The 72089-nt window shown below is 36.9% G+C and overlaps 6 protein-coding genes and 1 long non-coding RNA gene across 7 annotated transcripts; 6 read left to right on the top strand and 1 right to left on the bottom strand.

Annotated features, from left to right (window-relative positions):
* The first annotated feature begins 16979 nt into the window (after window positions 1–16979).
* Window positions 16980–18419, top strand: LOC113344140 (B3 domain-containing transcription factor ABI3-like). The gene has a single exon (XM_026588173.1). The coding sequence runs from the start codon at window positions 16980–16982 to the stop codon at window positions 18417–18419; it is 1440 nt and encodes a 479-aa protein (XP_026443958.1).
* Window positions 18420–35215: 16796 nt separating this feature from the next.
* LOC113344127 (desiccation protectant protein Lea14 homolog) lies at window positions 35216–36237 on the top strand. Its single transcript, XM_026588162.1, has 2 exons — window positions 35216–35529; window positions 35622–36237. The coding sequence occupies exons 1-2, from the start codon at window positions 35321–35323 to the stop codon at window positions 36043–36045; spliced, it is 633 nt and encodes a 210-aa protein (XP_026443947.1). The 5' UTR covers window positions 35216–35320; the 3' UTR covers window positions 36046–36237.
* A 3772-nt stretch (window positions 36238–40009) lies between these two features.
* Window positions 40010–40573, top strand: LOC113344139 (BTB/POZ and MATH domain-containing protein 4-like). The gene is made up of 2 exons (XM_026588172.1): window positions 40010–40398; window positions 40564–40573. The coding sequence occupies exons 1-2, from the start codon at window positions 40010–40012 to the stop codon at window positions 40571–40573; spliced, it is 399 nt and encodes a 132-aa protein (XP_026443957.1).
* A 3909-nt stretch (window positions 40574–44482) lies between these two features.
* LOC113344138 (BTB/POZ and MATH domain-containing protein 3-like) lies at window positions 44483–46696 on the top strand. Its single transcript, XM_026588171.1, has 8 exons — window positions 44483–44494; window positions 44596–44701; window positions 44908–45006; window positions 45107–45167; window positions 45779–46085; window positions 46188–46347; window positions 46444–46464; window positions 46599–46696. Exons 1-8 carry the CDS (start codon window positions 44483–44485, stop codon window positions 46694–46696), a joined length of 864 nt encoding a protein of 287 aa, XP_026443956.1.
* A 1475-nt stretch (window positions 46697–48171) lies between these two features.
* On the bottom strand, window positions 48172–49320 carry LOC113344147. The gene is made up of 2 exons (XR_003357672.1): window positions 48748–49320; window positions 48172–48660 (listed from the first exon to the last, which is right to left on the bottom strand). It is a non-coding gene; the product is annotated as an uncharacterized LOC113344147 (long non-coding RNA).
* A 5549-nt stretch (window positions 49321–54869) lies between these two features.
* LOC113344137 lies at window positions 54870–56218 on the top strand. Its single transcript, XM_026588170.1, has 3 exons — window positions 54870–55627; window positions 55797–55923; window positions 56162–56218. Exons 1-3 carry the CDS (start codon window positions 54870–54872, stop codon window positions 56216–56218), a joined length of 942 nt encoding a protein of 313 aa, XP_026443955.1.
* A 9535-nt stretch (window positions 56219–65753) lies between these two features.
* On the top strand, window positions 65754–66608 carry LOC113344146 (late embryogenesis abundant protein Lea14-A-like). The gene is made up of 2 exons (XM_026588179.1): window positions 65754–66069; window positions 66177–66608. Exons 1-2 carry the CDS (start codon window positions 65867–65869, stop codon window positions 66466–66468), a joined length of 495 nt encoding a protein of 164 aa, XP_026443964.1. The 5' UTR covers window positions 65754–65866; the 3' UTR covers window positions 66469–66608.
* The last annotated feature ends 5481 nt before the right edge of the window (window positions 66609–72089 follow it).

Genomic DNA, 72089 nt, shown 5'->3' with positions numbered 1-72089 from the left:
AAGAGGTAACCTTCAAATTATTTCGCTAAATACTGTAGCTACAGCCTGTCATTGGTTCTATACAGGGCGAGTTAGAAGTTTTCAGCATTTTGTGAGGCTATTTAGAGCATATAATGTATCATCTGGTAATTTTCTCTCGCAAGAGTGGCGGGAAGTATTGACTCTGGTAGATTGTTTTGTTAGATTGCATAAGATTCCTTATGAAGCAGAGTTATATGATACAAGGATTACTGGTAGTATGAGATTCCTTCACAGTCAGTTGTGGCAGGTGGTGATCTGGACCATACTGAAATGCTCGATACACACTGGAAATTCACTTTCTAATTCAACTAAATGTCACATCACTGAAGTCAGTATGCTCCAGCTTGGAGAGGTCAGCACAAACCAGCACTCTCATACAGCTGATCGATGGGAGGAAATGAATTTATCCATCTCACACACTGTCATGGTAGGATGCTTCCTTGTCGGAGTTTTGTTTCTTCCCTGCAAGAGTGAATATGAGAAGTCGACCTTGAAGCCAAATTCCTCATCAGTTCAACTGATCGGCATAACATGAAACTGACTTGCTATACCAATTCTGAATGTGTTGCTGTCACTAAGAAGATGAAATTGTGTTATGTATGTCTTTACAACCAAGAAGAGATTAAGCCGAAAGTCTTTGGGGAAGTTCTTAGAGTGTCTGATTGTTCTAACACAGGTTCAAGTGTTATAATCTGTTCATTCAAAGCCTATGGAAGTATCGAGAATCGAGGAGAAATCATTAAGGTATCTCTGAATTTTACCATGACTTGTCTGCAATCCTTGCATTTTGTTAACCTTCTTTCTGAGTTCATACCCGCTGTAATTTGCACCCCAATATGTTGATCTTGGTAGTCTCCTTGGGATGGGAATACACCTGGTTATTTTCGAGCTTATTGAGTGAGGATCTTGTATCTCAGAAAAGGGAGAGAGTTGGTATCATTACTATAACTCCGTGGATGTTAGTTGAAATTGAGACATATAATGAAAGCTCTATTCATACCTGTGAAGACGAGAATTACGAAGCCACTGAGTTTGTTTTCTTAAGGGAAATAATCTCAGATTACCTAAGTGCATCCTTCAATTTTGAAGGTGGAGCAGCAACTATTTTAGAAAGGGAACTACAGCTAAGCTTGATGATAATTATTAGAAGAATGGTTTACATATTACGGACCTTGGTTTTCAAGTTTATGAAGTTCATTATCATTCGAGATGGAGCTGCAAAACTGCCACCGTTGTGTTTGCGAAGGTCGAGCTCAGTTCATATCCTTGAGGACAAAGATAATTTGATGGAGTGGGATTTGTCAGGACTCAGCTTTGGGCTTCCAAGTTCAGTTAAGGACCACCTGGGTTATGGGGGTCTAGTAATCTGCTTAATACAATTAATAGTTAATTAACCGTGATTAGTTAGTTAATAGCTGCTGCTAAGTATGATTAGTAGAGTGTGTGTGAGTGGCACACGTACACACTGAACTCTATCTTTTATATTCTCCTTCTGTTTGTAGAACTCCTTATGAAAAATTAGTAATCAAAAAATATCTTTTCTCTCTAAAACTTTCTGGTCTTCCCAATCTATCTTTATCCTTAGAGATCAAGAGTAGCTTCTCTGCTAATTTGTAAGGCAGGTCCTTACACTTTCTTACTATCCCCCACCAAGGGAAATCTACTTTTGAGCTGATATGCTTACACGCTTACAAGGATGTGAAAGATGTTTATACTAACAAGTGTTTTTCAATTTAAGTTTCAAAGTGTGACCCCGCTTTTGTATGTTGCATGCCTGATAGTTGTTCTGGTGTACCCGTCAACGTGGTTATTTGGTGGAAGCCATAATGGTTCTGGAAATCGGCTTGAATATACACAGGTCGGATTTCAGGCATCAGATCTTCCATTCATAATGTTAGGGATCTACTTATGTGACTTAGCTGATTACTTTATTTTGTAGAGTTTACGTTTATTGAGTATCCCATGTATATCTTTCTCTTGTTCTGCAGAAACTTTTGGCAGTATACAAGACTTTATTGGTGATCCGATACTCTTATTTCGGTTTCCTTCCATGGGCCCATGAATGGTTTGTGTATTTTTTTTAATTATTTTTAATCAATATTGGTTGAGAAAGGTCGCAATTGTCAGGTCTGTTGCTCCTAACTAAACAATATCTCCAGACTTCATCTTTCTTGTGTATCGACATCGTGATTACCTGAAAGTAAGAAAGTGTATTCTCAGAATGTTTATCGTTTTTCTTCTTGTTTTTGTTTCCTTGTAGGGTGGGATACTGGTATGGAACATTTTACATAATACATGGTCCGCAATAAAATGATCTACATGTTATATTTTCACTTTTCTTTACCTGTGCATTGATTAGTAAGAGCCTAAGAACATTGATAGCCTGTAAAAGAAATTAATACTCCAGGAAGTTGTGATTCAACGAAGAATCATGTTCTAAGTCTTTAACCCTTCTTACTGGCTTGAAAGAGTGCATCAACCTGAGACAAAATAGAAATATAAGACTAAAGACGCTGTTTAGTCAAGCATTTTTTTCATTGATGCTTTCTTCCCTCTTTTGTCGTGAAATCACTAAACTGTTTCCAGATATGTAAGGGAAATTAACCGGTGTAAAATTATTACAGTGTGCATTCCTACTCTAGGAATATGGAAAAGCCAACACCACTCCCAGTTCTTGTAATAAGTTGGAATCTCAAGCCGTGGCCCAGTCAGAATTTTTTGATCTCATTCAGCGACATGCAATAAGCCTTGATTTGTCTTTTGATGTTGCATCCAGCCCCGATTGCTGAAGTTTCAACTGGCCAAAGATTAGTGGAGGTATGGATTCTCTTTTAAGTTGATTTTCCGCAAATAGTCACTTGAGAATGATTAATTTTGTACAAGAGCTGGAAGCCTGGAACATTGACAGATTGCATATCGACTTCACAATCTAACCCTATCTGCTTTACATAACCGATTTTTTTATTTTTTTTAAATCATTGCAGGATATTCCTGTACGTATTATGAGTTTGATGAGCTTTGGTGTTTTTGTGGCTTCATGGAGATTGAGTTCACATGATCTTGATGCATTACAAACACAAGAGAAGCTCAGAGACATGCCACAACCCCTGCTGACTCTCCAGAAAATGGTTTGTCATTTATAATTCAGATTGTTACAGAACCTATAGCTTGGAAGAGTCTTGTGATTCAGTTGTGGAGTTACACCAAAGTCGTCAGTGGAAGGGGGCATCATTTTCTTCTAGAAGGAGGAGGAATAAAAGAAGTGAGCATCCAGTGGTTAAGTTGACCTCTGAAATGATCGTCATAGAAGTATAAAAAACAGAGCTTAACATTCCACAAGATGACAAGTAGTAGATTTTACTATCCCCTCTTCAAAAGCCAGGTGGCTCTGTATCCAATTCCAGATTCTAGAGGCCATGATTGATCAATCATTAAATCTTGATGCTTTAGAAAGGGTGGATACTGTGATTGGGAAATACACACAAGAGAAGCTCAGAGACATGCAAAAAACCCTGCTAAGCTCTCTAGAAAATGGTTTCTCATTTAGAATTCAGATTGTTACAGAACCTAAAGGTTGGAAAAATCTTGTGATTCATTCGTCTATTCGTGTTACACCAAAGTCCTCAGTGGCAGGGGTGTCATCTTCTTCTGGAAAGAGGAAAAATAAAAGAAGTGAGCATCCGGTGGTTAAGCTGACCTCTGAAATTATCCAGTAAATTTCCAGTTCGATTCAGTCTTCCTGTGGAATAGTACAGAAGAGAGCTTAGCATACCAGAAAATGACAAGTTGGAAATTTTTTTCTGCACGTGTTCCGAAAGTAGGTATTTCCTTTTTGACTTGGGACCTAAATTTTAGTTACTTTCTCCCAGAGCAAGCTTTCGACTTCCTGATTTTGGATGGTTTAAATTTGGAAAGCAACATAGACTTATATTTGGAATTTTAAGAGGTTTCTAATATTTTGAGTTGCTGCCTATATAAATAGATTTCGTTCTCTTGCTTTTGCTCAACTTCATTAATAAAAGCATTCACGAAATTCCCAGAGCTGCTTCCATTGTTACTTGATCGATGGCAATGACTCACAATGGGGCTTCATCTTCTAATAAAAGAATTAAGGAAATTGTCAGAGATGCTCGATCGATGGCAATGACTGACAATGGGGCTTCATCTTCTAAATCGGATTCGACTAAAGAAATCTTTGAAGAATCATCGGCTGATGATTTGTCCTGGTCCATGAATTTACTACTCTTGGCCGCCAGTTTCTTTCTCCTCATTCTCGTATTAGGAGTGTATGCCATCCCACTAGCCATCTTAACCAAATTAGGACTCTTAAAAACCCTTTCAGCAGGTCTAAAGTTTATATCGAGGCATGTAGATGTGCCACTATTATCCTCACTGTTATCCCCAATAAAACGTCTACGGATTATACAACTAGCAGGATGTTTCACAGCAATTGCAATGAAACACGATGTGTTACTGGAAATATGCGAACGGATACCTGAATATGCCGGACGTAGTGTTGCAATTATTGAAACAGGAGACGCTCTTTTATACTGCTTAGTGCTCTATGCGCTTGGTTAATCACCTTATGGAGGAATTTCTTATTTCTTATGGAGTATTAATGTTTTTTTAATTACTTTAAATAGAAATAAATATACTACATATTTTTTCTTTTTTTTAGTTGGTGAGTATTTTAATTGTTTTAGCAAATATAAAGGAGTTATTTATATAAAGAGCTCCATGTTTTCGATGTTATTTGGCCTTTTATCATCTCAACTTCCCTCCTAATATTCTTCCATATATACCGATAGCAGCTCTTGAATTTTTTTTTTTTTTTTTTTTGGAGAATAATTTGCATGCATAAACACTAGCAGTCGTTTTATCTGTACAAAGATATGTAATTCAAAATTCACCTCTTTCAAGTTCACGGGACCTAATTCATATAGGTAATCCCAATGTCACGACCAGTTGGTTATTTTAAAGCACGTAACTTATTGTTTCCTCCTCCACCAGATCCATGATTATTATTAGTTCCTCTCTGCAACATGGCGCCATGGTGGTACTAACGCGCATGATAAAGACACTACCGTGCATAAGCAAAGATAAAGTTTCTTTCAGACGTTTAGTCGAAGTCATTTGGTCTATATGGTGCAACCAGGGACGGACCTACCCCTGGGCTAAAGGGGCTAAAGCCCGGGTGGTCTTGCTAGTCCACAAGTTTAAACTTTTTTTTTTTTTTTTGCTCGACCAAGTTTTTAGCCCGGGTCTTAAAAGAAAATTTATACTTCCTGGATCCGTCCCTGGGTCCAACATTACCATTGCAGCACGGGTTGATTGATGGTTTCAAGAATCAAGCCAAAAAACGTTTTTATACTGCTGATTGTCGTGCTTATTTTGATAAGTGTCGTGTGAAAGTATAAACAGTTGGAATGCTCGAATGATAGAGGAATGTAGCTTAGGAAGTTGCCAATAGCATTTGCTGCAGCCAGTAGTGTGTGTTTACATGAGTACATAGGTCCATAGGAAGGCGGATTCAATTGTTGTATTCATTTAGTTTCTTTGTTCGTTTTAACAATTCTTTTCTGCGGAGTGAACTGAACATTAAGAAGTACGGTAGATGGGATTTTCTTGCCTGTTAATGATTCGGTTTTGTTAAATCTCACTTCAACTTCTGATCTTTGAATGCGTTGCTGAATTTCGTATTTCTCATTTTATTTTTTCTTTTGGACCTTATATGGCTTCTGTTAGGAACCCAAGCATCTCACTAATGTCAGTTGTTGGGTGCAATAATCAAAAACAAAGAAAAATCAAATAAGCAAAAGTTATTGATACTTAGCTCCTTTATAATGGAAGTGATTGCTTTGACGAAACGAACAAGCTCCCCGTATCTCCGTAACAGCAACAAGGCAAAACTTTGGAAAATAGAGTGAGTCACGTGTTCAACACGCTGTCCTTAAGACATTAGCGCCCGGCTACACTCAAGAGTGATGCTATAGCCCTCACAGGACGAATATCTCCAGGATAAAACACCCTAATACACCTACTACTAGCATATGTAGTAGATGCTCAACTTGAGCTTGGCAACTCCGAAAAAACCGTTAAGGAAAATTGCGAATGCTTAAAAACCGCTATAAAATATTTTTCCTTAGGGGTCCCTCTAAAATATAGAGCAACCCCTTTCCCATAGATTTTACAAAAGTAGTGAATTTCTTTATATAATTGACAAATACAACTTAAGAAGAAAAACTCCCCGATGTGGGACTAAAAGGTTTATATAGTTTCTTAAAACTACTAAAAATTGGAAACTCCACGATGTGGGACTAAAAAGTTTCATTCACAAAATAAAACAATAAATTATAATTTTTTATTAAAACTTTAAAAAATTATTTTTTTATTAATCGTTTTCCAACAATCCCCACATGAATGAAAACTCAATAAAACATGAAAACACAGATAGATCTTGGTAAATAAACATCCCAACCTCACGATCCAAACAAACTGATCGTGCAAGTGTTGAAATCATACTAGTCATTTCTACGTCCTCTCCCTCACACAAAAGTGTGTTGACCCCAGGGTCATACTATGGATTGCATAAATCATAATAGTATTGAGAGCTTTCATCTTTAATTCTCACATGGTGAGACTATATGTATCTTTCACCAGAGTGAAAAAGCATGAACTAGTGAACCCTTAGTGACCTTTAGGTCCTAAGTTCCAGTAATACCAAAACCATCAAAATGAAAATCACATAAAAAACGCAGGAAATACCATTTTAGGCAGAGGTGTCCATGAGGTCTTGAACCTTTGCTTAGTGAGATATTACCAGAATTACTTGCTAGAGACAGTGAACTATGTATTGAACTGCTAGCATTTGATGTAATTCGTGATAACAACCACGGGTGATATCTCCAAGATTGCTGCCAAGCTCGTGCCGTTTTGTCCGTTTTGGCCCTGGACGTATCCTGTTTCTCAGAATGCTCTAGAGAATCAGCTCATATTCTCACAGGAAGCGACCCACTTCCTCATTCAGATAGGTGAGTTTCCATAAAGAGTGTTACTGCTACACCCCCACTTCAATCTTAAATTGAAACTATATAACTCATTAAGACTTATTAAAAAGTCATCCTCCACATGCAGTCACACTATCACGTCTACACCATAGGGAAGGGACAGAGAATGAAAATCTCTGATAGTGTTTACCTTTACCCACCATAAATTAGTTGTCTCATTCGAAACCTTGATCATGGGATCTCCAGTCAGCAAGGTTGAGTATCCTTCATGGAAAGTTTAATATATGAGCTTAAGCCCCAACCCCGTTGATGCATTTTTAACTATCTCTTTGTACAAACCTTTCGTCAAAGATTGCGCGATATTCTCCTTGGACTTTATCCAATCAATGGAAATAACGCCGATTGAGATTAGTTATTTCTTAGCTTTAACTATTATAGTTTGGCTAACACAATGTATAGATATAGCTGGCACAGGCCTATGCCAAAGAGGAATGTCTTCTAAAAAGCATCTTAGGCACTCGGCCCCCTCTCATGCTTTATCTAACACAATACTCTCAGATTCCATAATGAATTGAGCGATATGTTTGTTTGGAAATCTTCCAACAACAAACCCACATGTTAGAGTGAAACCATATCCACTCGTAGACTTAGACTCCTCTGAGTAAACTATCCAGTTTGCATCATAAAGTCCCAAGGACAACAAGATACCTTTCATAAATCAAAAGAGTATTTTAGGTACCATAATACTCTACTCAGTGCATCTGAATTCTCTTGCTCTGGACTACAATTATATCCACTTAACTTACTCACAATATAGGCAATGTCTGGACTCTTACAGTTCATTAAATTCATCAGACATCCTATAACTTTTGAGTATTCAAGTTAAGATACTCCACTACCCTTATTTTTCTTGAGACTACAAGAATAATCGTACGAAGTACAAGCAGGTTTACAATCAGACTGATTGTATCTCTTAAGCACAACTCAACATAATGAGAACGACTAAGACTTATAAATGTTTGATTATCTTCTAATCCTCATCCCTAAGATTACATCAAAAGGGCCCAAGTCTTTCAAGTCAATGTTCTCATTCAGTGCATGTTTTTAGTGGAATTGATCACATCTATGTTTGTATCAAGCATATCATCAACATACAAGCATACAATTACACAGACATCCTTAACAAGTTACTTGTAGACTTACTTGTCGATTCATTAATTTAAATCCACTATCCATTATCACATGATTAAATTTTCCATGTCACTGTTTACGTGCTTATTTGAAAACCATACAAAGATTTTTCAAATTACAAACTTTGTATTCACAACCTTTCACTACAAAGTCTTCAGGTTGATCTATGTAAATTTCTTTACCTAATTCACGGTTTTAGAAAAAGCTGTCTTAACATCCATCTGATGTATCTCTACGTTCTTTATGGCAGCAATAACAATTAGTATCTCAACGGAAGTAATTTCCGTCACAATTGAATTAGAATCAAGGAAATCTACACCTTCTTTTAGTTTATAGCCTTTAGCTACCAACTTAGCTTAATATTTTTCCACAGTTTCATCTACCTATCGTTTCCTCTTAAAGACTCATTTACATCCCATGGTCTTACAACCTGGAGGTAAACTAGCAAGCTCCCAAGTCTGGTTCCAACGGACTGAGTCCATTTCACTAAATGAAGCTTCTTACCAGAATGGGGTTTCAGTAGATATTAAGGCTTCTTTACAAGTCTGTGGCTCAGACTAAGCTAGGCATGTTATGAAGTCGGTTTCATAAGAAGTCTCAAGTCTAATTATTTTACTTCTCTTAGGCTCAACATCAACTTCATCTTCCTTTAAAATAAGTTCTGACTATTTGAAGATAAATCTAGGGGATCAACAACACATCTCTAATGAGGTACAGGTTTAGAATAAACATGTTCAAAGAACTCAGCATCCCTAGATTCCGTAATAATATTCACACCAATGTCAGAAAAAATCAGAACACACAACCAAAAATCTATTTGTAGAAGTATACTCAATATACCCTATACGAAAACACAATCAACATTTTTGGTTTCAATCTAGTTCTTTTAGGAAGAGGAATTACAATCTTAGTCAAACGCCCCCACACTTTGACACATTCATAAGAAGGTCATCTACCGTTCCATAAACCATATGGAGTTTCATCTGATTCTTAAAAGGGTACTTTATTCAGGATATACTAGTTAAGAGGACTGCCTCCCCCCACAAGGCCGCAGGTAATCCTGAACTAATCAACATGGAAATTATCATCTCCTTAAGGATACGGTTGTTATGTTCAAGGCTTCTAATTGGTTTCCAACTTCAAGTTTATACATCTTAAGGCTTCTAAGGCGTCATCCTTATCCTAAGCAAGTATACAAGATAGTACCTCGTACAATCATCTACGGAAGTTATAACCATCTTTTACCACAGTGGTTTTGGGTTGAACTCATGTCAACTAGGCCTAACTGAATTAATTCTAAAGGCTTAGAATTACTCTGAACATTTGTGCTAAAAGATTTTATAGCATATTTTGATTCTTCACAGATTTCACTTTTGTGTTCAAAATCCAAACTAAATTTGGGTACGAAGCCTATGCTAGCCAGTTAAGCATTGACTTATAAGTTTACGGTTCCAAGTCTACCACGTAAAACAATCAATCACACAAAGATATCACAAGAATCAACTACGTTCACATCATCAGTTTTTCCGTTAAGCTTATATAGACCCAAAGTCCTATAACTCTTGCTTAAAAAATCACTGCCTAGTTACAACAAGTTTTCCAGATTCAATTAAGATCTTAAATATTTTTCCATCTACAACAGAACAAGATACAAGATTTTCGCATATGCTCGGAACATGAAAACTTCATTCAATGTGAGAATATTACAGATATGAGCTTCTGCTCGACCTTTTCCTTTTATGCAACCTCTATTGCATATGAGTTACTCAATAAGAGTTTCTCGACATCCCCTATCCTATGATAGGAGGTGAACAGGTCTCTGTTTCAACAAACATTCTTGGTGGCTCCAGAGTCCACCTACTGGTCTCTCACATTGGTTATTAAAATAACTTCCGACATCATGCCACCAAACTCGTTCTAGTTTGTTTCAACTAAATTAGCATTAACTTTCTACTTATTAAGGTTTTTATGTTGTCTACAATTTACTGCCGCGTGGCCAGAAATTTTACAAACATAACACTCACCCTTAACTAAAGTAATTCCGGATTCAGGTTTACGAAATATACCTTTATCATGAAGACCATGCTTAGAGTTGCGTTCGATGTTCTCACCTTTGCCATCTTTGGAAGATTTGTTTCCAACCACATGCGGCTATTAGCCATGTCCCTCGGAGATGACACCTTTATTCACAAATCACAATTCCAAATCAGAAAGTAAAATATGAGTTTTGAAGATAACATCTATTATACAAACTTCGTTTGAATCAGCGTTTCAAAAAACTCATGGTTACCCCACAAAAATTAATTTAGTTAACAACAATTTTCTGCTCGTCAGAATTTTTCAGAAACGTTTTTCTGTTTTGTAAAATATCAAAAAAATACTTTTACAACTCCAAATATTCTGAAATTTTACGCGGGTAACTATCAGGATGTCTACTACGTTGTGTCAAAAGGGTTCATCGAAATTCCTTCTAGATTAAAAGATAAAATTGAAACTCTACAGCTGACCAGAAATTCGTTTTTTGTTTTTCACTCCACAATTAACATCCATGATTCACAAACCAATCGATCGTTTTCGATTATTACAAATGGTAATGTCTTAAGATTGTTGGGTGCAATAATCAAAAACAAAGAAAAATCAAATAAGCAAAAGTTATTGATACTTAGCTTCTTTATAATGGAAGTGATTGCTTTGACGAAACGAACAAGCTCCCCGTATCTCCGCAACAGCAACAAGGCAAAACTTTGGAAAATAGAGTGAGTCACGTGTTCAACACGCTGTCCTTAAGACATTAGCGCCCGGCTACACTCAAGAGTGATGCTATAGCCCTCACAGGACGGATATCTCCAGGATAAAACACCCTAATACACCTACTACTAGCATATGTAGTAGATGCTCAACTTGAGCTTGGCAACTCCGAAAAAACCGTTAAGGAAAATTGCGAATGCTTAAAAACCGCTATAAAATATTTTTCCTTAGGGGTCCCTCTAAAATATAGAGCAACCCCTTTCCCATAGATTTTACAAAAGTAGTGAATTTCTTTATATAATTGACAAATACAACTTAAGAAGAAAAACTCCCCGATGTGGGACTAAAAGGTTTATATAGTTTCTTAAAACTACTAAAAATTGGAAACTCCACGATGTGGGACTAAAAAGTTTCATTCACAAAATAAAACAATAAATTATAATTTTTTATTAAAACTTTAAAAAATTATTTTTTTATTAATCGTTTTCCAACATCAGTAACTAAACTATACCGGACTTTGAGCTTCCTGCACATATCTCTCTGGAGGTTCTGTTTTAGAAACTCAATTATCCCAAAATTCAAGTCTTAATAATTAATACTTAAGTCCTAACTGAAATATGTTTTGCGATAAGGAGTACTTGCTTGCTCCTAATCCATCTAGTCGCCTGGTGTTATTCAAGAATATGTAGAAAAGGAAATGTGAATGTTGTTTTTAGGAAGCTAATGGGCCTTAAGGCCCATGGAAGTAAGATCGAACCGGATCCTTGCCGAGTAGACATGGTGTGTGATTGGTATTCAAATTTTAGATTGATACTGCAGTAGGACGGGATGTACTTGGCAGGGTTGTCACCGGGGAAGTGGATTAGTACGGAGATTTGAAAACGTGACGGAAAGCCGAACTATCGGCATCGAGAAGGTTCGAGCGAAGAGTGTTCCCCTTGACAACAAGGCCGCTTAGGCGGTCTGGCCACGCCGGCGGGACATCTAATGTCTGCAGCACTCATGGTCTAAACGATGCGATTAGCTCACGCCCAAAACCACCTAACCCGAACAAAGGGAACAAAGGGTCATTTTCGCTGCAGTGAAGGATAAGCACTGTTGTGGTGTAAGATAAGAAAACTGTTACACCCGCCTTCTTACTGTTATTAGTTACTCATACAACCAACATTGATGTCTTTGTGAACCTACCTCCAATGTAAAAGGTTCGCTAACAGGGTTTGCAAACCTCTATTATTCTCAGAACTTATTACTTTGATAAAACACGTAAGTATATGTATCTTGCATCAAGTAGTTCTAAAATTCTTGTAGTTAATTTGAAACGATTACACTAGTAATGGACAATATGCAATTTCCAAATGATCGAACTTGAAACAAAAATAGTTTATGAACAATAAATTGGTCTAACTAAGATTGGTAAGGATTTATGAACATTCATTGCTTGAATCATATTTCGAGAGATTAACCAAGGCAAGCTTGAACATGAAATGTGTTTTATGCAATATAATGTCTATTAAAATCATACGACATAGTCTCACAAGATAGAATGGTACATGTTGTGAGTAAACAGGATATGTCAGTTTTCATATACCTTTTTGTGGATGAAGTTCTCTCAAACATCTTCACATGTTCTTCAGTTTTCAATCTTTGAGGGTCATTCAGTGGTTTATGGTACTCAACTACCATACTCTATTCCTAGTCCAAGACTTGATTTGAGTAGACTAATCAATATATATTTTTGTACATGTAACATTGAAGCAAGTTTGAGATAGCAAAACTTGAAAGTTCGACCAAGCGATGCTCTAACCAAATGAACTACCAAATTATCAGGTACATATCGATCTTACCTCCTTTATCTCTCTAACCATACTGTTGGTGCATCTTGATCCGAACACTACCAATCGTAATCACATTGCAGGTATGATTGTTTCATATACGTATTTCTCCATCAAGTTCTTTAAAGCTTGAGAATCAGTCCCGATATGGACATATATGATACAGTGCTCCTGTATTCAATATCCATGTACCATATGTAATAGCACAAGCTGATGGTGTCACAGTAAGCGAGAAATCAGAAGGTTAACATCATTTGATTCTTCACTAGCTTTTGCATTATTCACCCCAGTTTTACTGTTATCACCTTATCTATCCTTATGTTTGGGAAAATCCTTAGCGCAATGACCAATATAACGACACCAAGCACACTGAAGACTAAGTGATCCTCAAATGTGGAAATCCCTTTGTATATAAGTCAGCAAGGTGATTCTCAAATGTAGTGAACTTTCCAGAAAATTAGGAAGACTGGTGACACAACATAAATATTCAATTCCTTCAAAACATAAGAAACTCATTGAACTTCAGCGGTACCAATAGTTAAACACTTGTACTCTTCCTAAATTGAATATTTTGATATAGTTGACTTCTTTTAGAAGACCAAGAAGTTGATTTAGGCCATAGAAAAACTACATATCCTGATATATATCTCATAGTTTCAAGGCATCCAACCCAATCTGAATCAGTATACCTAAACCAATTGTGCCCCTCAGGCATCACCATCTCTAAGTGCCATACTTAAACCAATTGTGCCCTTCAGATACCTCAAAATTTTTTCTACCAATTAATAATCAGATGTGCATTTGTAGAACCATGCATAAACTGAGTGACATAATTAACACGAAAGCAAATGTCATTTCTAGTGTGTGTCAGATATTGTAATTCACCCGCTACTGTTATATATTATTGAGGGTCGTCCAATAACTTTCCATCATGATCAACTCGAAGATATACTTCTTTTGAGTTAGAATTTCTTATTATATTCATCCGGAAAAAATATATCAAATCATCTAATTCTTTCATAAAAAACTCGGATTTGAAAACAAATCATTCATTATACTAACTGAACTCCCGGTTAAAATGATATCATCAACATATACAAGCGAAACTAATAAGTAAATCGGAACGAAGAATAAACATGGAATGATTAATAGACTTTAGATTTCCATAAGAAAGAAGAAATGAACCTAATTTTGCAACCCACTCCCTTGGAGTTTTTTATAAACTCTTCTTCAGATGAAACACATAAAATGGATAATCGTAATGAACAAATCCAGGAGGTCGTTGCATGTAAGTATTTTCATTTAATCACCATGGAAAAGAACATTGGACACATCAATTTGTTTGATGAGATAATTATGAGTCACATCAAGACTAAGAACAATACTAATATTTCCATGACTAAAAACTTCTAAATAATCCACATCATCCAATTCACTATACAGAAGTGATAGCTAATCACGGACTGGATCCCGCAAGAGAGAAAATTCCAAATCCCTTATGACCCGGCGTTTTAGCAGGGGTGGGATAAATGTAGGTACCACCCCCTCTCTCACATTCCCATTGATCGGGATTGATTGCGGGATTCAATCCACCAGATATAAAGCATTTCCATTCACTATATCATTTGGCCACAAGTCTTGAGATATAAAGCATTTTGATAGGGTCCTGAATATGGTAGTACTATATTGGGTGTCTATTTAGGCAGTTTGGGTAGTTATAGGTTGTACGGTTATGTATTTGGGAGCCTATATATATATATGTGTGTGTAGCATTATGATTATGACTGGAAATGGTATTGTTCTTGTATCTGTGATATCCCCTCCCTGATTCTATGAATTCTTCTCCTCCTTTATCTGTATTCGTCCCTTCTTTATCTGTTAATTCTTCTTATTTCACAAATGATCACTGATTGATGAGTTTGGGGCTCATCAATTGTATTAGAGCCGTTCGATCTTGTCAGACGGTTCCTTCCATATACAAATGGATTGGCGTAATGATGTTAGAGAAAATATCAAAACTGTGGTTTCTGTTCTTTTAGAGCAACATGAAGACCGGGTAGCTCTCAACCATGAAATCAAAGTTCTTAATGGAGAAACAAAAGAAATATCGGATGAAATAGAGACCATTGTTTCACGCATCTCCTCGAACATTTCAGCAGCGATTGAAGATGAAGATTGTATCACGTTCTCTGAAAATGAAGTTGGTTCTTCTTATTTCAACATTGTTGATTTGTGTCCGATTTCCAATGAAGAACCTAAGGAGACTAAAGTACCGGTTCACAAGCCACAAAGTGAGGAACCCTACATATTATGTGTTCCTTCTGTTGATGAAACAAAAGTTTACTTCTTCTGGGATTTCAAGTTCGGCAAATACAAAGGAAAAGTTTCGTGGACACATCATAATCTTCATTGTTATTTTCCTTACTGTGTGTTCTGTAATGCATGCTCTGAAAGGATTGATTTTCATTATGCACAACCTTGAGGACAAGGTTGTTTTGAAGGGAGTAGGAATGATAGGGTCCTGAATATGGTAGTACTATATTGGGTGTCTATTTAGGCAGTTTGTGTAGTTATAGGTTGTACGTTTATGTATTTGGCAGCCTATATATATATGCGTGTGTGTCTGTAGCATTATGATTATGACTGGAAATGATATTGTTCTTGTACCTGTGATATCCCTATCCTGATTCTATGAATTCTTCTCCTCCTTTGTCTGTATTTGTCTCTTCTTTATCCGTTAATTCTTCTTATTTCACAAATGATCATTGATTGATGAGTTTGGGACTCATCACATTACTATTCACTATATCATTTGGCCACAAGTCTTGACTTGTACCTATCAATTGAACTATCAACTTTACCCCATACTCCCTTTCACAACATAAGATGTTCATATGCCAGGCGTGGGAGCAACAAATCCCAAGTCCTATTCCGGTCTAAAGCGTCTACCTCATCTTGATTCATAGAGAAATCTTTATAAACAATATTACAGACCTTTAGTTGGCTCAGACTAATTAGTCAAAATAGATGCAAAGGAAGATGGTACTAATTGTCTCGTGTTGTGATACAGTATGTTGGATATGGAAGGGCTATATGTCCCTCACTGTCCTCCTCGATTATTTCCCCTATATACCCCCTCAATTTTCTTTCCTAAATACCTGACATTCATTTATGCCTTCCATAGGAAATGATGATAAACTCTTACGGGGATGGGTTATGGGTCAGGGACTGGACGAGGTGAACGTCCTAAACATCATGAACCTTAGGATACGTATTGGGATACTTCGGGATGCTTTTGGAGGATACGATCGTATGCTGCATTTTGTGTTGGATAACAATTCTTAGAGATCAAGGATCAAGTTGAATGACTCATAAAAGGGCTTGTATGGAAATACGTTAAAAATCTGACGCACCGCCACAGTCGTCCATTTAGATGCAAACGTATGGCCACATGGCGCACAATCCGGATAAAAGGACTTGCATGTAGTTATCATTTAAAAACTGATGCACCGCTACGTCGAGCCATTCAGAGTATAACATATGGCTAAATGGCGAGAGAAACCGAGATAAAGAGGTTTGTTTCGTTTTCCCCTCCCATTACTCTTTTGTCTCACTTTTACTTTTTCTCTGTCCATGTCTGACTTGTTAGTCGTTTTAACCAACAAAAAAAACATCTGTACTTATCCTTGACCAAAGCAAAACTAGACATATTAGATAGAAAAAAGAAGATGAACAAAAGAGAAGAAGAACAAGAGTGAAATCATTTGTGGGAGTATGAAAGATGTCTAGGAGAAGATCTCTGTGGTTTTTCTTTCCGTTTTGCATTTAGATCGGCATTTAACAACTCAAATATTTCTCTTCTCCACTGGGCTTGCTTATTCAGGTAGATAGTTGAATCTATGTTTGTGTTTTTTATACTTGCAAGTTGTAGTTGTTTTGCTTAATTATAAAAAAATGCTAGAAGAGAAGAAAAAGTAGATATGGATAAGACAGGACAGGCACTTCGATTGTGATATAAACCAGATGGTTTATGTTGTTGCTTCCATTTTATTCTTCTTGCTTCCTTAATCACAAACAAACCCCAATCTGCGTAGATATTTTGGGTGCTTTCTTTCAGAGATAGTACCACTGCTTTCTCTAAAATATAAAACCATATTAGGGTCCTGGGTTGATGAAGAACATGCATGGAGATGGTACTGAACTAAATCACGAGGAAAAACCTGATGAAGAAGATGATGATAGAAGAACAAGTCCTGGTACTGACTATGAAAATATGATGAATTGGGAAGATGAGGTACTGGTAGGTGCCGTAGAAGATCTGCTGCATGTGGATGATAAGTATATGTCTATGTCTTACGAAGATTTTCCACCTTTACCTGATTTTCCATGCATTTCATCTTCATCCCCATCTTCTAAATCTTCTTCTTCTGCACCACCGTCAACTTCTTTTATGAATCAACAACAGCACCATATATCATCTGCATCTTCATCATCTTCATCAGCTTCTTGGGAAGTTGGTAACTCAGATCATATAGAACAAGGAAATCATGGAAAGAACTTATTACCTACTGCAGATTCAATTGAGATTCATCAAGATGAGCTTAATAGATTAGATTCTGGAGACTGCATGGATGTTATGGAAGGTTTTGGTGAAATGGGTTTGGTTGATACTGATGATATTTGGGATCCCTCTTGTTTTTTTCCTTGTGGAGAAGAATTAAATGGGTTTAATAAAGAAGTCGAGAAGTGTTTGGTAGACAGAGAAAACGTTAACCATGATAACGAGGAGAAGAACAATAAGCCATCTGAAGATCTTGCGTTGGTTTTCTTGGAATGGCTAAAGTCAAACAAAGAAACAATCTCTGCTGAAGATTTGAGAAGTATTAAACTTAAAAGATCTACAATTGAATGTGCAGCCAAGGGACTTGGTGGAGGAACACAAGGAATGAAACAGCTGTTTAAACTCATCCTTGAATGGGTTGAAAACAATCATCTTCAAAGGAAACGATTGCAAGAAGAAGGCCAAGCTTCAGCGTTTCCAGCTTCTTATAGCAGTCATCAAAACCACAACCCTAATTCTCATGAGTTCAGTTCATTTACTCCTGAATCTAATTTTGTACCAACTGTTAATCCATGGAATGTATCACCAAGTGCAGTAGTACCTCCATCAGATTTTGTGTCTGATCCAATGGCATCAGGAGACGCAGTTTATCCACCAACGGAAACCATGTATGGTTTCAACAATGGAGATCCATCTATTTTTGTTCCACAGTTTAGTCAAAATCCCTACCTATCTTCAGCGTTTGATGCATCTTACCATCTTCAAAAACGGTCACATCATCAGCCACCGCCACCAACCCACCATTTCTCACGCACTTCTCATCGCTATGGTGCTTCATATCATCATCAAGATCCTCATGTTCATCATCTTCAACCAGCACCACCTCCGTCGAGATATGTCTCGAACTACCATCAGAGACAGTATCAACCATGTCATCAAATGTTCCAGGGTAGTGATGGATCCTTAATTAGATTAGGTTCCTCAGCTACCAAAGAAGCAAGAATGAAAAGAATGAGTAGGCAAAGGAAGATTTTTTCTCATCATCAGAGACATGCATAAAACAATCACCAAACAAATACAACAGAACAGCAACAAACTAGGGATTTGAATGATACAGCGGAGACTCTTTAACAAACTCTCAATAATCCAGCTAATTGGGTGTTCCCGGTGATAGTTTTGGATGGTCTGCCACAACCTGCGATCCACCGTCGCAGGCCACGGAGTCTCTTAGCTGTCACAAACAAATCAATATGGAAAATCGACGCTATGTATGGTTTTTGTACTGTCCTCTGATTATTACTTTGTTTAGAAACCATTTACTATGCATTTACTTTGACTATACACACGTAGCAGTTAATGAAAGAAAACTATATTTGATCAAAGCTTGAAGTAACAGATGATGGAAGAGATCGGTTTAGGTTTTATGACATACATTTGGGATATGGAAGTTTTTAGTTCTTCGGTATATTCACCAGTATACGGGTCCATGGTCTTTTGTGTTTGTGGCTTTGTGCGTAGCAGATTCATAGTTGTATTCTCATACTGGGGATTTTGTGTGTTGCAATGGTCTGCAAGCCTCCCTTATTTGTACGTCTCTTGTAACTTGCTCAAGATTCCAAATTTGTGAACCCCTACCTTATGGGAGATTTTTCGGCCAAAAACCAGATAACTTATTCACATAAATTTAAAACACAAGTTTCGACAAGAAATACTCCCTCTCTTCTTTTGTTCTGATCTGCTTGTAATGATCACTTGCTTGGTTTATCATCATATTCATTGTGTTCATCTTGCATGGTGCTGGCTAAAAATCTAAATTTGCATTCTTTTTCCCCTTCAACCTTATTCTATAGCATCAATGTTCGAAACACTGGCAGTACATTTTCATGGCTTAGAGAAATTTCCTCGGGGAATTTCTTCACAGAAGTTGATTGGAGAAAGTTTTGATTTCTGGCCATTTTTCCACCCAGTCCCTTTCACAGCTGATAATTTCTTTTTTGTTCTTATCAAATAAAATTTTCAATCAATACATAAATAAGGTTACAGCTCGGTAAAGAAGTTGTAGAAAGACCAGAGGGTTGGAGAAGAATATTTTTATTCCCTGTATTTAGGAAAATTTGTTGTGAAATTGGATAAAGGATGTCTTTCCCTAATGCCACATGTGAAACTAATCACATGATCATTGGAGAAGCTGTAAATATAAAATTCTAAATATTAGAGAAAAAAGTAATTTTGTCTCAAACCCATAAAATTTAATATCTTTCTTTCACTTATTCGTAGATATATAATTGGTTAAAAATATTTCCAATTTTATTTTTCATCAATTATTAATAAAAGTGTGAAGACATCTTCCAAGTGAATGTCTAAAATTAGAGATTCAATTAGAGGATGTCTAACATATTTTTAACCACGTCATCCTTAAATCAATGGGTCGAAGACGATATTTTATAAATATTGTTGTATGGTCTATGTGAATTAAGATTATTTTTTTCTTCACACACATTCCATTAGAGAAGCTATAACTACATTAAAGAAACCATCTGGTCCAAAGAGATCGATAGCTTTATGATCATTGATTCTTCAAGGTCTTTTTATTCAAAACAAAGATTTTTTAAATCCTGAACTGTTTTATTTTTTTCTTTAGCTTTTTTGGGTTTTTCAAATACATTATTGTGAAAAGAAATAAAATCTATTTCCTCGTTGGATATGCTCATCAAAGGAAGGCCCTCACGATTGATAATTTGGCTTGAACCATCTATTGACCATCTTCTTTTAAACTGTGTTTGCAAGACGTGTTTGGAGATATATTTTGCCGATTCATCATGATAATCGGTCAATACCACAATGTGTTCAACATATTGCAATGGGTGAAAATAAAAAATCTGCTCATGGTTTCAGTATTGATATCAGGTTAATGGTTTGAGCAGCTCCGACTGAAAGAAAAAGAAAACTGGAATTTGGCAACGCAGTTTTTGACTGGCATGCAACTTTATTCTGTTTATTTAGTTTTTTTCTTTCTAGTTTTCTTCTTTCATCCCCACTTCTTTTGGACTCTTTCGAGCTTGTAATTAAACTATCATATAATATCTCTCTTTTATCCCATCAAAATAAAATAAATAAATTAGTTAACACAAAGAAAGGGTAAGTTAACTTAGGTCCAAAACTAAGTGGCTTCTGAGCAGAGTTAGCTACATAGATCAAATACTTGCCTGAATTTATTTATTTATTCATGTTTTTTTGTTTGATTATGTGTTTGACTGGACCTTTCTGAAGTATTAGCAATTTGTACGTAATTAAATTTCCGAGTCTCTGTAATTCATTTAGTTTTCTGGAACCCTATGTCTAATGCTTACTTATTTTGCTCTTTTTTTTAGGCTCCCGTCGCAGGACCAAGCGCAGGAATGCCTGAACATATTGCCAATACGGACAGACCGCCAGGTTATCTACTGTCCCCCTCTGCGTATTACTTTGAACCAGGCGGGGAAGAAGGAAAACGACTAGGTTGGTTTTCAACAGCTGCTCATGATACCCGTAGGAGTAAGCCTGTCTAAGCTGTAATCCAGTAGCTAACGATTCAGCTATTACTAAAGATCCTATGGTGAGTTATCTTGGTTAGTCATGGTTTGAATTCAGCTCTTATTCCGACTCCTAATACTCTGTTTTGAGCATGTTACATGGAGGATCTCTGCAAACTAGGAAGAAAATACCTCATGGATTCTTATATCCACCTTTAACTTTAAATATGGTACTTCACAACTATGATGTGGTGCGCAAACTCTGATAAAAGGCCACTTTTGTTCTAGAAATGGGATAATAGAGTCGATTGTGTTAATAATGGATGAAGAAAGCTTAAGGAGTGGGTTGCGCAGGTTGAGCTTGGTCTACTCATTACCTTTGTTTCTATGCCTGAGGGTGGTAAAGATATCAAGCAAATACACTTCAGGTACTTCTTTCTGTAAGATATAAGGATGAGGTAGTTCAAAGAAATCTCTAGTCTCTGGGCTATATGGCTCCATGTGAATATTGTTTTCATTTCAATCACTAGTAGAAGAGTTGACTCAGTAGTGGACTAGTGCTCAAATGTTAGGAAATGTATGCTTATGTCCTGTGTTTGATTTACTTATGTCTAATTAATGGTGACCTGGGATTGAGACTCTGTTAAGCTAAGATGATTCTCTTGAGCATTCATTTTACAGATAAATCTTATGTTGTATGTAGAGAACATGGGAATTCCTGAATATGTTGAGTGAATTATTTGTAGGTTGTTTGATATACACAGATTGATTCCCCCCTGAAGCTGGACTAAGTTTCCTTTCCTGTTCTTTTGGTTGATGACTGAGATTTCCCCCTTTTATAGTAGAATGTTATTCGTGTAATGATCTGTATGCTTGGTCTGATGTAGTAGATTCGGCAGAAATTTGTCTGATTTCTGTTAGTTCTGGTTCTGGTTCAGGAATGAATTTGATTCAGACAGCAATTGAATGAAATGGAATATACTGTTTTCTATTAGCCTTTTGGATTGTGTATATATTAGTTTTGAATTTGAATTACATGTGCATAATTGGAACGGAATATATCGTTTGTATAGGGTAAATTTGGGTTAAAAATTTAGAGGAAAGATCACAACTTTTAAAACTGTCTTTTAAAATGTCTTTAGATCTCAACTTTTCAAAACCTTATGTTCTTTGCATAGGGTAAGATCACACTTTTCGCTGCAGGAGAGTTGTTATCTATAGAACACTCTTTAGATTATACTGGCAAAGATCACAAACAGCTAGTAGTTAGATCACACTTTTTAAGAATGATCCATGTATGTTTATGTTGTAGTGGTGCTAATCCCTGGAAATTTTTACTGAATTAAGGAAATATCAGTTAGGATTGAATATGCATATATATTCCGAGATGTCCCTGGGCTACTAAAAGAAATGTGCGTAGGGTTAGTTGATTCATGATTAAGGCTTACTTTGTTTTTCTTACTAAATTAGTTTATCCTGATTGCTCATGAGATGGATTTCTAGTCTATATGTGTGGTTGTTTGTTTTTATGATTAGGAGGTGTGAACCTACTAATAAAATATGGTACTAATGTGGAACTAATTGGTATCGTCACTTTCTTTTAACTAATTAAGGTATTAAACCAAGGTATCTAAAGTTAGCCAAAGATATTGAATGCCCAATGGGTAGTTGAAATGGAGTTTTGTATGTCTAGCTCGAAACTTAGCAGTACATGCATCACTAAGGATGAAGTTTTACATGTCATACTTCCGTGACTTTATCTTGTTATGTGTGGTAAGCCTTAAAATGAGATGGCTTCGTATTCATGGATTGTATTTATGGGAAGTGAGTTTACAGTCGTATAGGCTTTGCGTAAGCCTCTACTGAAGTATGATCTTATTCCTATGAGGAAATAGTGAGACAACAGAATTTGTTTCCAGATACAATTGTATATGTATGTTCTGAACACCCCATACCATGTTATTGCAGATATACTCCGATATAACCCTAAGGTTAAGGATTGTAGCATGAAAGAGAGTTTTTCACTTACACTATTGATAGGACTCTGGGGATACGAGAGTTTAGCTAACTTCCGATAGAGCCTTATTATTATGAACTAATTGCTTGTGCTAATTACAACAGTGTATTTGTAATCTTCAAAAAATAAATAAAAATAATATTATAACTGTACAAATGACCGCCAATCTTCATTTGTTCCCAGATGGCAGAGGATGTAATTGAGATCCTACTCACCCTCCTTTGCTTAATTTACTATGCATGCTCTGTGATGTATAGAAATTTGAAATTATTAATTTAATTATTCCAAGGTTTTTTCATGAATTTATGAATTTACTCCGAAGGGTCTATTTAATTTTTTAGACTTTAGTTATCTCCCCAAGTGTGAATCTCTGGTGTACAAAAGAATTTGACAATCTTATACTTGCGATTATATGACCGAAGCTTAGCCGGTGGAAGGATCCAAAAACTTTCCCAAAAGTTGTATTATTTATTCCACATTGGAACTCAAAAGTATACTTATAATTAATCAAAACGATATATGTTAAGTCCCGTTTGGTGTGAGTTGCAGTAGTCTCCAAATGTAGCATGTGAGATATATGATGATGAGGATCACCATGTCACAATTCCTTCAATGTATTCCATGTGTTCATTCATGTTAGTGCCATGTGTTTATTCAGGTTCATCATTACATAGGCTTGAGCAGGCTAACATATGATAACGAGCTCATATGACTATCTACTGTCAACAATAATAAGGATCTCTCAGTTCATATGCCCCAAGTTTATACTTTGGATTCGGTATATTTACTTTCCGAAATTACTGAAATCATTACAGACATCCATTCCTATTGTCCACAAAAGATATAACAATGATTCTCGTTTTCGAAGTCATTCACCAACAATATGAATCCCAGTTTTACAACTCAATCACCAATGCTATACTGAAAAATAATGGTGGAAATGTAGATGGTTAGTTTTCAGGCACGCACCCTTCCTTTCCATCTCTGGCCTTCTACAAAGAATAATCTATCGTTTATTTTGGGGCTAACATCTTGTTTCTGTTCCAGTCCAACTCCACTTTTTTCGTGAGGTTAGTCAATCCCACTCATAGATGAGCGGTACTTCCATATGTGAAACTGCAAAGAACGTAAATAAGTGAAGGTAAGTGCGTATGTATTTCTTCACACAGATGCTAGAAGTTGTTGTTCTTCCTAGCTGCAATATGAAATCCCTTATGACGATATTGAAATCTCATATGTGCATGTTTCGAATATAGCATATTATCTTAAATTATGTGTCTTTAAGCTTCCCTACCTCTGGACAGTTTCTCTGTTGTAGCTAGGAATATAGCATATTATCTCATATTATCTTAAATTATATCCATTCAACAACCAAAGGTTGGATTTCACAATTGATCGATACAACGCACAACCTGTGATATTTCAATTATATAAATATGGATATCATTGTCCGCTAGGTCCATGTCACTCAGTATTCCATAGGCCTGCCTGTTTTAATAGCCAAAGGGATTACTAATCGACAATTATTTTTCTACGATCTTGAGAACTGTAACATCCAGCTTTACATAATTAATCTACATGGGCTGATTGTGAACTTGTGATTATATGTGATATTACCTTGGTCAAGCGCAACCACTGGATACTCTTTAGGCAAAAAATAGTTCCGGTTGTCTACTTCTACGAATCAGTGAGTGGAAGAAAAAATGATTCATAATGAAAGCCATATTTCATAAGACCTTGATCAGTGCTAAAAATTACTAGGATAAATGCTTACTTCATTATTTGTTGCATATGATGAAGACGTATATTTATATTTCTAATGCCTTAAAGCTGTTATACAGAGGCAGCAAAGCCTGTGTAATACATTTAACGCACCAAACAGCCAGTGCAGGCAGTCCAAAGCCCTGACCTCCAAAATTCCACCACCGCTTTCACTCCTACTGGCACCACCCCCGCAAAAGCAAGCATACATCCACACCCGTAGTGAAAATGACAAATTATACTTAAAATTAATGATTTGCAGGGATCAATTAGCAACACAATAGTGTGATTATATCGTTACCCTCAGTTGGACACTTAGGAGGACTAAAAACAATATTTAGTATATACAATCTATTGCATATTACTTGGTGAAACTTGGTATGAATAGGCCTCATTATCACAATTTTCTACTTCCCTCACCTTCAGAGAAATTCTGCAAAAATAAAAATAAAAAAATAAAATTATTCAACTTAAGATAGTACTGAATTAATTCATACTATCATTAAAAACCAAGTGATTTCACATCACTGAATTAATTCACATCACTAAAAACAAAGTGATTTTCACAAACCCCATCAAAATCCAAATTTTCAAATTCATAAACAATGAGTGCAACAAAGTAAACCCACAGAAGATTAAGAGCTTAAAAACATTTGATACTAACACAAAGAAGATGATTCAAAAGAGATGTTTAATGTTAGCTACCAGATTTCATGTCAATTCTATCAACATGTCCCGGCTCCCATACTTAGAGAAGAGATGTTCAAGATACGTTCAAAACTCGCACAAAAAATAGGCCTCATTATCACAATTTTCTACTTCCCTCACTTTCAGAGAAATTCTGCAAAAATAAAAATAAAATCAAATGAACAAAAATTTAAAACCCAGAAAAAATTCAAGCGAGTCAAATATAAACCCTAATTCAATTTGAGGGTTGGATGAAGAAGGAGACTTAAATAGTTCTCTCTTATCTGAAGCTCTGAATTATCAAACAAAAAGAATTATAGCAACACTGAAAACATGCTTGGTTAAGGTATCGACACATACATATAAGTACAAATTTGTGGACAAAAAAAGATAAGCATTTCAAAGCGTGCCATCGATCGTTAAAGAAGACCGAGTCGTCAGATTGGGGAAAGCACTTTTGTTTTCAGTGTTTTCAATATCATTGTGGCGTCAGATTGGGAAAACCATTAAGAGTGTGCAGGAAACAAAATAAAATTCAACAACCAACAATGACCAAAACAGTATTAAGATTATAGAGAAGTATTTGAATAGTCTGTATAATCTTACTAAAAATAAATACAAAGATGGATCATGATCCAGAAATGTTTCTTCAAATAAGAATTTTAGTATGCGAGGATGAGAGAGAAAAACAAATTAGGGAAGGGTACCTGAGAAGCCCTGTGTTCATTAAAAGAAGAATCTTTTGGATAAACATTATATCAAAAGATAATCATCAATTGATCGAAAGAAGAAAAAAACCCTAAATATAAAATAAGCCATACCTGGGATGAATGCATCAACTCGAGGGATATGTCTTGAGAGAGCATGCTGAAGAAAGAAATGGAGAAATCTGGGAAGATAATAACCTCTCTTGAGGTTTATGTAGGGGTATTTCCAAGGGATATTGTTCTAGATAACATATCCTAAGCCAACTATTTACTCTCTGGTAGCTAAAGAATGAGATGCACCAAATCCTATGCCCACTATTTTTCATCATATCTCGTCAATATAGGGTGCACCAGTTTTGTTTCTATTTTTTTTTTTATTAATAAAAAAAAAATGGTTCCAGACGGTTTTTGTAATTATCATATTACTGGTGGTTGAGATAGATGGTGATAAGGGATACAAATCTTTCACCGAGTGCCGAACGATTAGTTAAGAAAACTACTTGATTTTTTTTTACAGAAAATCTAGTATTTCAATCTTGGTAGAATCAGGTTGGTTTTAAAGGAAAAGTCAAAACTTAATTTCTAACTTGTAACTAATAAGATACTTAAAAGAGTATGCAGAGCAAGGAACGCCTAAGATTAGAGTTGCAGAGCTGGTGTGAGCACCGATTTTTTTTTATTTTGCAAAAGTTGGTGGACATGCAATTTAAAAGTAAATAAGTTGGGAGTTTCTATGGATCGTTCAAGGGTAGAGGATGTGTTGGATACGAGATTACATGTTGATGGTTGTAAATTATATAGTTTGTGATTTCAACTTGTACTGTAACCTGGTAGGACCAACAACGATGCCTTGAGTCGAAAAACAAGAGTTTTAGTGATGCTAGAGAGAGTGTTGGAAGTACACTGCTGCAACTCAAAGATTGTTGATTGGGTTATCGAGCTCAAGCCGGTACACTGGTTGTAGTTCAGCGTGGACTAAAGGTTAAGCGAAGGATCTGTTTATGAGATAGACGGTGGACATAGATCCAGGTCATGTATGCATGTGTACAGGTTAGTGACAAATTAAACATGCGATATTTATTGTAGTTCGGTGCAATATAGTTGTGTAATGCACCCATCTGATAGAGAAAAAAAAACAAACTTGGACTCTTGAACGAGGGGATAGCTATGAAATGTTACTTAAGGTGTCGCCAGTGAAAGGTTTGAGATTAGGGGAGAACAGAATTCATCCAGGAGAATTGTTAGACCTTTCCGTGATAGAAAAAATAAGCATTTTAACGTATTAGTTATAATTGGTCAAATTGCATAATGCATTTTGTTGTTCTATCATACTTAAGGATACTTAAGGGAAGTAGAACTAGTTAAACCAGTTGGTAGCCTATATGAATCAGCCTAATGTCACTTCTGAAGATAAACCAATTGTACTCAGTAGTGCTAAGAAAACAACTTGGATCTAGGTTAAGTGAAATTGCAGTGCAACCCACAAAAGAAATAATCTTTTGAACATTTGTATCTTTGAATCTTTACTAGGAAAATTCGTTCGAGTTCGGGACGAACTCTTTTTCTTAGGTGGTTAGACTGTAATATACGAGTTATCCATAATTATTAATATACGAGTACCCCTTAATAAGTTGTGGTCTCCTGATATCACACATCTAGGTTATACTACCTCTCTTTTAAAAAGACCGTCCTCTATTCCATTTCCTTTATTCCAATTCCGTTAGTTTTAAAATTGTATCCAACTTCTGTTTATAAGCGTATTTTTTCAATGAACTCTTTATTATAGTCTTTTAATTTTTATATTCATAAATGCATATTAATGGGACATAATCTAAAATATTAAAGAAATTTGTACAATTAAGGAAACAAATATATCCTTCATTCATTTTAAAAGACAATATATTTGGCTCTAAGAATTAAATTCCCTAAAGAGTTTATACTCCATAAATTCGATATCTTTTAATTTTCCTTTTTTATTTCCTATTTACAATCCTCTTAACAATTTTAGGCAGTTTTTAATACTTGCATTTTTATTAACATAAAATAGGCAAATAATTAATGGTAGTCAAGTAAAGTATTATGGTCTCCTTAATATTTTGACAAAGTCAAAACGGACTGTCTTTTTGAAAAGGAGGGAGTATAAAACAAACGGAAAATGGGTCATTTGTCCAAATATTTTTAAACATGGTTCAAATGGACGAGTAAAACCTATTATGGGTAAAATGGACACCAAAAAAGTAGCAAGGATGAAACTAGATTCATCCTGACTTAAACTTAAAAAATAGCAAGGATGAAACTGGATGTATCCTGATGTAAAATAAAAATAAGAAAAAAATATTCAAAATGGGTAGGATGAAACTGTTTACATCCTGACTATTTTTACATCTTTGTCCATTTAAACAGTATCAAAATCTAAATGTCCTTTTCACCCAGAAATTATTGATTTTGGTCTTTTTAGTCGATTTTGTGTAAAACAAACATCACAGTTCAGTTACTCCTCATCTGTAAGAGGGAGAAGCCTGCACATGCGTTGAGAAGATTACTTAATAGTATTGGAGGCATTGTTGATTTTGATTTGGTAAGTGTTTGATTGTGTTTTCTATGTTCTTTTACTTGTTTCTTTATGGTCCGTTGTTGATACGAATGATTTGTACGGTGATTTCTTCCGTCTAGGGTTTGCGATGTGAAGTTCCAGTTAAGCATCGGATTTTATTTACGAGGACCACCATGGAATTAAGGCAAGTTTTCTTTAGACTCTTCATTAGGGCAGATTTAGGAACCGATTTAACTTGTTATAGAATGGAAAACCTAGACTCAAATCTCTCCATGCTATTATCAAACACTTATATATGGTTGCTCTACTTTTAGTTCTTAATGATTGTGTATGCATTTTTCTTTACAAGTAGGAATAATGTTTGTGTCCTAATTTTGGGTCTTAAGATTTTAGTGATTGTTAGAGTTTTTGTAATAATCCTATGTATGTGGTGTTTATGGAGCGACTAAAGGAGGGAAGGTTGAAGGAGTGCTTGTGGTCGATCTAGTGACCACTTTTCGTATGTGTGGTATGAATTTTGCTAGTTCCCTGATTGTTCGAATTTAGCTAGTTCACCGATTGTTGGATATTTGTATTTCATGTACTCGGCAATATGTTTCGTTATGTCGTTGCAACGTAACTTTATAAATCATAAGAGAGGGGTCTAGTTATCTTGTGTAGTGAGAATTGGTTTCCTAAACAGTGTTATGATGTTTACTAATGATCTCACTCATATATTTTTGTGAACCGTGTTGGTAGTTGGACGGACAAATGTTGTTCTTATTTTGGGATTTGCATGAGCGTGTGTTGCATTCGAGGAGAATTTTTGGATTTGTTCGTATGTGTAGTCATATTGTGAGAAATGATGAGTTGTCAGTTTCAACTAGTTTAGTTTTCTTTGTATTATGGCAGACTCAAGGAATGGAACGAAATGTACTGGCTGTGTACCGTAGATTTATATGTAGGCTGAAGTTATAGCCTACAGAGATGTGGTTTTAGTAACCCTATTGAAATGTATTGGATGCGTACCGTACATTTCTGTGTAGGCTAAGCAGTAGCTTACAAAGATATGGTCGTAGTAACCCTACTGAAATGTATTGGATGTGTACCGTACATTTCTGTGTAGGCTAAGCAGTAGCTTACAAAGATATGGTCGTAGTAACCCTACTGAAATGTATTGGATGTGTACCGTGCATTTCCATATAGGCTAAAGTAGTATCTTACAGAGATGTGCTTGTAGTAACCCTGTTGAGATGTATAGGATGTGTACCGTACATCTATATGTTTCCTAAAGTTGTGGCTTGGTTGGGTTAAGTTCTTCGTAACACTAATAATATATATGTATATGATATTTCAATCCGTTGAATGTATTGTGCTGGATTCTACTTTGATCGCACTAGCTTTATAATTGGATACTCTTATAGGATTATTGCCTTCCAAAATTTAATGGTCTGAATACGTATATTGTTTTATTTTTTATTATGAGATGAGTAAGTATACGGTAGTTCTACATTATTTCTTTTTTTTGCAGACACCAAGCCATATTTCTATATGTGTTAACATTATATTAAATGTTTAGAATAATCTTAGTAGTTGGCTGTTTATTTTTTTTTTTCAAGTTGCTAATTGTTTAATTATTTCTCCCAAATAACTAGTTTCATTAGTATAGTATCTTCTACGAAATTTATTATGTGCTAATGACCACTTTATGTACTGAAGTTAAGTTGAATTACCGAATCTTGTCTTAATGTTGAATCTATGGAGAACTTGCTCGGAGTTTAACTCTTGTTGATAAATTTACAGGTATTAATAATCAAGAAGTTGCATAGCTGTTTGATTTCCTTATGTCGGGTGATACTCCAAGAATATATAGTTGAGGATGGGAATTTTTACTTTCCTTTATCATGTGTTAAGAACTATCGCGAGGTAGTGAAGGAACTAGAGTTGACATCTCTTATAAATTTTTGGATTAGAAATTTCTTTGAGAGTTGTAATATTTTAAAATTAATACGACTGGAAGTTTTAGTACAAATTGACGAGGTGTTTTTCAAAATAGTTTTATGGCATTAATTGGTAGACTTTCATCAAAGGTAACAGCTTAATCTTTACGTAAGTGCCTGCCGGGCTTATATGAAATTGAGGGCTGTTACACTCATGTCGTTCTTTCTACAAAATGAGCGATATGAGAAATTCTTGATTTACAATGCTGCACCTATTCAACTTTTTGTATTTTTATCTGCCGACAAATTTCCATGATTTCAGCTTATCTATCTACACGTGTCAATTTCCTTCTTTTCACCGGCATATTCTGTTTTAACCGGCCACTCCTTTACCTATTTATTAACTGAACTTGAGGAGAGATAAACTTTTCCTTTCTTTACTTCGTCTTCCCCTCTGATAGTCTTCATCTTCTTTTCTTCCTCCAAATTTCTTCATCCTTTCCTTGTCAGAGTCTCGATCTTGATTTTATTGTTGTTCTCATGGATCTTCAACAAAGGTTTGTGTGTTCCATTGGTCTCTTCTCTTCTTTCATCCGATGATTATTATTGTTGTTTTTACTATTACCTTAATTCCCATACTGTGTTTTGCAGCACCAGTTCTTCCTCTAGTAATACTAAGATCACGATTTCCAACCCCAGATTTTCTTCAACTTTGAAGAACAGAGAATCTCAAAAGAGGAAGCCTTCTCACAACAAAGGAGTAAGAATTTTTTTTTTTTTTACAGAACAATATTGTTGCCTCTATTTCTTATCTGCGTTGTTTTCGCAGGATTCCGATCGTGAGATTAACGACGGAAAAGGACCCAAACTTAAGAGAATTCGCAAACTTTCAACACTTAGTACCGATCTTGTTGTTCCTGATTTTGATATTACAGAAGTCACTAATCCATCTCACTTTGATACTCAAGTTCGCACCAATTCTAGTCCTCCTGTACAAAGCTTAATTGTCTCTTCCCCTTCAAACATTTCTATTCCTCTTAAGGAAACTTCTCCCCCTAAAGAGAATGTTCTAACTGGTCAAGGAGCGAAGGAAGTGTCAACTCCTGCCTCTGTAATCTCACCAATCGTGGATCGAACCATCTCTACTTTTGTGAATTTTCAGACACTACCGCTTTACAGGATAATGTCGACATTCCTGCTCCTGTGGATAACATTACTCCTTATCCTTTTGTTTCCACTCCATCTTATTCTTCATTCGCCTCCTTTTATTTGGAACCCATTTATATTGATAAGAAAATCTTGGAGGGTGTAGACCCTGCTTCTCAAGCTTTGTCTGATATCGTCAATGCTGCTCTCTTGTCCATTAAAGATCCTTTTAAACTTCGCATTTGTACTGCTCTGAGCAAATTATTGTGTGATTTTCCTCCCAACAAGGCCACAAGGAGCGAAATCTTCTCTCAAATCGACTCAAGTGTCCATATCGCTCTTGACGTCCTGGTAAACATCCTTTCATATATACTTTTCTAATTAGGATGTCATACTATATTTTGATCCTTATTTTTTTATTTTTCAAGAATCTCATCGTCGCATGATCTTGGCTAAAGGGTATTTTGAATCTGATAATTCCAAGCTAGAACTTTCTCATAAGAATGCTTCTTTAGAAAAAGAGATCAATAGATTGAAAGAAGAACTCCAGGTCTCCACCCTTGACTCTGAAGACCTTCGTAACAAAAATCAGGAACTCAGAGGTACCTCTTCTTTACTTTCATAACTCGCTTTAAGGTTATCTTTTCCTTTTGTATCCATGTTTTTTGAATCTCTTTATGCGCATGTTAAGATTTAAACCAGAAACGAGTTTCAGAGAGATATAACTTTCAATTTCTCACCGAGGACTCTCGCGAGGATAACGAGAAATTGCAACTTCAAATAAATCAATTTAATATCATATTTGCTTGATTAGATTGACAATTTAACACATGAGAATGTTCATTTAACCCAACAAAATGAAACGTTGAGTGCTCAAATCTCCCATCTATCTAAATTATTGTATAGTGTTGATTTAAGACATCAAACCTTGTCAGGGGAGAATCAGAATCTTTCCAAGGAGAAACGTTCTTTTCTAAAGAAAGAGGCGATGTTTTCGCGTCAATATCGAATTCTTCAGAAAACTTGTGACGAGCAAGAGAAAACTCTTCACTCATTAAGGAGTCAGCATGATGAATCGATAAAAGAATTAACCACCCACAATGAAAAGATTATTCAAAGTAAAATAAACATGACCGTGAAAATGAATCATCTTCGACAACAACACAACCAGTTAAAAGAATCTCATGATGCCCTTAAGAAAAAGAATGCTTCCCTTTCTGTGGATGAGAAGAAAATTCGATCTCATCTCAATGATTTAGTTGGTGATGATTTTGACAAGGCTATGGAAAGTATGAAAAGTAGTGATGTCGCTTTATCTTAGTTTCTCCTTTCGCAGAAGGAAGGTAGTCGCCTAAAGCTGGCTGCCTCAGTTTACTTGTCCTTTTTGATCATTACTTGATTATTGCTTGAATCTTGTTACTGCGAAAGTTTCTCTCCAGTTTTAATGCTATATTTCCTTTGCAGAGTCTGAGAAATCGCATCAGTCCAAAATCTCTCACTTGAGATATGATTTGGCCAACACTCGCAAAGAACGAACGAAATTCTCAGTTGTACTTACTTCTTCTCGGGATCGTGCTCGGAGGAGATTTTCGTATCTTCAAAATTTCATGGAGATTAATACAAGGAATGCTGAAAAGGGTGTCGCTCGTGGTGCCCACATTAGTACCCAAGCTCTGGTGAATAAAATTCTCTTGAACAAGTCCTTTCCTTTGGTGGATGTTGCTCCTCTTAATATAAGTGATGACGAGAAACTTCATGAGCCTGACATTGATTACGATTATATGAACGATGATGAGGAGGATCTCGAAGTTCCTCTTGGAGAAGATCAATCTCAGAGAGACGAATCTATTGATAATTTCTCTAAGGATATAGTATGGGAATTCTAAAGAGATGTATTATCTCTCTTGTTAAGAAAAAGTTCAAAACTAAACATTGGTAGAAGGTGCGCCTTGATCATTTAAAGAAGCTTCAACATCAGCCTTGTTGCCAGGAGTAATATCAAAATTTGGAGCTTCTTTAAATGATCAAGGCGCACCTTCTACCAATGTTTAGTTTTGAACTTGTTTCTTAACAAGAGAGATAATACATCTATTTAGAATTCCAATACTTGCGTCTTATTATATGTCTTGTAAGAAACAAGTTGAAAAATTCGCATAGTGTTCTTGCTTTTTTGTTCCCCTGCAAAACAATGTTAATGCATATTTTATTTTTCTCATGAGGTCTTGTTGTGCCTTCCAAAGTAAAGGTCTTATTTTACCTAGTATATTATTTTATTTCTATGCGACGAGATTGCAAGCGGTCTTTACACCTTGATGTAATGATCCATTGATCTCGCCTTACCATATTCTTGTATTATTGCTTCTGTAGGTTTTATAGGTGCGTAAATATGATAAGGCTTAATACTTCTGAAAAAGTGGGGGGTCTACCAACACCACCCAATATTTTGCTTAGCAATCTGTGTGGACTAACTACGATATGCATTCTAGAGAATCAACTAGACAGTCAGGCTCAATCTAGATAAAAGTATATCAAGGAATTAATATCCCTTCTCTTGATTTGATCTTTACTCAAGCTAATAACAATCAACGAGTCTTTATCAAATACAAGGAATAACTTGGATGGTACCAAAGACCAATATCCAAAGATCAATCAATGTAAATCAACAACCAAAGGTTGGATATTCTAATTAATGATCTTCAATGCACAACCTGTGTTATTTCAATTATAAAGATAAACGATATAATGCAGAAATTGAAAAAACACAGACACCAGAATTTTGTTAACGAGGAAACCACAAATGCATAAAAACCCCAAGACCTAGTCCAGATTGAACAAACACTGTATTAAGACGCTACAGAATCTATCCTACTACAAACTAACTTCGGTCCGGACTGTAGTTGAACCCTAATCAATATCACACTAATCCGAGGTACAGTTGCGCTCCTTACGTCTCTGATCCCAGCAGGATACTACGTGCTTGATTCCTTTAGCTGATCTCACCCACAACTAAGAGTTGATACGACCCAAAATCAAAGACTTGAATAGACAAATCTGTATCATTGACAATATCAGCGACCTGAATTCCAAACTTGCCGACAATAATTCCTTATCAGTGAGAAAAATACGTATATTAACGGTATTAAGTGTCTAGAGTTATGTAGAGTAATTAAGGCACTAAGCAATGTTATTGAGTTATTTGATATCCCCGAAAATGAATAAGAAGAACCCCTTAATCTTACTCTAATGCCAGATTAGCACTTTCTAAAAAGAGGTGGTAGGATAATGGACCATTACTCAACTAATAGTTACATAAAAGTCCCCCCCACCCCCACACACCCCACCCCACTATCCACCATGATCATACACACTATAAAAAAAGAGAAATTTCATTATCCAATGGTGCAAAAGAAATAAATGGTGCTGACCGTTTATATTTCCCCTAATAGATACTTGAGTTTTGTTCACCTTTGTTTGATAGATAAGTGTGTGAACATTAACCTCGGGATATATTGATGCTTAAGCAAAGATGCCAATTCAATGTATATTTATTCAACTCAAAGGTCCTCATCTCTATCTATACCATCATCATCTTTCATTTTCATCCGACTACCCATCAGCAGTTTCAGGGAGAGAAATCTAACTAGCTAGAGAGAAAAAATGGCTGATTTATTCGACAAAGCTAAGCATTTTGTGACAGACACAATTGATAGCTTCAAGAAAGTACCAGAGGCAACACTGACAGATGTAGATGTGAAATCTGTTGGTTTTACTTCAGTGACTCTGCTTGCAAAGATCTCTGTCAACAATCCATACATCACTCCACTTCCCATGGTAGAAGTTGATTACACCCTCAAAAGTCATGCCAAGTAAGTTCATCAAACTTTGCTGGTCATGAGATTGGATCATGTATTCGACCTGGTCATGGGATTTGATCATGTATTGTATTTGTTGTTTGCAGTGTTATTTTGACCGGAAAAGTGCCGGATCCAGGTAATCTGAAAGCAAGCGGGATAACGTTGCTTGAAGTGGACGTGAAAGTGCCATATAGTATTTTACTAAGCGTTGCCAAGGATGTGAGTACAGATTGGGATCTTGATTATGAATTGTTGTTGGGTCTTATCATTGATCTTCCTTTGATCGGAAATATCACAATTCCACTTTCCCAAAAGGGTGAATTCAAGTTGCCTTCAATCACTGATTTCTTCAAAGGAGGCGGTGGTGAAGAAACCAAGGAAGGAGAGGAGAAGGAAAAGGAAACGGTCTCAACATCTGAAGTTGGAGTTCAAAAAGATGATAAATCTAAGGTTGTGGTAAGACATGTTGAAGAAGTTGATGAAGTAATCCATATCTATGCTGATGGGACTAAAAAATCCGAAGATTGATTTGATTCCTCAATTTCTTTTGGTTGTGGGGAAAACTAAAAGTCTTGATCTTTGATTATTAGGTGTGCTCATCTTTTTCTTTTTTGTTATCTTTTTTCTTAAGAATAAAGCAATGTTGTTCTTTGATTTCTAGTGTTCACCATTTAGAATTGAAAAGATCAATTGAACATCAAGTTATATTGTTTGTTTTCATGCAAAAAGGTAAGGCCTGCCATGTGCTATATTTTGTTTCTTGCAAAAAGGAAAGATGCACCAGGCTAAGGTGAAAATGATGTTTTGGCAATTGGCATATATTTTTTAAAGGCCAAAAATGAACCTAGACCAACCATGCTTAATCTGGTTAGTGATGAGATCGTGCATACAACGAGAGAGGTCGCAAGTTCGACACTCACCCTGTTCATAGAAATGGCTCATGTAATAATAGATGTAGGGCAACATGGTAGTAACAAACAAAACATTGATAACTGGTTGTATTGTTTGGGAACTGGAAAAGGAAAAAGGAGACTGGTGCAAATGTAGCTGTGGATTCTAAATTTCTTATGGCATGTTGAGTCACAGACATTTTCACATGCAGTGCTGGAATGTGCCTAAATAAGAATCAGACTACTAGAGAACCAGCCCCTAAGGCCTAAATCAGTTGCCTTGTGTTTGAGGCCCATTGGATTCATACACTACTCTTTATACATCATCCATATGCCAAAGTGGACATTAAAAACCCCCAAAACGAAACATAAGCACCCTTTAGTACTCCCACCTTTATATCAAACACAAAATTGGTTAAACAGGTCAAAACCACTAATTCTGGGGTGAAATAGACAGGTAAGTTTTGATACTGTTTATATGCACAGAAATCAAAAAAATATTGCTTAATTATCCATTGTGGATATTTCACCCAGAATTTTTTTTGTTAATTAATAGGAACAGACCGATATGTCCTTACCTTCTTCAAATATTTATTGGGTTAGTAAAGGTTGGAAAAAACAGAGTAATCTGCAATCTTAGCAAAAGAAAATATAAAGTAACATAAAACAGGGATCAAAAATTATAGGAACAAAAAACATTAAAAATTACAGGAAAAAAACAGAGTAGCATAAAACAAGGTACGTAGATTTTCCATACAACAATTGGAAAATACAGAGTATCTGCAATCTCAGCAAAAAACAGAGTTATCGCCTTCAACATGTACGTGGATTTTCAGCTCAAATCCACCATTGCAGTCTAAGCTGAATTCCCATATTTTTTTACACCTAAAACTTCAGGCTAGGACATTGAAAGCAAGAACCATTATGTAAATTTGTAGCAAGAACATCAACTGGTGTTTGATTTGCATGTTGGAAGAGCACAACAACACTTTCTACAGGAGTTTTTACTGAAGCATCCATAGTAGCAGTCACCGCAATAGCACATGGGCCAGCAAAAGATCCACTACAGGATTTGCAACAGCCCAAAAAACAACTCTTCTTACATTTTTGGGGACATAATGGACATTTCTTTGCTGTAAGACATAGAGAGCAACCACATGAGAAACACCATATCCATGACAAATTCAAACAAGACTTCTCACTACAAAAATCATAAGAAACTCACACAGAACGCAAACAAAAACTGTTTTTAAGAAATTTTAAGAAAACCCACTACATAAATCTTAAATTACGGCATAATGAAACTAGTTTCATCCTACTTTAAACATGGGAGAAATCAAATTCAACCCAATCTGAAACAAGATTTCATCTTAGTTAAAAATGGGTGAAACCAAATTCAACACAATATAAACACAGGATGAAATCAATTTCATCTTAGTATAAAAATTGGATGAAACTAAAATCAGTCCAATCTAAAACAGGAAGATGCACAAAACTTTCATCTAGTAGCAACAAATGATGAAACAAAGCTCATCATGTGGAAACTCAAGATGAAACCAGTTTCATCCAGTAAAACATAAGATGTACAACAAATTCAACTAGTAGCAACAGATGATGAAACCAGGTTCATCCTGTGGAAACACAAGACGAAACCAGTTTCATCTAGTAATAACACAAGATATATGAAACATTCATTCAAATTCACCAATTTTTTTAGGGCTTTATCAAAATTGGCTTTAGGAAACTTACTGATCTTCTGAAATTGATAGAAAGCAAAACCCGATTTATTTAATTAGCTTCAATCAATCTAAGATATTAACCTCAATTTAACTAGGTTATTTCAAAAAAAAAAAAATTGATATTGGTGGCGCTTTCGACGATGGTGTTACTGGAGTTTGTAGTGGTCGGGATAATGAAGGAATTCGGTGATGTTGTTGATGGTGGTGGTAGTGTTTTTTGATGGTGAGTTTGTTGTTTATAGTGGTGGAGATGATGTGTTGGTTTTTACGGTGGTGGTGGTGTTGATGATATTGTTGTTGGCATTTCTGATGGTGGAGAACGAGATGTTGATGGTGGTGGAGATAATAATGATTCTGGTGGTGTTGGTTTTCTGCTGATGAAGATGGAGGAGGAAAAAATGTTGTTTGTGGTAGAAGAAAAAAGCTAGCAAAGAGATAGATCTGGAAGTCGATGTTTTTCATGTTTAAAGAACTAGTGGGTTACAAATGTCTAAATTGAAACGATTGTGGCATCCGTTCATTTCACTCAAACCAATATGTTATCCGTCCATCTCAACCGGATAAAAATATCTTTTTGATCAAATAGCCCATTTTCTGTATATTAAACGTCTATCTCTCCAAAGGTTCTTAACAATATGGTACAAGTGCTTATAGCAGTGCTACCTCCTCCAACGTCATTGGCAATATCAGAAAAAAGAAAAAAAGAAAAAAAAATCAAATAAACCAGTACAGTGGAGTGATGTTACTGCTTGAATTGTCTCTGTTGATTATATATTAGGTATGGTGTTGCTATTATCTAGTTCGGGAAAGTTCGTTTAATTTATTATCAGAAATTTCTTTGTCCATGGGAGATTCTATAACTGCATCATTCTCATTAGGATGGTTCAAAAAATATTCGACAAGCATTCCTATAGAGTAACCCAAAAATGACATCGATGAATTCTAAAATGTCTTCTTCCAGTTGACCAATTTCTGGTTGGGAAACATCGTAATTATATATATATATATATATGTAAAAAGTTAAAAATTCTTTCTAAATAAATATATTCATTTATCGATATATAAAATAATTTTGCTAGACGGTCCCAAGAATATTTTCATTTATGATGGATATAGACTGTAGTGTAAACAAAGACTTGCTCAAGCACCTAAACTGAGAATGGGACTTCCTTGATAGCCTTGAGAATATTTCCTGGAGAATGTCTTCCAGGAGGTTTGACATTGTTGCAACTTCCTCTAACTTGCCCGTGATGTGAGTTAATTCATGAGGAAAAAAGTAAATAGGGTTTTCAAGTAAGTTTGTCAAACCCTTATAAGAGAGGATTGGCTTAAATATGTCTTTTTAGTTTACAGGAGCTGCAGGCACCTAGCTAGTTTGAGAACCATGCGGCTCTACACGTGTCTTGAAGTTCTTGAAGTTCAATAGAACTACGCACTAGCCGCCATTGTGGTTGTGGTGTATGCTCTTGCACTTGCAGCCTGCAGGTTACCCATTTTGTCAGGCCCAAAGTAATTATATATCTTTTGGGCTTATGTCCCCAAAAATATCGTTCATGTGAAAGGAGAAGAAAAAAAAAAGTTACCGTTAGCTCAACTTCGGATTTAGAACAGACCAGGTTTATTAGGATTAAAAAAAAAAAAGAGATTTAAAATCAGGTAATTAGACTACTCCTAGGAATCGAAGTTCTATCGTTTTACTACTTATGAAATCAGAATTTTCTTAGGATTTGAACTTGTATTCTTTTCCTACAAAAGGAGGAGCCAAGTCCAGAAAAATCCCCTGCGTTTACTATCCTTTTCTTATTTCTTTCACGCTTCTGACCTAGATTCTAAGTTAGTTCCAAGAGTATTTAAAGATCGATCATGGCCCCAATATGGCCGGTATTTTCGAAGTCTAAAACTAATCACAAGGTTTTATCGTCGGAGTCGATTTATGAAACTGTGAATGGTTCCCATGAGTATAAGATAAAAGGATTTTCTCTAGCAAAGGGAATTGGAGTTGGTAAATCCATGAGTAGTCGCACATTTACAGTTTGTGGTCATGATTGGGTTATAATTTTTTATCCAGACGGCGATAAACAAGATAGCCGGGAGTACGTATCCGTATACCTTAAGATCGTAAGCCCTGGAAATGTTAGGGCAACCTTTGAGTTTAAATTGCTCGACCAAAGCCAGAAAGGGAAACACGGTGTTCATAAAATTTATACTGTGAAATCACCATTAACGTTCACACAAGGAGTTGCTGGTTCCTGGTACGTACGTCTTTTCCTATAGTTTTAAATTATTTTGAATATGGATTGCATTCATATATTTTCCCAGTGTGCAACAACTGACACAGGCAATTGGGTCACTGTCGTGTCATGGTTCGAACGCGTTTTTCCGAATCCCCTGGTTTAAAATACTTTTGAATATTACAGCTGTTTATAAACATCAGTTCTTACGGGTAATAATTGATCAGGTTACGAAGCTGTTTATAAACAATAGTTTTGTGTAGTTTAGGTATTTTAACTGCAAAAACGATTTATGGCTCCGCTTTATATACACAGTGCAAGTTGACCTGGGCGAACTATTTCAAATAGGAATTAGATTTTATGAACGAAATCTCCTAGTGAGCTTTGAGGGGGAAAAAACTTATTTCCTCCCCAATCCGTTGATACATATTTGTCATGAACACTTATATTTGATAAGAGATGTTATGGAATCAAGATTGATGTATATCGATTGTTTTTATTACGATGGAGTTCTACTCTTTTTATACAAGAGATACAAGCAAAACTAGGAAACAAATATATTACAGAATATTGAAGAAACAGGGAAACTAACATATACTGAAGATATTCTGTATATCCTAGAGTAATGCAGTATATCCTAGAGTAATGTAAAGAATATGCCGAATACTCTAGAATGTCATCATAATTCTAGAGATGGTCTACAACACATATTGAGTTTGGAACTTAGAAACTGAAGTCGTTTAGAGGGATGTTTTTTTGTGAAAAAAATTTTGTTATCTGTAATTTCAAAGGAGCATAATGCAGCCCAATGGTCCGTTTCTTGTAATGATGTCTCACAAAGTGACTCAATTTCAATGTGTTGTGTTCGTTCATGGAAGACATCATTGTATGCAATGTGAACAACGGATTTGTTAACACAAAATAATGGAGTAGGTTATGAAAGTTGAACTCCCATATCACCAAGAAGCTAACGTAGCTAGACAATCTCTGATGTAGTATGAGCTAAAGCTCGATATTCTGCCTCAGCACTTGAACGAGAAACGACATATTGTTTCTTACTACGCCAGGAAATTAGAGAATTACCAAGAAACATACAATATCCAGTAGTTGATCGACGATCAGTTACATCACCAGCCCAATCAGAATCAAAATATTCCTTGAGTTGTAGATCAAATGTAAAAGAGAAATATAGCCCCTGATATAACGTACCTTTGAAATAACGCAGGATTCGAAGAACAGCTGCATAATGTGTTGAGCATGGAGCTGGCATAAATTGACTTACAATATGCACAACATGACTAATATTTGAACGTGTCATAGTCAAATAATTGAGACTGCCCACTAGTTGCCGATACAATGTAGGGTTGGATAAAACTTCTCTGTCTGTATGATTATATTTAACATTTACCTCAAGAGAAGTATCGACTATTTTATTATCAGTCAATCCTGCACGATGAAGAATTTCAGTAGCGTACTTTACCTGAGATATAAAATATCCTTCAGATGATCTATCAACTTCAATGCCGAGAAAGTATTTTAGATGTCCAAGATCTTTCATTTCAAAGGACAAACTTAATTGTGATTTCAGAGCATTGATACCGTCCAAATCACTTCCAGTAATAACCATATCATCAACATATAGAAGAAGAAGAACAATTGCTTTTTCTGACCTTTTAATGAACATGGCAGAGTCATACGCACTTTGAGTAAACCCATGTTGAGTAACATCATTGCTAAACTTCTCAAACCAAGCACGAGGTGCTTGTTTAATACCATATAATGCTCGACGAAGTTTACAAACTTGATTTGGAGAATGAGGCAATCCTGGAGGTGGCTGCATGTATACTTCTTCTTCAAGATCTCCGTGAAGGAAGGATTTTGTAACATCCATTTGGTGAAGATCCCATCCACGAGAAGTAGCAATAACAAGAAGAGTACGGACGGTTATCATACGAGTTACCGGTGAAAATGTTTCCTCATAATAAACACCATACTCTTGAGTACATCCCTTAGCCACAAGACGAGATTTATAACGTTCGATTGAACCATCATATCTTGTCTTAATCTTATACACCCATCTGCATCCTACCACATATTTTCCAGGTGGTAAATCTACCATGTCAAATGTCGCATCTCTATCAAGAGTTTTTAATTCATTCTTCATTAAGTGCTTCCATTCTGGAGTGATTGATGCTTCCCTGTAACTCTTTGGTTCATACAAGGGTAAGATAGTTGAGAGATAACAGTGGTAGTCAGAAAACTTAGCTGGTGGATGTCGTTCACGAGGAGCCATGGTAGGTACTTCAGATGCAGGATCCTGCTGTTCAGGAGAAGTAGTGCCAGGATGAGTTATAGAGTGGTTCCATAATGATTTAGGTGTATCTAGAGTATCTGGTGTAGAGGATTGGTGAATTTCTGGCGGTGCACTCATCTCGGGATTAGGAATGAAAGACACAAATTGAGATGGAGAGAACTCAACTTCAAAAGGATCTTCATACGTAAAATTTTCAGAAGACTTACTTTTTGGAAGAGAAAAATATGGTATTTTCTCCCAAAAAGTTACATGACGAGAGACATGGAGTTTTTGACTTGTTGGATCATAAAAACGATATCCTTTATGTTCAATTCCATACCCTAAGAAAACACATATTGAATTCTTTTTACTCAGTTTGTTACGTTCACGTTCTGGAAGGAGAACAAAACAGGTTGAACCAAAAGCACGAAGTTCTGAATAATTGGGTATTTCTCCATAAAGACGTTCATATGGAGATATTCCATCTATAACAGCTGTTGGAACACGATTTATTGTATATACAGCAGTAAAAACATATTCCCCACAAAATTTAGATGGAACGGAAGTAGATAACAATTGAGTTCTAGCAGTTTCTACTATGTGACGGTGTTTACGTTCTGCAACACCGTTTTGTTCAGGAGTTTCTGTACAAGATAGTTGAAGAATAGTACCCTCAGACTTGAGAAAATCTTTAAAAGGATTTGATATATAGTCCCCCGCCTTGATCAACACGAAAGGTTTTAATAGTTTTTGTAAATTGGGTTTTGACCATAGTGGAAAAATCAATATATATTTTAAGGAAATTTGATCTAGAGCTGAAAAGATATATCCAAGTATATCTTGTGTAGTCATCAATAAAAATCACATAATATAAGTCTCCTCCTTTAGAAGCAATTGGTGACTTTTTCCAAACATCGGAGTGAATAAGATCAAATGGCGCACTTGAAAAAGTTGTACTGTTATTAAAGGGAAATGCCGGTTGTTTGGCCATCTTACAAGAAATGCAGCAAGGTTCTTTATCTAGTTGAGTTTACCCTAATAAACCTTTATTAATCATGTATCTAAGACGATAAAAGGAAATATTCCCTAACCTAGAGTGCCAAGACATGAATGGAGAAGTGGTAGATGGTGATATAGAAGCTGAAGCAACAACAACTTGATTTTTGAGTTGTGGAGGAATAATGAGCATCTCTAGGAGGTATAGTCGACCCACTCTACGACCTATCCCAACTAGCTTCTCCGTCCTTGGATCCTGTATAACACAACCAGAAGGAAGGAAGTGAATTTTAAACCCTTGATCACATATTAGCCCAATAGATATAATATTCATTGTTATCTTGGGAACAAGAAGTACATCAGGAATACACAAATTGTTGGAAGATTCAACCAAACCGGTATGAGTTGCAGTTAATTCAGACCCATCAGCAGTATGAATTCTAGGAGTTATTATTGGATACAAACTTTCAAAGAATTGAGGATTATAAGTCATATGGCTAGAAGCACCCGAATCGAGAAACCAACCAGTTGAGTATATACCTATAGGAATTGCAAGAGCAGAAGCTATTGTGGGATTATTACCAATTGACATGATTTGTTTGATCATCTCTTGAATGTCAGGCATAGACGGTTCATGTTTCTTTTCTAGCTCAGTTGAAACAGGTGCTTCGGTGAATCTTGTCGAAGTATTTGCATTGAAGTTCCTCCTTTTCTCGTGCATATTTCTGGATGTTGGTGATGTGCAGTTATTCACCGTATGTCCATACTCCTTTCAATAGTTACATTGATATATAGATAGGGATTGAGATGTTATTGATGGCTGAGCTGGTGATTGAGTACAGTTTCTGGCTAGATGTCCAAGTTGCTTGCAGTTGTGACATTGAAACTGAGATATGTCACGGCTTGATGAATTCTTCTGAGGATTATAGTTTGGTCTTGAAGATGCAGCAAAGAAAGCTGAGATATCTGGCTTAATTCTTTTTCTTGTTTCTTCAGTGATCAGTTCTGCTAATGCATCTTCCACCGTGGATAGAGGTGATCTATGTAGAATTGATGCTCTAACAGATTCAAACTCGTCTTTTAAGGACATAAGAAGTTGAACTAACCGTGACTCTTCTCGATATTTTTCCTACAGTTGTGCATCAGTGGTCCATCTAAGTTCCATTAGTGCCAATTGATTCCATATTACAGACATCTCTGTTTGAAAATATGATATTGTCTGATCATTCTGTTGTTTCAAGGATCGAATGTCTTGTTCAAGTTTGTAACGTTGAGCAAAATTGATTTGTGTGTACCTTTTGGAAAGAAAGTCTCATGCTTCTTTTACGACTTCAAAGTTGGTAAGTTGCATGCTGATATATGTAATCACAGTATTTTCGATCCATGTAAGAATTTTGTGATTGTTGATCTCCTAATATTTGTGACTATCACTGGTTGAAGGCTCATTTTTGTCTGTTTTCTGTGAAATAGTTTTTGCAGGACACTTTTCTGCACCATCTATGTACTTCCATAATCCTTTTCCTTTGAGAAAACTTCTTATGAGAAAAGACCAGTGGTTATAGTGGTTCCATCGAACTTCACTGTAATGGGTGAGGAATCTTCTCGAGACATGATGAGAGGTAAATATTAGAATAGAAAAACAGGATAAACAAGATTTCAGGCTTTGAACGGATTATTGATGGTTTGCAGCGGAAGATTGGATCTTGTGTGGCTCTGATGCCATGACAAGAGATGTTATGGAATCAAGATTGATATATATTGATTGTTTTTATTACAACGGAGTTCTACTCCTTCTATACAAGAGATACAAGCAAAACTAGGAAACAAATATATTACAGAATATTAAAGAAACAAGGAAACTAACATATACTGAAGATATTCAGTATATCCTAGAGTAGTGCAGTATATCCTAGAGTAATGTAAAGAATATGCAAAGATATGCAGAATACTCTAGAATGTCATCATAATTCTTAACAATATTGAGAACAACCAAGCGCATAAATGACTTTTCTATATGGATTAATTTCAGGGGATACACACAGTATATGAAGAGGTCAGAGTTGGAGAGATCAACTTATATCAAGGATGATTTCCTTCGCATCCGTTGTATAGCCGAGTGGTGAAAACTCGTGATGGAACACTTCAAACTATTGATGATACAGTGCAAACTCGTGCTGAGGAGGAGAAAGATTATGTTATTCCGGTTCTTCCGTCAGATATGATTCAGAATCTCAAGGGTTTGCTAGATTCTGAAATTGGTTTTGATGTTACTTTTCACGTTGGAAATGAATTCTTCGGATCCCATAAGTTGATTCTTGCAGGTGGATCTCCAGTATTTAAAGCTCAGTTTTTTGGATTAGTGGGTAATACAAACATGGAAACAATTTCTATTGAAGAGTTTGAACCCTTTGCTTTTAAGGTAAGGTTTTCATTATTTTGTTTTTATGCTTTAGCTTCAAAACATCCAGGAACATGTATGCTTTACTAGTACCACTACGTTTGATTATATCCTGTGATGCAGGTCATGTTGCTATTTCTATACTCAGATGAACTTCCAGAATCACATGAACTTTCTGTTTCAGACTCTCCTTGCACTTCAACAACAATCTTGCAACATCTGCTAGTTGCAGCAGATCGCTTTGATCTTCCACGATTGAGACTCATGTGTGAGGCTAAATTATGTAAAAAAATAAACGCAAGTACTGTTGCAATAACACTGGCCATAGCATAACAACACCAATGCCTGCAACTGAAAACTATCTGTCTAAAATTTGTAGCTAAACCTGAAAATTTGGGAGGTGAGTACCATTGTGTTTAGCACTCTAAGAAAGCAGTTAGCTATTTTTATAGATTTCATGAGGAGTACCAATTTATATCTTCTGTTTCTGGATGAACAATTATTTTCTTAACCATTAAAATGTTTTGCGTGTAGGGGTTATGAAGTCGGAAGGGTATGCATATTTGGAGAAGTGGTATCCCTCATTATTGACAGATCTGTTGGAGACTGGTGTACTGGTTGATAAAAAATGAAGTCCAATACTTCGCAGGAAAAGAATTTCAAAATCAACAATAACAACACCTGTGAGAATTTAATGTTTCTGCAACACCATCGCTTGGGATAGCTGGTTCCTAAATGTTCTAACTTTGTGTATAATTTTCTGGTGTGTTGTCGCAGTTGTGCTAGAACTACGAATTACATAGTGTTTTATGCATTATACAGTGGAATTATTTGATTTTTCTTTTTTTTTTCTTTTTGATATATATCATAGTAGTCTTGAGTGGTGCTAGAATCACCGAAGCTTTCCACCGAGAAAGCCACCGTGAACAGATCGTGCGGCAGTAAGGTGATGGTTCGACCATCGGGATTAGAGGCGCATAAAGTGGGGTGGGGTCAGGGTTGTTGTGTCGCTCAGTGGTTACTTGGTGGATTTTCGAAGTGAGTCTAGAGTTTTCGTTTAATTAATACTCCATCCGTCATAAATCAAGAGTCCACTTTGACTTTGTCAAGATATTAAGGAAATCCTATAAAATATTGTGACTAGTCCTTGACTAGTCTATTTAATATTACGTTATTACCAAAATTAAAATTATTAGTGTTAAAAATTCTAATTTGGATATTATTATTGTTTTAGGATAGTCCGCGAGTTACAACATCAGAGGTGGCGCTATCCATGCACAAAAACTCTAACAAAACAATTTTTTCACAAAAATCTCATTTAACATAAACTGTTTATATTACCCTTCTAGTTTAAATCACCCCAACAAAAACAAAAATCAACCCCACCTTTAATTTTATAATTTCCACCAACAACATCATACCATCGTGCCACCACCACTGAACACCATCACCGCCAACCACCACCTCCGACCACCACCACTGCACCTCCGACCACCACCACTGCACCTCCACCGCCACTGCACCACCATCTCTGACGACCACCACCGCCGTCCACCACCCCGCCACACCACCGTCGCCGTCAACCATCGCCACTGTCCATTACCCCGCCACACCACCACCACCGTCAACCACCGTCTACCACCGCCGACCGTCACCACCGCCGACCGCTCCACTGTCGCCGTCCACCACCATCACCACACCGCCGTCAACCACCGTCTACCACCGATCACCAACGCCGTTGACCACTACCGACCAAAACCAGCACCAACGGCCGCACCTCCACCAGCACCACGACCGCCCACCACCACCACCGGTCAAAAATTAGATGAAACCCATTTTGGTTTCATTATTAATACGATGAAAATGATTTTGGTTTCATCATAAAAATAAGATGAAAACATAATGTTAGTGTCAAACATTCACTGATTAGAATGTCAGGTTTCAACAACTAATCCCTCGACATATATAGATCAGGGAAAATCATCACATGTATCAAAAGGAATATCATGAAACATAATCATATAGAGTTATAAATTTCAGATCACGTATCAGAGTCAAACCTTCTTGTCTTCTTCAGTCAAGAGTTTTTGAAGCAAAGGTAAACCCATAAACTGCAAATGATAAAATTGCCAATCCAAACAGGCATATACAAGTCAATAAGGCACTACAATCAACATGTAAACTGGGGACCAAGAAACCAAATCTTAGAAAAAAAATGAATAATGGGTGAAGGATAGATTACACCAACAGCAGTTGACCAGAAGGTAGGAATTGATTCTATAATCTTCTTCCTTTTTATAAGGAAATTCCAAAGCATTAAGGTATCCCCATATTTGTTCTCTGCTTCCTCCTCCCACACCTTCTTCTCATACTTCTTCTTAAGTTAGGAATCGACTCTACCATCGCCGATGCCGACCACCATTATCGTGGACCATCGCCAATGCCGTCGACCAGCTCACATACCACCGCCACCACCAACCAGCAACTTATGGTAACGTCATCCACCACCCACCACCACCAAATATTCATAAAACCACCATTTTCACCGCTTCGAACAAATCCAACCATCGCTAAATTTTTCAAAAACAAATTGGATCTGACCAAATTAAGATTTTCATTGAGAGATTAAATACCAATTGAACAAAATCAGTATAAATTAAAAATCAACCAAAATTAATCATACCCGAACTAATCGAAGGTCGTAAAATTGGCGGTGGTGATGGTGGAGGTGATTTAGAAGTGAGATTTGATTGTACTGGAGTTGGAAAAGGTGTAAGTGGTGCTGGTGAGGAAGGAGGACGAAGAGGAGGCGGATCTGGCGTTGATGGAGGATCAGAAATTGATAACGGGTACGACGGTCTGAGAGAAGGAGTAGGAGGTGCTAGAGGAAGAGGCGACGGTGATCACGGCAGATCTTGAAGTGACAGTGGCTTATTGGTGGTGTTGCGGTCGGAGGAGCAGCTGGTGGCGGTGGGGAGAAGAATGAAGAAATGAAATATTAGACGAGTGGAGAAGATGGATCGATAAGGATATATACAGTAAAGGGTAGGATAGATTATAAAAATTAATAAAAACTAAATTTAAATCATTATACTTTGAAATGGAGTTTTTGTATCAATTTTACATGATATGGTTTTTGTGTATCCCAAATAATATGGCTAGTGTTTTTATAGCTCAACTAGTATCACCTTGGTTTTTTATAGCTTATTATGATATTGTAAAGAAATATTTTATCATAAATTTTTGAAATTTTGTAACTACATATAAATGTTTTTATTAATACAGATTAATACAGATGAAAAGGAAATGTAAGAATAAATAGAAGTATTATGAATTTTGTAACTACCCATACATGTTTTTATTTAAAAAAGGAATCGAAATTAATATAAAAAAATATTGAGTGGATTTTTTCCTTATATTTGGTGATGATATTTATGATTTTTAATTAAGTTTATATTAAAAATGATTTTATAATTGTATAAAAAAAAGGTATGTTTGATAGCTTAAGGTAAAAGTATGTCTATAAATAGAACGGATAGATAAAAATGGACAAATCAAAGTAAAAATTAGGACAGATAAAAATGGACAGAGGGTACATACAAACTGCTGGAGCCTGGTCTAACTGTCTCACGTTGACCAAGCTAAAAGTGAGTCGAACGATGGGTCGGAGAGTTAGCAGATAGAGATAGGACTCGGGACTTGGAAGTTGATGCAATGTTATCGAAATATTGGACTAGCTTATAAGGGCTTAAATTAGTTAGCTTTTGGACTTTTAATTTGGGGTGTCAAGACCTGCCCAACTAAATTTGATGGATACGTTGACCATATTCAGATACTATGTATTCTAATTAGTGATTACTCTACAACTCGATACATAGTAAAGCTTCAAAAATGTTAATCAAAGTGATGCTAGGAAATTGGCATCTATTTTTAAGCCAAAAAAGAAACTAGACAGCTTAATCCTGTTAGCCATGAGATCATGTGTAAAACGAAAAATGTTTTTCCTTTTTACTCGAGCATATCAACAAATGGCAGGACAGCAAAGAAGAACATAGAAGCATGTTATTGCCTTCTACATAAGGAGACTGTTTAGCAACTAGAGGTAGAAGTCATTGTCAAAAATTAAGCGCATGTGATGGCAAAATTGAGGCATGTGCCAATGTCTGCATATATTATTTTCGAAGGTAATATAGGCCGTAAATACCAATACAATTGCCATCTGTAGGCATAATCATCCACCGAGGCACAGTTATACTTAGGTTCCTAGACTTGGGGGATAATTTTCTGGGAGGATTGACATTGTTGGAGTTTCTTCCAACTTGCCCGTTATGCGAGTTAAAGAGGAAAAAGAAAATAGGGTTTTCAAGTAAGTTTGGAATGCTCTATTTAATATTCTCAATAGATATGGATTTGGTTCTAAATGGTCTTGGATGAAATGGTGTATTTCTTCAGCCCATCTCTCGATTTTGGTTAATGGTTCTTCTACTCAAAAATTTAAGCCATTTAAACGACTAAGACAAGGCGATTCTCTTTCTCGTATCTTTTCTTGTTAGTGGTTGAGGTGCTTTCAAAACTCATGGATGATGCCTTTCAAAGAGGTCAGCTTCATGGTTTCCAAGTTGCAGATACGGGTGCAGTAATTTCTCATCTCCAATTTACAAATGATACTCTGATTTTTATTGATGCTAAGGAAGAGGGGGTAACTCGACTCGTTATCACTCTCGCAATCTTTGAACAACCGACATGTTTGAGATTGAATTCAGAGAAAAGTACTATGGTAAGTGTTGGGGCTGATCACGTTATTTCTTCCTTAGCCAAAGTTGGGTTGTAAAATTAAAAAACTGCCTATTAAGTACCTAGAACTCCCAATTGGTGCATGCTCCAGAAGAACGTCTATTTGGGAATCTGTATTAGAAAGAACGGAGTTGAGGCTTGCTTCCTGGAATAATAAATTTCTTAACAAGGCAGAGCGATTAGCTCTTATGATGGTCATTCTTTTCGTCTTACCAATTTATTTCTTATCGCTCTTTCATCTTCCAGTGAGTATAGATGGGAACTTTCTTTGGGGCGCTCTTGAAGGAAAAAAGAAGATGTCTTGGGTGAACTGGAACAAGGTCAGCATTTCTAAACGAAATGGAGGGTTAGGTGTTAAAAATCTAAGACTAACAAATCTCTTCTCGCTAAGTGGGTTTGGAGGTACTCAACCCAAAGAGATACTCTGCGGAGGAAGATTGCTCAACAAAAGAGCAAGGTGAACAATGAAATTGCACTCCCAGCAGATGAATCAACTGTTCAAGGTAGGAGTTTATGGAGGAATTTTACAAAGATTGTACTTGATCTGCAAAGGTTCGTAACTTTCAAAATTAACAATGACATGAACATTCGGTTTGGTATGATCAATGGATTGATCGGGGCTGTATAAAAGACTTGTTTCCAATTATTTTCAAGGCGAGCAGGAACAAGCAAGCATCCATTGTTGAGATGATTACTGATGGAAGATGGGAAGGTACATTCAAAAGAACTTTAAATCAAAAAAACCAGATGGAGTGGGATCTACTCAAAAGAGACTTAGGGAATGTGCCTGTTCTTGTAGATTCCGATGATGAAGTCAAGCTTGTTGAGAATTTCATCCCAAAAACATGTTATGCAGCTCTAGAAGGAACTGTGGAGGACTGTGCTTATAACAATTTGCTTTGGATTAAGGGAGTTCCTAACAAAGTCAGCTTCCTTTTATGGGCTGCTTTTAATGATTCTATCCCCACAAGAACCATGCTTAGACAGCAAGGCGTTGATCCGGATCCGGATTTGTGCGTTTTCTGCAACTGCGAACGAGAGACAGCTGATCATATGTTAATTCATTTACTTTTTCTTTTAATGTTTGGGATCTTTTCATTAGATCTTTTCGCATCTCTTGGCCTTTGCCAGCAACTATCCTGCAGCTGTTTATTGCCTGGGACTGGAATGTGTTTCCGGAAGATGCAAATCATTATGGGCTGTAATGCACTTCGCCATTGTTTGGAACGGAACAAATCAAAATTGAACGCGCGCCTTCACAACTGCTGGATATCCTAGATGTGACATCAGCAAACAGTATAGATAACCGGAGTTAAATACGTTTTTTTGAACTGCCGTATTTTTCCAGGATATATTTCACATATCCTGTTTTTCTATTTACCCCAAATCTTCGTATTCTTCCTTTATTTCTGGCGTCAAGAAAATTTTTCATATCTCTATTTTTTTTGGAAACCTAAAATTTTATTGTAACCATCTAAAGTAAAAAATGCCCTTGCATAACTAAATCACAAGAACAAAGCCTCTTACTCAGTACAGTACTGCAGGTAATTATCTCGTACTGATATTTAATATATTTCATCATGATCTTGTCTAGTAGTATAACGATCTCCAATCAATTTTCTCTTTTCTGTATGTTTCTTATGGTTGTTTAGGGATACGTATGGTTGTGTACGTATGGTTAATGTGCTGTATGTTTCTTATGTGTCGAGTATCATTAGTTTACTTCTTCATATTTTATTTGATCTGGATTTAGATTTTAGGGCTTTGCTTTCTATAATATCTATGTACTGAACTCTTGTGAAAAATAAAGTGAATGTTGATTTGGTTTTCAACTGTGATTGATGAATAAGGTCATGGTTCTTATTGAGAATCATTCTTTTCCAGAGGAAAATGATAATTTGTGTCCGAGAGATGATGTTCCATTTACTACGGATCCAGAAAAGGTTGACAAAACCAACGGGGTACCGAAAATTGGTGAGGAATTTGATTCTAAACAACAAGCATATGATTACTATAATCGGTACTCTAGAGGCGTTGGATTTAGTATACATAAAGGTTCGAGCACTCACCGTAAAGATAAAATAATCTCTAGAAGAGTTCTTGAATGTTCAAATGCAGGGATGTATAAGAAGCATCCAAGAGGATCCCTTTTGAAACCTCGTTTGTGCGCAAGGACAGGTTGTGAAGCCAAATTGATAATTAAGTTGTAGAATGATAAGGATAGATACTCTATCGAAGAATTTGTGGAAGACCACAATCACCAACTTACATGTCCATCTCAAGTTCATATTTTGAGATCGCATAGGCATATAGAAGCTTCTCAAGCGAGGATGATCGAAAATTTACATTATGCAGGTATCAGTCAGAAAAATATTTTTCGATATTTAAGTGTCGAATCCGGAGGAAGTAGCAACCTAAATTTCACTGAAATGGATAACAATAATCATATATACAAAGAAGACGTCGTGAGGATGTTTTGAGCAAAGGTGATGCTGGGCACCTTTTGGAATACTTTCGGTCAATGCAAAAAGATAATCCGTATTTTTTTTATGAGATACAAGTGGATGAGACTGGTTAGTTGTGCAACTGTTTCTGGAGTGATACCAAATGTAGGATGAATTATAGTTTCTTTGGTGATGTTTTGGTGTTTGACACTACATTTAATACCATTGGTTATGACAAACCATTTGCACCATTTGTAGGAGCTAATAATCAAGGACAAACAATTCTTTTTGGTGCGCTTTATTGGTAGATGAGAGTACATACTCATTTGTTTGGTTGTTTAAGACATTTTTGAATGCTACGAGGGGGAAACATCTCAAACTATTTTGACAGACCAAGCATCGGCTATAATGGGCGCTATTATACAGGTATTTCCAAATACTCACCATCGACTTTGTTTATGGCATATTTTTCCACTGGCTGCACAACATCTTTCTCATGTGTATTCTAGTTTTACAAATTTTTCTAAAGATTTCAAGAGATGTATATACGAGAATGTGACTGAGGAAGATTTTGAATATATGTGGAAGTTGTTTCTTATAAAGTATAAATTAACGGGGAATAAATGGTTGCAGAAATTATACAAGAAAAAAGAGATGTGGGCACAGGTTTATGGTCATTCTCACTTTTGTGCCGGTATCACAACTACTCAACGTTCCGAAAGCATGAATAACTTCTTGAAGAAATACTATAAGAGAACCTTGTCATTAAAAAGTTTTGTGATTCAGTATGAAAAAGTTCTTAGTAGTCGTCATCAGGATGAACTGTATGAAGATTTCAGAAGAACGCAAAAAAACCGGCCTTGCGTACTAATGGCCAATAGAATTCCGAGCAGCAGAACGTTATACACCATATATGTTTTCTTACTTCCAAAAATAACTTCTTCATGTTGGGATTTTCACCACAACGCTTTGATCTTTGGGATTAAACGAAGAAAAAAACAAAGTACCAAGAGAATAACGATAAACGAAAAACAATCACAAGACAATGATTTTTATGGAAAACCCAAAACTGGGTAAAAACCACATACAAGAATACGATTTATTCAATTAACCGTAAAGGTGATTACAAAGAGAACTCTTACCTTCTCACACAACTCTCACCCTTCCCCAAAAACAAGAAGCTCACAAAGAGACCGAAAACCCTAGCTTTTCCACTCTTTAGAAGAACTCTATAAGATTGTAAACAAACACTACCAAGGACCCCTATTTATACTAGTTATACTAGTTCCTTAGGTGGCGATGTGAACGCAATAACAGAAGATCGCCTTTGCAAGATAAAAGAGAAAGTAATGTCGAAAAAGCATTCCAAAGAAGAAAGGATAGAAAGGTTGCATCGATCCGTAGGAGCTCATTTCAAACTGAATATCAGAGAATTCCGGCCCCAATGAATTTTCAAGTTCCAAAGCTACCATAATTCGATGAGAAAACAAATGATCTAGATCAACATGTTTTACACTATGAAACTGCCATGACTCAGTGGAAGTATAGGGATGAGTTGATGTGAAAAATGTTTCCACAGCCGCTGGCTGGTGGAGAAATAAAGCGGTTCAATCAGCTCCCAGCACAGTCGATCAGTACTTACCATGAGCTAGTTGAAGAATTCTTCTCCTACTACAAGTACAACATACGTGATCGGAAGGGATGCCACACATTGTTCCTTCTAGGAATTCGGAAGGAGGAAAGCATCAGACAGTTTACTCGATGCTTCAAGCAAGAGTTGGCCGATGTGGATGGTGCCGACGACCAAGTCGTCATCGAAGCTTATAAACATGCATACCAGTATGATCAAAGAGGTGTGTACGGTTCCTTGGTCAAGAGACCACCAAAGACTCTGGAAGAATTGTATAATCGAGCTGAAGAATACGCTCGAGTGGAGGATGATTCCAAAGATCGAGAGACAAGAGAAGCTAATAGATCATCTAATCATCCAAATGATTGGAAGAAAAACAAGTCAAAGAACCGTTCAAGCGGAAAGCATAACAATCAAGGTGAATTTCAAGAGAAAAACCAAGGAGAACGAATGGAAACTGGATATCAGAAATATCATGATATGAAGCTGACATCGTTGAACATACGGCTTACAGAGTTGTATGAGAAAATAAGCAAGGATTTGATCCCTCCTCGGCCTTTGCCAGCGGAGACACGTGATAAGCGTGATAAGAGCAAATACTGTAACTTTTATAAAGACCATGGTCACAAGACTGAGAATTGTCGCTCTTTACAGATCGAGGTCCAGCGAATTATAGACGCTGGAAAGCTACAAGAGTACGTGAAAAAAGATTTCGGGAAAGGTCTTGGACGATGCAGCACATGTGATTAACGTCAGTCACGCCAGGATCCATTCAATGACCAGGCGGGCATCAGAAGATGAGACCAGGAGAAAGCTCAGACAGTTTAAAGAATGGTACGTGACAAATCACATTGATTTTTTCAGTGGAAATGGAGCAGAAATTCAGGAGCTTGGATGCACAAACATCGAGTTCTCTGAAGCAGACATGATAGGTGTATATGCTCCCCACAATGATGTTATCGTTATAACAGCTTGGATTGGAATGTTTCGTGTACACCGAATTCTAATGGATACATGAATCTCAGTGAGTGTGCTGTTTTTAGGAGCCTATTCCTCTATGAATCTCCCACACAATTTGATCGAAGAGGATGAAAATCCAATTATCGGTTTCAGTGGAGAAGTTACAAAGGCGATTTGAAAAGTGAAGATACCTATAACATTGGCAGACTAGTCCGTTTTAAGAAATTTCTTGTTGCTTGATTGTTGATCTCCCTACAATGCGATTGTAGGACGAGACTGGTTGCATGAGATCGGTGGAGTCACATCCTTATATCATCAATGTCTGAAGTTTATTACCCCTGAAGAAGTCGTGAAAGTTAGAAGCGACCAGATGGCCGCCCACAAGTGCCATGAGAGTGCTATGGAGGAATACAAGAAGTCCGAAGTTAACGGTAACCAAATCCTGGGAGTCGAATAGAAATAGCAATTACAGAATCCTCTCCCTCCAGAATCATATATGGGAGAGGACGCGGCTGAACCCCCAACAGCTGAGAAACTGATTGAGGTCCAGATTGGAGATGAGAAGCACAAAACCACGTTCGTAGGGGCAGATCTACCTACACACGGACGTGATGGATTGATTACATTTTTAAGAGCACACACCAACGTTTTAGCATGGAGTTTTGCTGAGATGCTGGGATAGATCCGAAGTTATCTTTCAACAAGCTAAATATCGATTAGAAGTTCCATCCAGTTCGTCAGAAAATTAGGAATATGTTGCAAAGAAAAAAAGATAGAGTTACGCAGAAGTCGAAAAGCTGTTGGAAGCGGGCTTTATTCGTCCAATGCAGTATCCTCGCAGGCTGTCTGTTGTCGTACCCGTTCCGAAGAAGAATGTTAAAATTCGTGTCTGTATCGATTTTACTGATTTGAATAAAGCATGTCCGAGTGATCCGTACCCGCTACCGCATATAAGAGATTTGGTGGATGCAACCTCAGGGTATGGGAGACTGTCATTCATGGACGGTTTTTCGGGGTATAACCAAATACATTTGTTCGAGGAATATCACGAGCATACTGCGTTTGTGACTGACATAGGAGTTTATTGCAATACTGTAATGCCGTTTGGGCTAAAGAACGCAGGGGCGACCTACCAGCATTTGGTAGACCATATGTTCAAGGATCTGATTGGGAAAACGATGGAAGTATATACCGACGATATGGTAGTGAAATCTGAGCAAAAGGAGTCGCATTTTCTTGATCTGCAGAAGACTCGATATCTTGAGGCAATATCGTATGAAGCTCAATCCAGTAAAATATTCATTCTTTTTATCCTCGGAAAAGTTCCTTTGATACTTGATGACACACATAGGAACCGAGGAGAATCCGGAGCAAATCAGAGCCATCAGGGATTCCATCCCCAAGAATAAAAAAGGAGGTCCAAAATCTAGCAGGACGATTAGCAGCTTTAAATCGTTTCATTTCACGCTCTTCGGATCGATTCAAACCATTCTTTGATGTTTTGAAGAAAGCAGCGAATTTTATAGGACGGATGAGTGCGAAAAAGCTTTCGATGAGACTCCCCAGTTTTGGTGTGTCCAAAAACTGGACAACCTATCGAAGTTTATCTGGATGCAACGGAGAACGCTGTAAGTGCAGTGTTGTTTGTTCCGGATCCACATGAAAAGCCTGTTTACTTCGTCAGTAAATCCTTGATGGGGATGAAAACACGGTACAAGAAAATTGAGAAGATAACTCTTGCGATGTTGCATGCATCTCTTCGCATCAAACCTTATTTCCAAGGGAGGAAGATCGTAGTCTAATCAGAATACCCGCTGAAGAGAATCCTGGAACGTGCTGATGATTCTGTTAGAGCATTGCTTGGTTGAACCCACCAAGCGTTGGTATGTCAAGTTTGGTTGTCATACTTTAGTGAATCAAAACTCATTTAAAGAGTCGCTTGATTATATACTAGAGTCAACTTCGTATAGGTTAGCTTGAAAGTATTAGGATTTGAGACTTATAAGTATTACATGAAGACTTGAAGATTGTGAGGAAGTATGGAGCTACAACAACAACAATCATCCTTCCTCTTGAGGTTAGTAATATTTTACTTGAAATGTTTCATTCCCTAACTTATCTTTCAAGTCGTGCATATTGAAAATGAAACTGCGAAGCTGTGGATGAAACTCTAGATAGACATAGTATTATTAACCATTAAACTTTGTATATAAGACATCGACATAATCGTATGAATGCTATTGTGGTTATGTATGGGTATGAGTGAAGATTTCATCCTAGGAAACAATTTTTTTACATTCGTTTAAAGGAAGTAAGTTCACAAACTTGTTTGTGGATCGAAAGGGAAATCTCTAGGCTTATTGGTAATGTTATTCATTACAAATCTATTTTGAACTACCAATATGTGTGATGCGTATAACTGGTCATAAACTTGTTTATGTTCTTGGTAAAACTATTCACAGAGGCCTGACTTAAGTTATTGGTATAACTTTTATTAGTAGAACCGATCTTAAGTAATCACTCAAGATGGTATGATCGATGTCTTGTAAATAACAACTTTTTACTAGTGAAAAGGGAATCGATCCTAGTGAGAGGTGCAGTAAATTTGGAAGAGGGGAATCGATCCTTGTAAGTGGTACAACAAGTTTTTAGTGTGAAGGGAACCGATCCTATGAACATGTGCAACAAGTTCTTAGAAAATGGGGGAACCGATCATATGCACATGTGCACCAAATTACGAGTAGTTACCATAAGTATGTGGGGAACCGATCCTAGTACCTAGTCAACCGAGTTTTAGTAACTAGCGTGACTATGCAAAGTACTCACATGGAGGTAGAACCGAAACTTGTTTTGGTTGAACCGTGGAACCCATGTTTGGTGATTGCTATGATAATCAATCGCATTGTTCTTGGGAATCGGATGAAAATCGTTTCGAAGATTATAAGTATGAAAAAGGACTTGCAAAGTAAGGATGTCGTCATTCTTTGAACACAAGTTATAACTTTTATCATTAATTATTCAAAGATATTCCTTGATAGCAATTAAATGCGGTTTAAATTAAGAATATTTTAATCAAGGTTTCTTGGTTTTTATACGGTATTTAATTTACATCAATTAAATGTGTATCTTTATAAATTAAGAATTAGTAATGTGCATTTACTAATTATATATTTTTCTATTAGGATTTCAGTCAATATTTGGACGGAGCATTTCCAGGAATTATGAAAACCGATTCTGTGCATATTGTATATCTTTGAGAATATTCGTTTTTGGAAATTCCTTGGTGTCCAAACGTCCTTGTCTATAAATATTGAAGTTTACCTTTTGAAACCACTGAAACTGCATCACTACAAAGTCTGATGAAACTTTTGCCAGGACGTTCGGTCCGCAGCAAAATATGGAGTGAAAACACCATTAAAACTATAGTAGGATGTTCGATCCGCAGCATGTTAAAATCCAAAGTTCGAAGAATTTGTTTCCCAGATAACGCAGCGTCCATATATCCGAGTTGAAGCATGTCAAAATCGCTACTTTCATGTTCTCAGGGTTGTCTAGTTGCCAACGTCTCTAGGCGCTTGCAAACCCTAGAGAAAACCTCCAAAAAAGCATCGCAAAAGGTTTCAGAAAGAATCACAAAGTATAGCGGAAAAGTCGCAGGAGGTCCCTGGGAAAAGGAAACAGTACCAGAAAACTGTTGCAAGAAGGTTCGGAGGCAAGAAAACAGTTTAAAATTCTGTTGCAAATCGTTTTAGAGAAAGGATAACAGTTCCGAAAAACTGTTCTGAAAATTTAAGAGTAAACGCAACAGTTAGAAAAGCGTGGCGAAAAGTTTCAAACAAAAAAATAATCACGAATAGGCGGCCAAAGTCCGGCGTCCTATCATTTGTCACATCAGCAGGTTTCGTACACCCACGTCAAAGTTCTGTTGACTGACGCGAGCGTCGTTCACCCCTGTTAATAATGTTGTTCATCCACTTCAGAAATTATGTTCACCCACGGATGGTGATGTTCACCCTCTTCAAGCCAAGCAGGAAGATTTTTCAACCTAGTGCACCATGACTGCAGGATATTTCCGCCCCAGCCAAGCCAAGTCAACATGAGCCGAGACACAAGTAAGCCGAGCCAAGCCGAGTTGCTAGCGACCCAAGCTCTTGGCGAGAATAATTGCGCCCCATCCATTTGCTTCTTCAGATTTTTCTACCCCACTGTGGGCTTAAGCTAGCACACTATTCTTTTTGGGCTTGGTCTTCAATTTTGTTTCTTTGATATCTCCTTCATATGATGTCCAAATGTCCAAATTGGACGATTTTGGGCTCGTTGCGACCGTCATTAAATTTCCTACATAATGAAGGTAAATTTTTTGATATTTGGAGAAAAATATTTTCGGAGCAATGATATAATAAAAATAGATGTGTTCCCTCACCGAGCGAAGCCATTGAGAATGGATCACGCCATCAACATGTCAATGTCGGATTGTCAACTTGATGTCACTCGTCAGCTAGCAACTTGCTATATAAGTTTTCACATTCCCAACTTGCCACCATGTCAGTAGAAGTTGCGCCACAACAGCTGCTCTTGCTCCGACAAGAATATATTCACCCCGACTTACTCCACATGCAATTTGTTGGTTCGATAACTTCTTCATCATACGTCCTAATTGGGCGATTTTCGGCTCGTTGCAATCGCATGTTAATTTCCAACATCATGAGGGTAGGAATTTCAATTTTTCGAGGGCAGCATCGAAAACGGTCTCATTCAATCACTAACGGAATGCTACATTCCAGTTGATCGAACTGTTGTAGTCCAGTTTCTCAACAACCGCTGCAATGCAGTTGATTGCAACTGTTGCAGTCCAGCTTTCTCACAACAGTTATAGTCCAGCTGATCACAGCTGCTCATATTCAGTTCCACGACAACTATCTGCAGTCCAGTTTTGATTCAACTGGCATAACCAGTGTTACAGAGCCGATATGCTCGAACCATCTTCTTCAGCACGACATCGTATCTCACACAATAACACTTTTAATACGGTGCGTATACAATTTCAATATTTTCGAATATTTTTATCAAATCATGATGCTTTTTTTTTCAGTTATACATCTACAGTGTAGGGAGCATTTTCGCATGCCAAGCATGTAGAGATGCACACATTTCAATTTTGCGCGCATCTGGTATAGTGGGATTGGCCCCCTGCGCGAATTCCAGATAGCATACACCTTCAACTTCGTTCCATGCGCGAGAAAGATGCAGCAAGGATGTGCTCCCTTGTGTGAGCATTGAGCAGCATGACAATCACTATCCTCTGGGGGCGAGTTGCATATCACTTCAACGTGGATGACCATCACATAGGGGCGAGATATGTAACACCTCATGGTGTAAAGTAACTTTTTGGGGCGAGCTTCATAACACTCCACACGCTTGGGGGCGAGTTACGTAGCACCTAAATGCGATGCAAAATTTAGCCGAAATGCACGCTTGGAAATCGAAACAAAGGGTAACCCGAACTTCTTAATCCTCCAACGAGTTAAAGGATTAAAAGAGGAGATCATACACCCTAATATTTTGATGAAATTATCGCAAACAAAAGCGTTAATAACTGCTACAGTCCAGTTGATCGAATTGTTGTAGTCCAGTTCCTAAGAATTTGCTGCACTCAGTTGGACGCAACTGATGCAGTCCAGTTTTTCTCGTAACTGCTGCACTCAGTTGGACGCAACTGATGTCATCCAGTTTTACTCGCAACTCTTATAGTCCATTTTCACTAGCAACTGTTGCACTCAATGCAGCTTTACTCATTGCTGCTACAGTCTAGCTGATCGAAGCTGCTGCAGTCCATCTTTGTTCGCAGCTCCCGCAGTCCAGATGATCGCAGCTGCTCCAGTGCAGGGTAGCCCGAAACTCCTGCATTCCAGATGATCGCAGCTGCTGCAGTGTAGCTCACATCTCATGTAGTCCAGCTGATCGCAGTTGCTGCAGTGCAGCTCACATCTCCTGCAGTCCAGCGATCGTAGCTGTTGCAGCCCAACTTTGCTCGAAGCTGTTTCAATCCCGTTCTCCTTATTACTGATGCAGACAAGTTTCGTATGGTGGTCGCAATCCAGTTTACAGCAGTAATTGCGTTCCAGTTCCACATATACTGTTGTGGTCTGGTTTTACATAGCTGCTATCCCGATTCATATAACTATTAACGACATATGAAGATCACTGTCAAAGCCAGTAGTAAATTCAAGATCGCTAGAAGGTCAGCGGCGCACAAATTATTTTACCATCCTAATGATTGAGGGGTCTCACCAATGGCCTCCGCCTTTTCATTCGTAATTGCCGCTTCTCATCCTATAGCTGACAACAGTTTAGTATCAACATCTACTGCTACCCTGTTTGGTCGAAAATTACTGACAATCAGAAAATTCAAGTTTCTCTTACAACAACAGCCGACACAGATTCCAGCTGATTGACATTAAATATAGCTCGTCTTTTCCAACAACTGTTACTAGTCTAGTTCTAGGTAACTGCCACAGTTCAGTTTTACATCAACAGCTACAGCTCACTTTCAACACCACTTTCTTCCAGTATCACGTTTTCGTTGCATACCAGATCAACCATCGTTCTAGTTTTTACATACAACAATGGTTCATGCTCAACTGTTTCCCGCCGATCTTCCAATCACAATAGCCTCGCTTGGGGGCATCTTGATTGTGATTTCCGCAAACAACAAGGGAAGGGTGCCATCACTTCAGCAGCAATAATCCACACTTGGGGCCGAATTTTGTCATTGAACTAGGAAAACGAAATTTTCTTAACCCCCAACAAGTTGGAGGTTAAGAGGGGGCGATGTTTGTACCATGAGTAAAAATGCCACATAATGGGCCAAATTGGTACTTGAATCATCTTTTGACCCTCATCCAAGCCTGCCACCAGCTTTCCAACTGAAATAGCTACCAGCTAATCCAGTGATCCATGAAGTCAACGCCCGGTCAATGGTCAAAGTCAACCGTCGGTAAACTGTCAAAGTCAGGTTGCAAGTTGCACCTCTAGCCAATTTCCAGTCATGTTGCCAGCAGTGCTGCCAACCAATTTCCATCTAAGTACTCTGCCGCACTGCCATCCAGTTACTAGCCATGCTGCCAGTTGTGATGCCAACCAGTTTCCAACCATGTTGCCAGATGCGCTGTCAGCCATCCTTCATCCATACTACCAGCCCATTACACCTGTCAACCAGTCAATCCAATCTGCCAGCAGAGTAGACTAATATAAGGAGGCATGCATGGAAACTTAATGTAGTGTATGGCCAGGAGGCATGCAGGGAAGTTTCATGCAGAATTAATACGTCATGCAGAATTAATACAAGGAGGCATGCAGGGAAATTTCATGCAGAATTAATGCCAGAAGGCATGCAGGAAAAGTTAATGCCATTTAAGTTTATCTCGAAATTAGGTGTTCAACTGTATAAATAGGGACGCCCTGATAGAGAAAAGAGGAGGGAGGCTACAGAATACAGAAAAAATCCATTGTAATTATGATATCAATAAAACATCACTCCCCAAGGGGATTCGTCCGTGGATGTAGGAAAACCATGCCGAACCTCGTAAAATATGTGTCTCTTTTATTTATTCTTCAATTCGTTTCCTAACCCCAGCTATACATCAAATCATCGATTTAATCGTGTTTCGTGCCCAAAAATAATTCTGGGTACAAACACTCTCTATAGCAAGAGATTTCTTACTTACAAGATAGCATTTGGAACTATTTCATTGGGGGTTACAATGTGAGATGAACCCAAGGGGATACTTTGGTTGCACAACTCCAAGCCAAGATCCATTTCAGATGTCATCAATGAAGTAAAACTGTTGATTTTCACTTGGGGGTCTGGCCAAAATTGGTTTAGGTATTATGTGTTTAGAGATTTTGTTATTCACTGGAAAGTTATAATAGATAGAAGATAATTGTAATCTCGGACTAAAATGGGGGCTTAAGCCTTTTTCCATTTTCCTTCAAACACAAATTAACCTTTCTGCTTAAAAAAAGAAAAAAGATAGTTGCATGGGGATAGAAAAAGAAAATCCAAATAATGAAGACTTTCGAATTTCAATTGATAAATGTGTGTAAAATTTGGGAAAAGTTTTGCTCTCCCGCTGATGGATCATGTTAGATGTAGCAGCATCGTGGCTAGGCATTTGGCACTTTCTGACGTCATTTAATCCAAATTTTAACCCCGGTCAACCATCCGAATTTTTAGCATCCAAAGATATTCAACCGCATTTTGAAGAAATCCAAGTTTGAAAGAGAAGTTCATGTATTCTTATAAACATGTTTTGTTTTTGTATTGATATATAAGCTTACAGGGATGAGCAAAGCTCAAGTCCCAGAATTCAAAAAGAAAAATCGGGAAGGAACTTAATTCAGACCAGCAAAAGATAAAGAAACCAAAAAGTCACTCCAATTTGTCATGACTCTTGGTTAAGTTCTTTCACAGCTTCTTATGCCTGCACCAATAATAAGCTTCTTTATCACCTTGTTTTGAACTTTGATTTTAATGGGTGCACATACAATCCAACGAGCATCAGTGACCCATCAACTAAAGGGTGTCCATGTCCGTTCTTCTTCGCAAGTTTCTGGAAGAAACTATTGAATTTTAAGGGCTGCAAATCATTCTTCTTATGCAAATTAGTCTTTCTCATCATCAAGCAAGGGAGCACTAGAAGATGGGTAATAGGTATAGACCGATACCTTAAGATATGCGAAACGCGGGAAGATTGACAAATAACTTGCTCACTTTCCACGAACAGAACAACACCTTAAAGGATATACATAAAGTCATGATGTATCAATTGGTCTTAGGATTCTCACGAACCTAGGATTTAAGATATATTTCCAACATTTTTTCTTTGAATACGGTTAAATATTGTTGGCTGCTAAGAATTCGTCAGGTTATACGAGGGGTTAATGCTTGGTTAAATGACGTTAGAAAGTGCCAAATGCCTGGCCATATGGCCAGGCATCCGGAAATAATAAAACCTAACATTTTTGTACGGAGTAAAAAAAAGAAAAATCTTTCACTTCCTACTGCAAACGCGCTATTAGCCTCTAATTAGCTTTTAGAGTTTTCGTTAGGACTGTCAGGATCCGCCCAACCGACTAAATTTACTTTTAGATAAATATACACTGGATGTGACCTTTTCCTGATAGACGTACGCGGCAACATTAAACGACGCGTAATGGACACGTGAACGAGTCTAGGCAACCTAAAACCCACAAAGTGATAACATATACCCTGTTGCAATTTACCTCCATGGTACAACTCGAAAATCAAATAGGATCACATCATCGCATCAATAGAACCTCACGTAAAGATGACAATCTAGACAAATAACCAATTTCAATCAGTAAACTCTCAAAAGGGTTACTAGATCCACATTTTTAGATACGTGGATGAAATATAAACACCGACTATTTCAGTTACTCTACACCTTGGTACATAGTAATACTTCTTAAGTGAATGTCAAACTTCGGATAACTAGATACTTAGACACACGTACCGACCAAAAAACGACATATACTGGTACACGTATTTGTCGACATGAGTAAGGAAAATTAAAGTCACCCTTTTCTCTTTACCCAATGTATGCTAACGTGGGTGGAGAAAACACTGTCCTGCCGACTTGAATAAGTTGAATAACTCAAAACAACCATTGACGTCAGTCTGTTAAAAAGACAAGCGTCTGACAGTCTATCCTAGAGTATGCTTCACTCACGTTATTTGAAAGTGAACATTAAACTTTTCAATGATGAAGGCTTAGATATTTGTAATCTAGAGATAAAAAAATAAAGAGGAATAAGATGTCTATAAAACTATAGTTTTGGGGTTCAAAGTTAGATATCAAATTCATTCTTCAAACCAATCTTATTTCTCAAACTCAAATTCAATTTCAACATCATTTTCATTTTTCAGAGCTTGTTCATACCAAGCATTTCTAATGGCAGAATTATTTGACAAAGCTAAGAACTTTGTAGCAGACAAAGTTGGAGCTATCAAGAAACCAGAAGCTGATTTAGATGTTGATGTCCATAAAATGGGTTTACATGAAGTCACTTTAATGGCAAACATATCAATCACTAATCCATATAGCCATTCCATTCCTATCTGTGAAGTCAGATACACCTTATTCAGTGCTGGCAAGTAAGTATTACATTTTTTTTACTTTCCTCAAAAAAAATTTACTTCATTGTTTCACCTGGCGATCTGCTATTTTAGTTTTTTTAACTTTTGGGTCTTGATGTTTACAGGGAAATCTTGTCCGGAACAATGCCAGATCCAGGTGATATTGAGGAGAATGACGTGACATTGCTCAAAGTACCGGTGAAAGTGCCGTATAATATACTGATGACTATAGCAAAGGATTTAGGAAGAGATTGGGATATTGATTATGAAGTGAGAGTAGGTCTTATTGTTGATTTACCAATCTTTGGTAATATTACGATTCCACTATCTAAGAAAGGAGAAATCAAACTCCCAACTGCTTCTAGTATTTTTGGTGGAGGAGATGATGATTCAAAGGACAAGAATGACGATGAATGATCAGAGGATATAAAGAAAGACTGATTTTCCTTAATAATTGTATTGTTTTGGTTATTAGTAAGGCCTGTGTTAGGTTGAATATTTCAGATTTTCTGAGTACCATGAAATGAATAAAATTTGTTTATCATTTACTTTACCAACTTGTTGATCAATATCTTAATTTTCGCATTGTGCTTTGGCATCAGTGAATATTGGCTAAAACTAAAATTTAACGCAGAAAAATTCAAGTTTCAAATCGGCAAACAGTGCAATCCAGTATGTAAATCCTCTCGTGATGTGGTTAAAATCATCTTGAGTCTAATTATTAAGTCTAACAGGTAATTAAACCGACATCGTACCGGTCCCCATTAGTTCAAGTGTTCAACTCCGAAAACACTTTCTATGTTAATTTTTATCTTTGACTTTTTCTAAAGAGTAGCCCAACAAAAAGGATTAGGCTTTAGGAGGAAGGACTAAAGAGTAGCCCAACAGAAAGGCATTAAACAAAATGATTACTTGGGAGTTGGGACAATGCCCACTAACTTTTTGAGGCCTACAAAAATGATTTGTTTTTAAGGGGTGTCTTAGGAGTTAGGATAGATAAATTACTTAGGTATCCTTGATTAATTCATCAATTTACTTACTTATTGAATTGATTAATTATTATTTTTTAAATATTTAGTTTTGTTTAGCTGGAATTTTAACTTTAAATTAAGTTTTCAAAATTTTAAATTTCAAGTAGGGTTCTTACATTCTTACCTTGTTGTTGATGATTTTGAATAAATACAAAGATTCAGAGAAAAAAAAAATAATTGAAGATTTTTTTTTTATAAATTTTATTGTTACATTTTATTTTTTATTTTTATCTATTGCATAAAAATGTGTTAAAAAATTACTCTACGTCGGGTTGTTTTTATTATTTAAATAATTTTTTGAGGAGGTTACATAACAGAGTTTTTATTTGGCAGCCAAGCTACAAGTAGGGGACCAACTCCTTTTTGAATAGCAATACGCAATCTATGAAAAATAAAACTACCAAGACTACTACCAGCATCATTATTAACTAAGCAGTTCTTTAGACGCTTGAAAAACACAAACAAAATCTTCACTGAGCTCTCCTAAAGTGGTGAAAGCTAAAACACCAAGACCCTAACCATGCGAAACACATTCATTCAAGTAATTAGTACGCTTGCGTGAAATTTCCTTTAACCTGGCCTGACATAAAGGAACGAACTCCGTCGCCAGTGAAAGGTAACACACTTGTAACATCCATACACGCGTCTTGGCCGTTTTCACAATTGAGCACTAGAATATCCGCTTGACGTAAGTCCTTGTAATCATCTGACGACAACCCCAAAGCAGCTTTTTTTCGCGCAGGAACACTAGCTTTGTAACAGATATCCACAGTTACGTCGCGAACCAAGTCATGATGAAACTTAAGTCCAACATCCTTAGCACAATGAAGCGCATGATCACCAAAAATGTCCATAGGTCTATTACAACAAGAACACAACCCATCTTCAACAAATAGAGGAATACCAAAGCGATAAGAAACTGCTCTGAACTGTCTAGGCCCAAGACATTGATCTAAACCACTGATGGGAACAACCAAAAGATAATCTTAAACATGTTTAATCTAGTTACATTGCCACAAAATGGAATCTCTTGCAGATAATGTAAATTGGAAAGGGATTTGTTTCTTAACTGCATCAAAATAAGTGACTTCCAAGGAGTGCATAGAAGGGGAGGCAGTGTCATCGACGCAATAAGTGGAAGGAAACCCACATACCTGAATGAATTTCTGAAGAGACAACTGATAAGCAACACCGTTATCGGTTGAGAATAATCTACCAAGAATCACTTTCCGCACCAAAGTAGTCTGACTCTGGAAGGCAAGATAACAATATGTGTGAGTGTCTGTCATAGTGTATATACCAAGGCCACCATCTTTGATGGGTATGATAGCTAACCTCTGTTATAAAGGCCAAAAAACCATCACCATCTCTCGTGATTAACAACCTCAAATACTTGAGAAAGTGATCATCAAAGAGATCCAAGGCCTGTTGAAGGGCTGCAGGGTTGGTGGTATGCATAGAAAAATATAATCTGGCCACACCGACGCAGTTACGAAGTAAGAACATCTCACTTTGAGGGTCTTTGAGTTTTTTTTTTATAGCGGACATTATCTGAATAGTTTTTTTCACCCTACTCAACACCGTATCACTCATGAAATCCAAATCCAAACTCGCAGGTCCACCCAAATCTTAACTCTTTTGCTAGGCCTACCAATATCCTTGGGGAAAACACCTTCACCAATGCTACGTGGATCAACTGTAGGACAAAAGACTTCAGTTTTCTTAATGTTGAGATGTAGGTCCCTACTCGGTCCTTCAGATTCTATAATACTCAAAGCTTTTGCTACCTCTAAGGTGTCACCGATAATAGTACCATCATCAAGGTACCAAGCATGCAAATCGAGCTTGCACTGAGAAGCAATGGAATTCACAAGAGGGTGAAGTGTCAGAGCAAACAAACAAAAGGGGATCAAAAGGATCTCCTTGCTCAACACCAAGTGCGGATGACAGGATGTAATGATCATAGTAAAGCCTAGCAGGCCTTGCATAACAGAATTCAACCCAGTCAGAAATACCTGGATAGTGAAGCCGGACCTCCCTAATAAGATGAGACCTGCACACCATATTGAACGCATTCGAAATGTCAATAAGAAACATTGACATCTGATTCGAGTGCCCTATAAACTCCAACAGATCACTTACAGCGTGAAGTATACTTTCACCACCTACCGGCACACCAACCCCAAATTGATGATCCCCTAAAAGAGAAGACATGGCCTTACCGACGGAGAAAGAATCCACCTTAGAAACGAAACCACCTTCAGGTTTGAGTAAATGCGTAAGAGGTGCACTAGTAATGAGATCTCCTAAAACCTTATAGCACTTGCCTGCTAACCAAAGGTTGACCACCCTTGTAATCAAAGCCAAAAAATTATCTGCAACTGCCGAAGCTGCACCAATTATCGCATCGATAAGATGTTGTGCATGCAAACCATCCCGACCACAAGAAGTGCCTCTTGGGAAACTCTTGATAGCGCCTAAGACAGCCCTTGAATCGACCGTGACTGGGTCACAAACAAAGTCTTCCTACAGAATGGAAGGTAGGGGTTTTGCTGGATGCTTAGATTGTAATTCAATTAACATATTCTCGGTGCGAGGAGCAACACCTTTCAAACACAAAACAAGGATCACCACAGCATAATGCCCATAACCAATCTTCTTCCGGAAGGCACATAAGTTGGCAACCAATGGCTTATTTTTGCTGTCATGTTAGGTAGGTTGTTGTTGGCATGGTCGATGAAGTATCTTAGAGATCAACGTGTAACATCCCATAGGTTGTATCCAAGTCAGAAGAGCCTATTGAATGGCAGCAACTTGAATTCGCTTTCTGTTACTCGACCTCTCCTCGGCGGATCGTGTGGGCCTATAGCGCGTCAGTGAGAAAATGGGAAGCATAAGTAACCAGATCCAGGCAGCCAAACATGTTGGTTTAAAAAATACACTATCTAGGCAACACTTCAAGGTACAAGAGAAATTTAACCTGCAATGATGTGGAATGATGGACACTGTGTAAAGGTGGTGCTGAAAAACATCATTAAACAAGTCCGGAGAAAGAGAAAAAGCTTCAAAAACCACAACATCATCCTCACCCCTTGTTGTAAAAGCATCCCTTGCTTCAGCTGGCACGAACAAAACAGGTGAATCTGCAGGCCTGTCTACTCCGTGACTGAGGAAATCTGCAGAAATGCCGTTGAAAGGACCAACAATGTTTCCATACACCTTCCAGTTTTTTAAAAGAAGATCTCCAAGTATGTAGGTTCATGCAATGGAAGCATAACCACATACGCAGCTGTTGGAGCAATCCTTCCTAGGCATAGAAAATCTGCAGAACGTGAGTGATGATGTCTCTGCAACTAGCCTTGTTAACCTCTGAGAAAAAGTGTTTATCCTGCAAATTTTTAAGAATAGACCCCGTGGCATTGTTGGTTAAACTTCAACATTAAGCCTAAGATAATCTCTAACAAGTTGGTTAGGATAAGAAAAGGCAATTGATGTAATCCTAAGGGAATTAGAAGTCATCTAGTTCTAAGAAAGGAAAGACATGTAATAAGGTAATAGGACTAAGAAAAGGAATTCATAGTTCTATATATATATGATCACGAAAGTTGTGGTTGATCATATGAGCAAGATTAGATCTTGTGTTTAGTTTTGAGAGATTTTCTAAACATCAATAAAGAGAGTTGTCTTTATATAAGCTAAATTTCATCTTGCAGTTGCCATTAATTGGTATCAGAGCTTGTTTCTGAGCCATGTAAAACAAAACCACCATTGTGGGTGCAAAACAGTTCACACCACCATCAATACAAGTACCAATCCTCAACGCCACAAACTACACAATATGGGCCATGAGAATGAAGGTACTGATGAAAATCTACAAAGTTTGGGAAACAATTGATCCTGGTACATTGGACCCAGAAAAAAACAATGTTGCCATTGGATTACTCGTTCAAGCAATACCAGAATGTCTTGTTCTACAAGTTGGTGAACAGGAAACTTCAAAGAAAATTTGGGATGCAATAAAGGCACGTAATCTCGAGCTGATCGAGTTAAAGAAGCCCGTATGCAAACCTTAATGTCTGAATTTGAAAGAATGAAGATGAAAGACACTGATACTATTGATAGCTTTGCAGGAAAGCTATCAGAGATAGCCTCAAAAGCTGCGTCACTTGGACAATCCATTGATGAAGATAAACTGGTAAATAAGTTTCTCAATAGTTTACCAAGATCCAAGTATATTCATATCATAGCTTCTCTCGAACAAGTTTTAGATTTAAAGAAGACTAGCTATGAAGATATAATTGGAAGATTGAAAGCATATGAAGAGAGAATCCTTGATGAAGAAAACAATGGAGAAACTCAAGGAAAACTCTTATACACAAACTCTTACCAACAAAACTCTGCGACAAGAGGAAGAGGTCGTGGAAGAGGTGGTAGAGGAAACAGAGGCCGAGGAAGGGGAGGAAGGTTTAACTCACAAGATAGAACAACAATTCAGAATGATCAAAACCAAGGGAAAGAAAAGAAGGATATATCAAACATTATTTGTTACAGATGTGATAAACCAGGACACTTCTCCTCTGTATGCCCTGAAAGAATACAAAAGATGGAAGAAACAAACAAGAATGAAACAAGGGAAGCAGATACAGCTCTTTTCATGCACGAAGTTGTATTCTTAAACGAAGGAAAACTAATACCAAAGAACTACGAATCAAAGGATGGAGAAGAAGGAATCTGGTATTTAGATAATGGAGCCAGCAATCACATGACTGGTAAGAGACACTACTTTTCTGAACTCAATGAGAAAATCAAAGGACAAGTGAAGTTTGGGGATGGATCTTCTGTAGAAATTGAAGGGAAAGGATTAATTATATTTCAGAGGAAGACCAGAGAACAGAAGCTTGTCACAAACATCTACTTCATCCCAAACTTACAAAGCAACATTCTACGTTTAGGACAAGCTAAAGAAGTTGGATGTGATGTTAGAATGCGACAAGATTATCTAACAGT

Source organism: Papaver somniferum, unplaced genomic scaffold (assembly GCF_003573695.1).
Source record: "Papaver somniferum cultivar HN1 unplaced genomic scaffold, ASM357369v1 unplaced-scaffold_74, whole genome shotgun sequence".
Taxonomy (NCBI): domain Eukaryota; kingdom Viridiplantae; phylum Streptophyta; class Magnoliopsida; order Ranunculales; family Papaveraceae; genus Papaver; species Papaver somniferum.
Note: the sequence above shows the minus strand (reverse complement) of the source record. Positions and strands in the feature narration are given on the sequence as shown.

Coding starts and splice junctions, on each gene's coding strand:
- LOC113344138 (XM_026588171.1), top strand. Junction 46,086..46,187: donor TTGAACCCTTTGCTTTTAAG/GTAAGGTTTTCA, acceptor CCTGTGATGCAG/GTCATGTTGCTATTTCTATA. Junction 46,348..46,443: donor CATGTGTGAGGCTAAATTAT/GTAAAAAAATAA, acceptor TAAAATTTGTAG/CTAAACCTGAAAATTTGGGA.
- LOC113344137 (XM_026588170.1), top strand. CDS start 54,870: ATGTTTCCACAGCCGCTGGCTGGTGGAGAAATAAAGCGGTTCAATCAG. Junction 55,628..55,796: donor GACGCTGGAAAGCTACAAGA/GTACGTGAAAAA, acceptor TGATTTTTTCAG/TGGAAATGGAGCAGAAATTC. Junction 55,924..56,161: donor CTTGGATTGGAATGTTTCGT/GTACACCGAATT, acceptor ATGCGATTGTAG/GACGAGACTGGTTGCATGAG.
- LOC113344146 (XM_026588179.1), top strand. CDS start 65,867: ATGGCAGAATTATTTGACAAAGCTAAGAACTTTGTAGCAGACAAAGTT. Junction 66,070..66,176: donor ACCTTATTCAGTGCTGGCAA/GTAAGTATTACA, acceptor TGATGTTTACAG/GGAAATCTTGTCCGGAACAA.
- LOC113344139 (XM_026588172.1), top strand. CDS start 40,010: ATGGCCCCAATATGGCCGGTATTTTCGAAGTCTAAAACTAATCACAAG.
- LOC113344127 (XM_026588162.1), top strand. CDS start 35,321: ATGGCTGATTTATTCGACAAAGCTAAGCATTTTGTGACAGACACAATT. Junction 35,530..35,621: donor ACCCTCAAAAGTCATGCCAA/GTAAGTTCATCA, acceptor TGTTGTTTGCAG/TGTTATTTTGACCGGAAAAG.
- LOC113344140 (XM_026588173.1), top strand. CDS start 16,980: ATGCATGGAGATGGTACTGAACTAAATCACGAGGAAAAACCTGATGAA.